The 72,089-nt window shown below is 39.6% G+C and overlaps 1 long non-coding RNA gene across 1 annotated transcript; it reads left to right on the plus strand.

The window, feature by feature from the left end:
* The first annotated feature begins 6,128 nt into the window (after positions 1 to 6,128).
* Positions 6,129 to 10,328, plus strand: LOC133228468 (uncharacterized). Its single transcript, XR_009730209.1, has 3 exons — positions 6,129 to 6,344; positions 7,253 to 7,394; positions 9,449 to 10,328. It is a non-coding gene; the product is annotated as an uncharacterized LOC133228468 (long non-coding RNA).
* Positions 10,329 to 72,089: the final 61,761 nt, after the last annotated feature.

Below are 72,089 nucleotides of genomic sequence, written 5' to 3' on the forward strand. Positions count from 1 at the left end.
AATCTTGATTCCAGCCTGTGCTTCCTCCAGCCCAGCGTTTCTTTATCATGATGAAATTTCCACAAAACCACATGCCCAGAAATGAGTGATATTATCTCTAGTCCAGAAGGAAAGTATCAGAATGCCAGAAAGATTAATTGATCTCATATCATATTTGCAGAGCAAATTAATGAATTGGGGGTAAATACCTAGGACTCCTACTAAATGAATGTTCTTTATATGCACCTTATTTTCTCCTTTTATGCTGTGTAGCCTCCTAGTACCTTCCAGCAATGGGAGTGAAGACTCTCCTATGTTTGATATGAGCACAACTGTAGCAGCATTATTAAGTGACTACTGTATACAGGTCATGATATTACATATAGAAAGACATTTAAATATTTCCCCTGGTTTCCTCCAACAGCAATAGAGAGTGGATACTTTTGTTACTAGTAACAGGATTGTCTATTTTTCAGACACACTGTGACTCTTCAGCATATGGGAGTCACATAAAAATAAAATGATCCCAAATAATCACTTGTGAGTGTGTTATTTTATAATTATTGGAAGCTATAGGATTGAGCAATAAAATATTTTAATTCCAAATCAGAGGAGTCCTTTAACAGATTTCATGGGTTACACTTTTCCTACATCATAACATCTTCAATATCTTTCCAGTTCTCTCCTCTTTAGACATTCATTTATTCCTCCTACAGTATGTAGGATGAGGCAAGGCTTATCCAACATATCTTCTATGGCCTGGTTTTCATTTTTATGTACTATATTAAACAAAAAATACCACTTACATTCATTGCATTCAAGAATATTCATGACTGAAATAAGGGCCAGGTTTTGCTCTTATGGTCCTATCTAAATGGGAAAAATTAATTTTCTATAGGAAAGAAGAGGAACAACGGTTGTAGAAAATATCTAATGCCCTAGAGGAGATCCTAACTTCAATTAACAATAAAAAGCAAGGAAAGAAGGATAAGTCTTTAAGTATTGGTCCCCATGTCTACTCAACCTTGAGTAACAATGTTAGATAGATGCTTTGGGTACACAGACCAAAGGGAATGAGTCCGTGCTTCTGTAGATTAGCATTGGTGTTCTTGTTATTGTTGTTGTTTAATCCCTAAGTCATATCAGACTCTTGCGCCCCCATGGACTGTAGCCCACCAGGCTCCTCTGTCCATGGGATTTCCCAGGCAAGACAACATAGACTTCTCTAAGTAGCTGAATATTGAGCTCTTACGTATGTGATTCATTTTTAGATCCTTTGAACTTAGCCTTCATGGGTAGTGTCAGACCACTAAATACAGTGTTCTCTCAGTATCCACAGGGAACTGACTCCAGGACCCCCTTCAAATACCCAAATCCATGGATGCTCAAGTCCCTCCTACAAAATGGTGTTGTATTTGCATGAGACCTTTGCATATCCCCTATATAATTTAAATCATCTATAGATTATACCAAATGCAATGCAAATCTATTAATTAATAGTTGCAAAGGCATGCAGGCTCAGTCATGTCTGACTCTTTGCGACCCCATGGACTATAGCCTGCCAAGCTCCTCTGTCCATGGGATTTTCCTGGCAAAAATATTGGAATAATTTGCCATTTCCTCCTCCATGGGATCCTCCTGAACCAGGGGTCAAAACTGCATCTCCTGCATCTCCTGCATTTCAGGTGGATTCTTTACCACTGCGCTACTGGGGAAGGCCCAATATTTGCCAGGTGCAAGGCAAATTCAAGTTTTTCTTTTTTGAAACTTTCTGAAATTTTTTTTCAAACACTTCTGAATTACTATTGGTTGACTCTGTGGACAAGGAACCTGTGGATAAGAAGAGCCAAATGTGTATCTGAGAGTTCCAAAGTCCGTAATATTTTCCAACTTTTGCACCAATATATCCAATCCTAGTTTCAGACAACTGACAACAATGAAGATCATCATTGACCAAGATGCATTTTTTTTAGGACACCTATGTTCTCTGGTTTGTGAAAAATTTGGTGTGTGTGTGTGTATGGCAAGGAACAGAGAGGGAAATTCTTTGCTGAAATAAATATGGGCAGCTCTGGATAAGCAAAGTCAGACATCTGTTTAACACTAAACGTTCAAACCATGAATACATTAATAGCATTTCTACATCATGCGCAATCACTAAGGCTGTTGCCCCAACCTTCTGCCCCCACCACTGTGGACATCATTTAAATGCTTTGCAGGACTGTAGCACCCCTTTGACCCCCTGGAAAATACAGGAACAGACCAGCAAGCTCCTGGCCCAGTGTTGTGGGCAGCAGGTTTGCAGTCCTTGGACCCCACTTTTGCCTCATGAACAGAGACTTTTGACATATTTCATGGTTCCTGCTTTTCTGTCAAATGAGCAAAGCTGAAATACTCTGTCCTGATAGTCACATTCAGCCCCTCACATAGGGTTAAATCATCTTGCTCTCCAGCCCCTAGCTATTTAATTTCCACCAAAAGCATGACAGATAGTTTTTGTCTCCTGACTTAGAATATAATTATTTTTCAAATCCATGTATTTTCTCTCTGATGATTACAAAAAACCAACAAGACATTTGTTTTTTCTTTTTCTTTTTTTAATTTATTTTTAATTTTATTTTATTTTTAAACTTTACATAATTGTATTAGTTTTGCCAAATATCAAAATGAATCCACCACAGGTATACATGTGTTCCCCATCCTGAACCCTCCTCCCTCCTCCCTCCCCATACCATCCCTCAGGGTCATCCCAGTGCTCTAGCCCCAAGCATCCAGTATCGTGCATCGAACCTGGACTTAAGATTTAGAAAATATATGCTTTCCCTTCCTGAGTAACCAATAAGTAACAGAATGCTGGAAAATGGGTCGCAGATAAACTTTGATATGATCATTTTTCCAGGGTAAATTTGAGATGTTCAAATGTCTTGTTGGCAAACGAGATGCCCTGGAAATTTACCCTGGAAAAATGATCATATCAAAGTTTATCTGCGACCCATTTTCCAGCATTCTGTTACTTATTGGTTACTCAGGAAGGGAAAGCATATATTTTCTAAATCATTTGATATCATCCCCCTCAGGTTGTTTTTGTTGTTCTTAAGATCTCTCCATGTCTGGAAATTTTTGCTCAAAAGCAATGAAAGAGGAAAATTTTGCTCAAAAGCAAAAAAAAAAAAAAAAAGGAAATTCAGTAATAAGAATACAAGTCAATCATAGGTTGAAATTCCTAATTACTTTCTCACCTAAAAAGGAAACAATCTAATGTTGGCCTTTCATCAGGTTAACAGGCAAAATGGTTGAATTAACCACGGTAAGAGTATTGTTAACATTACAATTTGTTTGGAATTAGGCTGTGGGAAAGAGGAGTTTCTACAGAAAGCTAAGCCAAGTTAAACAGAGAAGGAAAAAAACACTGTTATTCCCTTTACTCCAAGTCTGGGTTAAAGAGCTGATTATGTGGGAAGATGCCAAAGGGTCAGATATTCAAAACCCATGGAATCTGGCTTCTTGACAAATACCTAAATATAACTTATGGCTTCAAGTACTTTTTTTCTATTTTGTTCATTTGGAAATTCTGATATAGATTATTATCAAAACACAAAAAGTAGTTTATTATTTTTTACAAATGGTTTAGGTATTTACAAAGTAAATACAAAGTTAATATTATGATACTTTTGCATACAATTATATGGTTTTATAGACATATTTTGCAGATGAAATGTAAACTATCTATTTTGCAAAGAACTCCCAAGGCATTTTATACATGCACAATATCATGGTCTCATCAAGTCTTTAGAGACCATTCTTAATGGAATAGACCATATAAAATTATGTAGTATGTTCTCTAGTTGAAATATGAAATTAATTTTATATTCACATGTATTAGGAAATTGACTCAAAATGGAAGCACTTAATATATAAATTATTGAAACCCAACTGTGGGAATTATTGCTCCATCCTACATCTAGTGTCAGTTTGATGATAAGCATGTATATTTTTATTCATGGAGGCTTACACTATAAAATAACTCTTCTGTAGTCAAACATTTGCCGTGTTGCCTTATTTTAGCACAACTGTGATCCAACATATACACTGTTCTATGTTGCAACATCAATAAATGTATGAATATTGTAGGACTGTTATAGTAGATCGCTCAGATGTACTGATTATTTTATTGAAAAAAGTCTTGATTCTTTTCCAAGAGTCATAATGCTGTTATTTTTAGTTAAACGTTGTGTTCTTTGGGTTGCAATTTTTAGACTTGAAAGAAATCTCCTAAACTCTCTTGAAACACAGAACAATTTTTTCTTTTCCTTTTCCTCTTTCCAACCCAATGCCTTACAGCTGCCCTGATTTAAATCTGTTTTGAATTAATTGTTCCTTTGACCAAGAGCAAATAAAATTTCCCCATAGTCCATTCAGCCTCCTTGAGGAAGTTCAGGATGTTTCTGGAAAGGACTGGATATGTTTGTTTCCTTGCTAAGCAAGGCTTGCTGCTGTTTGTCCCCAGGAGCAAGCAAACAGAAACGTCAGTGTGCATGGAGTTGTGATCCGACCCTAAGTCAACAATTTAATAAGTGAACAGGCCACACACTTTCTTACTAAAAATCTTCCTTCAATATAGTTTACTTTGGCTTCACGTGTTGCTGCTCTGGAAAAGTGCAAAAAGATCTGGTCTTTTAGCCTCATTGAAATAACACTACTTCAGGCTTAACTCATTGACTCATATAAAGATGTTTTTAGGTAAAATTAGTAACTTCAGTTAAGAGAAATGGAAGAAAAAATTTAGTCAGACGGAGAGTAGAAAATTAATAAGTGGTGAATTCTATGGTTAACTCTCTGTAATTACTTTTTCTCTTATCAAGTAGAAAATTAGAGAAGGTGGGCCTGTTTTCATTCTAAAGGAGAATGCTCCTTCTGACAGGTATGAAACTCACAAGGGAATCTGACAGGCAATTTCTTTTTTGTGTGATGATTTTGTACAATTTGTTTATATACACTTCATCATAGGACTTAAAAGATAAATGACTTCTTATTTTGCTAATTTTGCAAAGATAGAAAAAATAATAATCTTCAGTTGGTATAGGAATTTAACCCTCAGGAGGCAAAGTGTACTTTGAATGACAAAGAAAATTAAATTAGGTTATATGGTTTGCAATCTTTCTTTGTTCTCATGAAAAATATAGTTTCTTTAGAAGAAAACTGCACACTACTCTGCCACCTGAGTAATATCTATTCTTCATTAAAATCTTTGCCAAGAAGAAGACTTAAAAAACACTGCTGCTGCTGCTGCTGCTAAGTCACTTCAGTTGTGTCCGACTCTGTGCGACCCCATAGACGGCAGCCCAACAGGCTCCTCCGTCCCTGGGATTCTCCAGGCAAGAACACTGGAGTGGGTTGCCATTTCCTTCTCCAATGCATGAAAGTGAAAAGTGAAAGTGAAGTCGCTCAGTCGTGTCCAACTCTTAGCGACCGCATGGACTGCAGCCCACCAGGCTCCTCCGTCCGTGGGATTCTCCAGGCAAGAGTACTGGAGTGGGGTGCCACTGCCTTCTCCTTAAAAGTAACTTTAATAAAAAAAAAACTTTATAACAGCACAAAGTAGTTGTTATATTGAGGCAGGGGACAATGCTAAAACAGAAAATTCCTTAAATGGAAAATTTTAGACCAGCATGAAGCTTCTAGTTTGTCCTTCTTAAATACACAAAAGCAGATAAAAGAAATTATTTGCTTAATAGCTTTGCTGATCCTCTTTCAATGTCAGTGCAAGATGGAACTACCATACAGCTGCCCCTTAGAGACACGAGGGATCAGGTGCTCTGACCTCTCACAATGGAAAAAGTACAGGCTGCCACCTCTGCCTCAAAAAAATGCCCTCACACCAGGGCAGGAAGCTAAAGCAGTTTGGTTGAAATCAAGATTTGAACCCTTTTGAAATCACATTCTGTGATCTCTAATCAAACACAAACTTCCCCCTACATTCTGTTAATCTAAATTTTTGTACAATGAAAATATAAGCACTGTATCTATGAAAAAATTCACATATAAGTGGACTCCTGCAGTTCAAGCCCATGTCATTCAAGGGTGAGGTGTAGTTTAATCTTCTGGTGAATCACTGTTGCAGATATCTAACTTATTAAGCCAAGGTGGGGGAAACAATGTGTGATTTAACGTTAACAAGCTACATCACCTCTTCTTCTGACAGATGGGGCTGCAGAACTTGACTCTTGCTGGAAGCCTCAAGTTCATCAGAAACAGTCGTGGCCCATGTCCTTGAGGTTTGCTTCTAAGGTTAAGGTTCCATAGCAAGTGGAGAAACCTTCAATTGCCTTAGTGGAGTAAGAAGGACTAAGCAAATCTCTAGTACAGTAAGTACCTACATACAAACTTTCGAGTTGTGAACTTCCAAAGATGCAAATATGCCCCTGTATGCCAGCTGTTGTACTGTACTACTGAACTTTTCAAGGTACTGCACTGTAAGATTAAAAATGTTTTCTTTATTGAGTGTATGCTTTTTTATGTATTGTTTGTGTGAAAAGTATTATAAACCAATTTCAGTGCAGTGCTATAGAGTCGATCGTGTTAGTTGGGTACCTGGGCTAACTTTGTTGGACTTAGAAACAAATTGGACTTTCTCTCGGAACAGAACTCATTCATTTGTAGGGAACTTACTGTGAAACACATCCCTTCACATCCTCTGACATAGCTTTAGATTTTAGTAACCACACTGAAACATTAGATCACTCCAAATATATCTTTTGAGCATTTCTGTGCCTGCCAGGAAGAACCATAGTTCTATGGAAGGGCATATGCTCCTCTGCAGTGGTTGAAGTCAGAAATGATGAAAAAGAAAAGGAAAGTTTGTGGTGAGGAAGGAAGTTAAGCTGGAGCAGGAGTAGAGAACAAGGAAATGAGCTCGGGAGATGTGAGGGAGGAAAGAGAAGAACACACTGAAGGAAGGGACCTGTTGGTGAAAGAAGAGGAAGGAAAACAAAAGCAGAAAATGCAGAGAAAGGAGGAAAGGCAGAAAGAAGTTTAAAGTGGCAGTGATGAGATGGGAGTGTTATCTGTGTGTGGATGGAAGGTGTGCCCTTTCCCACGGGGGCTGAGCCTTTCCTATGATTGACAAAGGGGGCATTTTCCACCCTTTTCTGGGGGTCTGTGCCCAGGAAGCTCCTGAAGACCCTTCTGTCCTGGGTCCTGGGGTCTGGGCACCTTCCTCACAGGGATGTTTTAAACCAAAGTATACAACTGAAAGATTGTGCTTCATCAACAGGAACCTTGCTGGGCTGAGAAGGAACCTCTCCTGCAGCCAAAGAGGGAGTAAGCAGAGGTCCCAGACCTCAGACCTGCCCTCTCACACCAGATCTTCTCTTCTGAGAAAAAGAGGAACCACCTATTGCAAATGGGCAGCAAAGGTATCTCATTTTTGCTGTGCTTTGGAGTAATATCCATAATAATATTAAAAGGATTTAACAGTAAAGAACTAAAGGCAGTTATGAATATCCAGTCTCTACTTCTATGCTGTACGCATTGTAGTGTCCATGAAAGGTTTTACCAAATTTAGGAAAACACTCACATTAGATCCAAAACTCATCATCGGCAAGTTGCCTTTATTCTTGTATGAAGAACTTGACCTTGATCAGTCTTAGAGAAAAAAATAAACAGAATATTTTCAAGCTCTGGCATGAGAACATAGCAGTTGTCATGTATCTGTGATCCAGAATTTCGGGGCTGGCAAAAAAATGACATTCTCTTTTATCTGATTTACTGATAAGCATTAACAAAATTTTCTCACACTAATTAGGTCTTATCAGGACAAGAATTTTAAAAATGACATTAAGTTATAGTCATCACATGGGGCCTTTTTTAAATTAATAAATCTTAAGTAAGTAATATGTTGAAAAATTAAACATGTGCATTTTTAAAGAATCTGAAATAGAATATATAACTGAGTCGTGTTATTGAACACCTGAAACTAACACAACATTGCAAATCAACTACACTTCAATAAAAAATTAAATTAAAAAAAGAAAAAACTAACAACTCATGTATGCAGCAGCTGTTGAACTTAGTCTGTGCCCCTGTTCAAACTTCAGTGAGACAAAGCTGTTCACTTCCCTAAGCACAGCTGTCTGGATTGCATGGACAACTCATATCATTCTGAGTTGAGTTTTGTTTGTGTCTCCTAAGTTATTTGATATTCACTGAGACTTAGAAATATTCCAAAAATCATTTCCCTGTAAATCATCTTCCTGACAAGTGTTGATCTGCCTGCCTATCCTTTCTGCATATGATCTCCTGTGAGCATCAGCACTCTTTCCTGGCTGGACTTGCAGAGACAGAAAAGTGAGACAAAGTGCCCTTTTCTTTCCAATTAATGAAGCGAGCCTTCTCAGTCTTTCCCATTAATTTTGAGAACAGACCCCATAAATAAACACCTCACATTTCCTTCCCGGTAGTCATTTAAGCCTGGGTACAAAATGCAGCTTCTGATAAGCTTTTCATAAGACTATGAAATCTTTCATGGATCACAGAGTCATAGTTACCTTGAATAATATGGATTCTCTTTATCTTAGAAATGAAGAAAATGAGAACTAACTTAATTCTATGAACCCCTCCATGATTTTGGATTCGGTCCTCAAATTGGATATGATGCTACTGAACATTCAAATAGATTGTTTACCAAAAATATATGCCTGTACATTCTTTTGATAGTTAATAAGATTTCACATCTGACATTTGTGTGAAAATTAAAAGCCTAAGATGACATTTAATAAGTGAATTGCTTATTTTTATAATATGAAGAAGCAGTTGTTGCTGTTTAATCACTAAGTCTTGTCTGACTCTCTTGCAACCCCATGGACTGTAGCCCACCAGGTTCCTCTGTCCATGGGATTCTCCAGACAAGAATACTGGAATAGGTTGCCATTCCCTTCTCCAGGGGATCTTCCCAACCCAGGGGTCAAACCCATCACTCCTGCATTGGCAGATGGATTCTTTACCACTGAGCCACCAGAAAAGCCCATGATGAAGCAGAGCTATGTTCAAAATCATGTCTGGCCAGAAGTGTCGCCCTTGACAATAGACCCATTGTATTAAGTTCATTATTTCACTGTGGCCTGTGCTGGACAAAAAGAAAGGGTGAGAGGAGCAGAACATGGCCTAAGGATTCTAATGTTGGTGATGAGATGCTAGCTTTGTGTTCTCTCCTGTCAGAAGCACTACTCGGGAAAAAATGTTATCATCTCAGCAGCAATGTTCCAGGTCCACAGTGTTTAGGAATGAGAGAGATTGCATCAGAAGGAGAGACTGGGTCCTAATCGGACACAAAATCTTGCTTTTTCTGACACTTGGGGCTAAGACATGAAAATGTGTTTCTGCAGACAGGAGACACCTCTACTTCCCACATCTGTCTGCATGGAGATTTTGGAGAAGGTGAAATCATACCCACCAAAATCACTGTGTCCAGTTTGGCTTTCAGGGTTAGATGGATGTGTCCTCCCAAGAGGCAACCTTGGGGTGGGGCTCCTTTGATGGATATGTCACAGAATGCAGGACAGTTCATGAGTAAGTGAGTATACTTGAAACCCTCTCTTTACTCATCTCTTCTATGAGCCTCTGCCAAAACCATAATTATATACTCTGTCTTATTTACATAAAATAACAGTGTATCTAGCCATGCCTCAAAACCTGAAATGTATTTAGGGATACACCCAGTTTTCTGTGGTTTTTGTTCTAAGAGTACAAAGACTTGAGGGTCAGAGATGTGGATTCCTAGGGCTGGATTCCTGGGTGGATGGTGATTGGCTTCCTTGAAGAGGTGGTGTTTGTAAGGGTCTGCTTAGCCAAAGGATCTGGAAAACATGAAGTTCCCCAAGACCAATCACCTCAAAAGCATGAAGTTCTGTTTTTTCTGCTTTTTTCCTTTCAAAGGGTTTCAGAGTAACCAAATAGTACCAGTTGCAGGAGTTTTCATTGTTTTAAGTATTTCAACTAATAATTGTGAAAGAAATGAGATAATAAAAAATCACAAATTTCAGGCTTTTAGTGAAATATATGATGCAGTAAACAACAAATATCTGCCAAGCTAAGGCCCAGAGGAGAAGTTCTCATGATGAGAAAGCAGGTGTGACCTCACAGGTCCTGAGTGTGGATCTGCCTTTTGCTGTGCAGCCCTCATCGTTTTCCCATTCTCTCCCAAATTCTCCTCACGGCACATCCTTGTCTGTCCTGCTCTCCTTCCTTCCTTCCTTCCTCTGTCCTTCCTCATCTTCTAATAACTGCTTACTGAGACCATGTTGGAACCAGCACTGAGAAACAAGAAATTCCAAGTCCTGTCCTTTGTTTCATTCTTGAGAGCCAGTGTTGAATAGAGAAGCACAAGACCAGGTTGGCACACCAGGTCCATCACTTTCAAGCTGAGGGATTTCAAACCAGTGAGTGAAGCCCTCTGAGCTTGAGCTTTCCATTTCTCAGATTTATTGTGTCGGTAAGTGAGAGAGAACTGTAGAGCACCTAGAATAAACAGCAGCACATTGTAAGCACTCGAGGGACCCACCATCACTATGCATCAACGCAGGTGTGATTGACTGTCTTCTCCAGGATCTGTGAATCCCAGCCAAAGGTAGCAGTTACGTCTTTAAATCTGGAGGAGAGTTCAAGAGGGAGACCTTCGAAAATGGTCCTAGTATTCCAACACTGTGATACACTGCTAAGTTGATTTTTCAAAAGACTTACATCCAAAATTCACCCTAGTGCTAATCTCAGGTGGCCTCAGTTCAGTTCAGTCATTCAGTCATGTCCACCTTTTTGCAACCCTGTGGACTGTAGCACACCAGGCTTCCCTGTCCATCACCAACTCCTAGAGCTTACTCAAACTCATGTCTATCATGTTGGTGATGCCATCCAACCATCTCATTCTCTGTTGTCCCCTTCTCCTCTTGCCTTCAATCTTTCCCAGCATCAGGGTCTTTTCCAAGGAGTCAGTTCTTCATATCAGGTGGCCAAAGTATTGGAATTTCAGCTTCAGCACCAGTCCTTCCAATGAATATTCAGGACTCATTTCCTTTAGGATGGACTGGCTGGATCTCCTTGCAGTCCAAGGGACTCTAAAGTGTCTACTCTAACACCAGAGTTCAAAACCATCAATTCCTTGGCACTCAGCCTTCTTTATAGTCCAACTCTCACATTCATACACGACTACTGGAAAAACCATAGCTTTGACTAGATGGATCTTTGTTGGTAAAGTAATGTCTCTGCTTTTTAATATGCTGTCTAGGTTGGTCATAGCTTTTCTTCCAAGGATCAAGCATCTTTTAATTTCATGGCTGCAGTCACCATCTGCAGTGATTTTGGAGCCCCCAAAATTAAAGTCTCTCACTGCTTCCTTGTTTCCCTACCTATTTGCTGTGAAGTGCTGTACTCAATATGCCAGCAAATTTGGGAAACTGAACAGTGGCCACACGACTGGAAAAGGTCAGTTTTCATTCCAATCCCAAAGAAAGGCAATGCCAAAGAATGCTCAAATGACCACACTATTGCACTGATCTCACACGCTAGTAAAGTAATGCTCAAAATTCTCCAAGCCAGGCTTCAGCAATATGTGAACCGTGAACTTCTTGATGTTCAAGCTGGTTTTAGAAAAGGCAGAGGAACCAGAGATCAAATTGCCAACATCTGCTGGATCATGGAAAAAGCAAGAGAGTTCCAGAAAAACATCTATTTCTGCTTTATTGACTATGCCAAGCCTTTGACTGTGTGGATCACAATAAACTGTGGAAAATTCTGAAAGAGATGGGAATACCAGACCACCTGATCTGCCTCTTGAGAAACCTATATGCAGGTCAGGAAGCAACAGTTAGAACTGGACATGGAACAACAGACTGGTTCCAAATAGAAAAAGGAGTACATCAAGGTTGTATATTGTCACCCTGCTTATTTAACTTATATGCAGAGTACATCATGAGAAACGCTGGGCTGGAAGAAACACAAGCTGGAATCAAGATTGCTGGGAGAAATATCAATAACCTCAGATAAACAGATGACACCACCCTTATGGCAGAAAGTGAAGAGGAACTCAAAAGCCTCTTGAAGAAAGTGAAAGTGGAGAGTGAAAAAGTTGGCTGAAAGCTCAACATTCAGAAAATGAAGATCATGGCACCTGGTCCCATTACTTCATGGGAAATAGATGGGGAAACAGTGGAAACAGTGTCAGACTTTATTTTTTGGGGCTCCAAAATCACTGCAGATGGTGACTGCAGCCATGAAATTAAAAGACGCTTACTCCTTGGAAGGAAAGTTATGACCAACCTAGATAGCATATTCAAAAGCAGAGACATTACTTTGCCAACAAAGGTCCATCTAGTCAAGGCTATGGTTTTTCCTGTGGTCATGTATGGATGTGAGAGTTGGACTGTGAAGAAGGCTGAGCGCCCAAGAATTGGTGCTTTTGAACTGTGGTGCTGGAGAAGACTCTTGAGAGTCCCTTGGACTGCAAGGAGATCCAACCAGTCCCTTCTGAAGGAGATCAGCCCTGGGATTTCTTTGAAAGGAATGATGCTAAAGCTGAAACTCCAGTACTTTGGCCACCTCATGCGAAGAGTTGACTCATTGGAAAAGACTCTGATGCTGGGAGGGATTGGGGGCAAGAGGAGAAGGGGACAACAGAGGATGAGATGGCTGGATGGCATCACTGACTCGATGGACGTGAGTCTGAGTGAACTCCGAGAGTTGGTGTTGGACAAGGAGGCCTGGTGTGCTGTGATTCATGGGGTCTCCAAGAGTCGGACACGACTGAATGACTGAACTGAACTGGACTGATGGGACCAGATGCCATGATCTTAGTGGCCTCAGCCTTCAGCAATTTGAAGCAGGGTTCAGTTCCCAGCCAGAGATTGAGGTCGGGTCATGGCTGTGAGAGCACTGAATTCTAGCCACTAGACCAGTGGTCAGTCAGTGATAAGACCCTGTTTCTTTGGCTTTGCAGAAAAAAAACTTCCACAAAGATGGAAACTGGTGAAAGAAGTAAATTATTTAATAGGAGTAAAAACACTACAGTATATGTGGATAGACACATGCTGTAGGATATGTGTGGATAGGCAGGCTCAGAGAGAGTCGCTGAGTCATGTGCTCATTGACAATTTGAAATACTTTCATGGGGCATTTCTTCTGGGTTTCCTTTGACCAGTCATTTTGATTTGCCTGGTGCAGAGTCCATATTTGGTGTGTCTCAGGATCCTCCCACGTGTGTCCATGCATCTCTCAGCCAAGATTGATTCCACGAAAGAGGCCTATACGTAGTATCTCTTAGCATCACTCCTCTTTTGACCTCCAAGGAGTCTTTCTGCACATGTGTAGTCAGGAAGGTCTCTGACTCTGAGAATAAGAAACATGTGGTCTCTTGTCTTCTATCTAGGCGGGGCCCAGCCTCCTCTTTCAGTTTTTTGGTTTTGTTTTTTTTTTTTGCTTTTTAATTTTATTTTATTTTTAAACTTTACATAATTGTATTAGTTTTGCCAAATATCAAAATGAATCTGCCACAGGTATACATGTGTTCCCCATCCTGAACCCTCCTCCCTCCTCCCTCCCCATACCATCCCTCTGGGTCGTCCCAGTGCACTAGCCCCAAGCATCCAGTATCGTGCATCGAACCTGGACTGGCATCTCATTTCATACATGGTATTTTACATGTTTCAATGCCATTCTCCCAAATCTTCCCACCCTCTCCCTCTCCCACAGAGTCCATAAGACTGTTCTATACATCAGTGTCTCTTTTGCTGTCTCGTACACAGGGTTATTGTTACCATCTTTCTAAATTCCATATATATGTGTTAGTATACTGTATTGGTGTTTTTCTTTCTGGCTTACTTCACTCTGTATAATAGGCTCCAGTTTCATCCACCTCATTAGAACTGATTCAAATGTTTTCTTTTTAATGGCTGAGTAATACTCCATTGTGTATATGTACCACTGCTGTCTTATCCATTCATCTGCTGATGGACATCTAGGTTGCTTCCATGTCCTGGCTATTATAAACAGTACTGCAATGAACATTGGGGTACACGTGTCTCTTTCCCTTCTGGTTTCCTCAGTGTGTATGCCCAGCAGTGGGATTGCTGGATCATAAGGCAGTTCTATTTCCAGTTTTTTAAGGAATCTCCACACTGTTCTCCATAGTGGCTGTAGTAGTTTGCATTCCCACCAACAGTGTAAGAGGGTTCCCTTTTCTCCACACCCTCTCCAGCATTTATTGTTTGTAGACTTTTGGATCACAGCCATTCTGACTGGTGTGAAATGGTACCTCATAGTGGTTTTGGTTTGTATTTCTCTGATAATGAGTGATGTTGAGCATCTTTTCATGTATTTGTTAGCCATCTGCATATCTTCTTTGGAGAAATGTCTATTTAGTTCTTTGGCCCATTTTTTGATTGGGTCATTTATTTTTCTGGAGTTGAGCTGTAGGAGTTGCTTGTATATTTTTGAGATAAGTTGTTTGTCAGTTGCTTCATTTGCTATTATTTTCTCCCATTCTGAAGGCTGTCTTTTCACCTTGCTAATAGTTTCCTTTGATGTGCAGAAGCTTTTAAGGTTAATTAGGTCCCATTTGTTTATTTTTGCTTTTATTTCCAATATTCTGGGAGGTGGGTCATAGAGGACCCTGCTGTGATGTACATCGGAGAGTGTTTTGCCTATGTTCTCCTCTAGGAGTTTTATAGTTTCTGGTCTTACGTTGAGATCTTTAATCCATTTTGAGTTTATTTTTGTGTATGGTGTTAGAAAGTGTTCTAGTTTCATTCTTTTACAAGTGGTTGACCAGATTTCCCAGCACCACTTGTTAAAGAGATTGTCTTTAATCCATTGTATATTCTTGCCTCCTTTGTCAAAGATAAGGTGTCCATATGTGCGTGGATTTATCTCTGGGCTTTCTATTTTGTTCCATTGATCTATATTTCTGTCTTTGTGCCAGTACCATGCTGTCTTGATGACTATGGCTTTGCAGTAGAGCCTGAAGTCAGGTAGGTTGATTCCTCCAGTTCCATTCTTCTTTCTCAAGATCGCTTTGGCTATTCGAGGTTTTTTGTATTTCCATACAAATTGTGAAATTATTTGTTCTAGCCCTGTGAAGAATACCGTTGGTAGCTTGATAGGGATTGCATTGAATCTATAAATTGCTTTGGGTAGTATACTCATTTTCACTATATTGATTCTTCCAATCCATGAACATGGTATATTTCTCCATCTATTAGTGTCCTCTTTGATTTCTTTCACCAGTGTTTTATAGTTTTCTATATATAGGTCTTTGGTTTCTTTAGGTAGATATATTCCTAAGTATTTTATTCTTTCCATTGCAATGGTGAATGGAATTGTTTCCTTAATTTCTCTTTCTGTTTTCTCATTATTAGTGTATAGGAATGCAAGGGATTTCTGTGTGTTGATTTTATATTCTGCAACTTTACTATAGTCATTGATTAGTTCTAGTAATTTTCTAGTGGAGTCTTTAGGGTTTTCTGTGTAGAGGATCATGTCATCTGCAAATAGTGAGAGTTTCACTTCTTCTTTTCCAGTTTGGATTCCTTTTATTTCTTTTTCTGCTCTGATTGCTGTGGCCAAAACTTCCAAAACTATGTTGAATAGTAATGGTGAAAGTGGGCACCCTTGTCTTGTTCCTGACTTTAGAGGAAATGCTTTCAATTTTTCACCATTGAGGATAATGTTTGCTGTGGGTTTGTCATATATAGCTTTTATTATGTCGAGGTATGTTCCTTCTATTCCTGCTTTCTGGAGAGTTTTTATCATAAATGGGTGCTGAATTTTGTCAAAGGCTTTCTCTGCTTCTATTGAGATAATCATATGGGTTTTATTTTTCAATTTGTTAATGTGGTGTATTACATTGATTGATTTGCGGATATTGAAGAATCCTTGCATCCCTGGGATAAAGCCCACTTGGTCATGGTATATGATCTTTTTAATGTGTTGTTGGATTCTGATTGCTAGAACTTTGTTAAGGATTTCTGCATCTATGTTCATCAGTGATATTGGCCTGTAGTTTTCTTTTTTTGTGGGATCTTTGTCAGGTTTTGGTATTAGGGTGATGGTGGCCTCATAGAATGAGTTTGGAAGTTTACCTTCCTCTGCAATTTTCTGGAAGAGTTTGAGCAGGATAGGTGTTAGCTCTTCTCTAAATTTTTGGTAGAATTCAGCTGTGAGGCCGTCTGGACCTGGGCTTTTGTTTGCTGGAAGATTTTTGATTACAGTTTCAATTTCCGTGTTTGTGATGGGTCTGTTAAGGTTTTCTATTTCTTCCTGGTCGAGTTTTGGAAAGTTGTACTTTTCTAAGAATTTGTCCATTTCTTCCACATTGTCCATTTTATTGGCATAGAATTGTTGATAGTAGTCCCTTACGATCCTTCGTATTTCTGTGTTGTCTGTTGTGATCTCTCCATTTTCGTTTCTAATTTTATTGATTTGATTTTTCTCCCTTTGTTTCTTGATGAGTCTGGCTAATGGTTTGTCAATTTTATTTATCCTTTCAAAGAACCAGCTTTTGGTTTTGTTGATTTTTGCTATGGTCTCTTTTGTTTCTTTTGCATTTATTTCTGCTCTAATTTTTAAGATTTCTTTCCTTCTACTAACCCTGGGGTTCTTCATTTCTTCCTTTTCTAGTTGCTTTAGGTGTAGAGTTAGGTTATTTATTTGACTTTTTTCTTGTTTCTTGAGGTGTGCCTGTTTTGCTATGAACTTTCCCCTTAGGACTGCTTTTACCGTGTCCCACAGGTTTTGGGTTGTTGTGTTTTCATTTTCATTCATTTCTATGCAAGTTTTGATTTCTTTCTTGATTTCTTCTGTGATTTGTTGGTTATTCAGCAGCGTGTTGTTCAGCCTCCATATGTTGGAATTTTTAATAGTTTTTCTCCTGTAATTGAGATCTAATCTTACTGCATTGTGGTCAGAAAAGATGCTTGGAATGATTTCTATTTTTTTGAATTTACCAAGGCTAGCTTTATGGCCCAGGATGTGATCTATCCTGGAGAAGGTTCCATGTGCGCTTGAGAAAAAGGTGAAATTCATTGTTTTGGAATGAAATGTCCTATAGATATCAATTAGGTCTAACTGGTCTCTTTCAGTTCTTGTGCCATCCTTGTCTTGGAGTGTTGGTCCACAGGGGATAAATCTCCAATTGCTTTACCCTGCACCAGGGCCCATCTACCTTCTGCCTCAGTGCCTTTTACCCAAAGATGATTCATGTAAAGAAAGTAAGAGTTATATTCAAGTCAGTCTTTTTTTTTTTTTTAACTGAATGCTTTTGGTCAAAGGCTACTGCCTAAAACTTTCCAAGGGAAATGAATTACAGACTTAAAACTAATGTTGCAACAAAAATAGAAGTGAAGTTTTTCCTCTCCTGAGAACAAGGAAAGGAAAGGGGAGCAGTGAAAAGACTAAAGAAGAAACATAAATGGACCTGGAGAAGTTAATCACTCCTAGCTTTGCTTTTGGAGAAGGCAATGGCAACCCACTCCAGTACTCCTGCCTGGACAATCCCATGGACAGAGGAGCCTGGTAGGCTGCAGTCCATGGGGTTGCTAAGAGTCGAACACGACTGAGCATCTTCACTTTCACTTTTCACTTTCATGCATTGGAGAAAGAAATGGCAACCCACTCCAGTGTTCTTGCCTGGAGAATCCCAGGGACGGGGGAGCCTGCTGGGCTGCAATCTATGGGGTCGCATAGAGTCGGACACGACTGAAGAGACTTAGCAGCAGCAGCAGATTTGCTTTAACTGTTACTACTCTGCAGAGTTTGTAACAAGATTAGTATTTCACAAAGCTAACCTAACACTCCCTGACACTATGCAAAGCTAACCTACCACTCCCTGACACTACACTATCCTGTACCTGCTGCTTACTTTCCCCACACTCCCTTTGCAGACCACTCTTTGTAGCTTTTTGTATTTCAGAAAAAATGTTGCAGAGTGATAAACATAGAGACAAAGGACCCAATTACTGGACTACTTGACGCCAGCTCTGACCGTTTGAAAGTAATGCAGGAAGAAGAATTCAAGATTCTCACTACTTTGTTCCTTATCACATACCCCAGACTGCAAGCCCCACCTATATAATTCCCTCAGATTCCTCAAAGTGGGGCACAGTTCTTGAGATGCTAGCCTGAGGTGTTCTCTCACCCATCTTTCTATTTGCTCTAAAACCTTGTCTCCATATTTTTATTTAGCATCAGTGGAGAGGGAGCCAGGATTTTGGCAGTAACACTAAGAAGCTACAAAGTTCAAAATATAATGGAATTCTACCATGCCACTGAATATGAATGTCTGCTAGGTAACAATATTGGTTTCATATAGAGTAGTGAATATAATATTATTCTTAATTTCATTTTTAAAACATGGCAGACCATATCAACTTTTGCTACTAGAGATGTCAAATACAGCTCCAGTTTATGGTTTCATAATTCATAATATGACAGAATGAGTTACTTCTTAATTAAGGAAATTAATGAGTCTACATCTTGAGAGTTAAATGGTACTGACCGTATTTCACAATGTATATGAGGGACAGTATTAGATACTAGTAGCAGTGGCTTGATAAGAAAACAATGTTTTTTAATGTCCTAAGTGTGATCTGGTAAAGGAGTAAGTGTGAGGCAGACTGTTCCATGTTCTAACCCCTCCTTCTCACAGAACAGTTACCTGCACTACCATGTCTTCTGACTTTGTTTAACTTCAGTAACTTTATCCATAAAATGGAAATAATATTGAGAAATGGAATATTTCCTGCCATATCAGTGAACAAAGAATGTCACAATCCTTAGCAGTTGCAGCCACCACAGATAGTGAGCTGGTGAGCCCTGAGGGGACTCAGGAAGGAAAGAACACCTGCCATCCAGCAGCCATCAGACTGCAGCCACTCCCCATAGTAAGCTCTGTGGAACTCAGGTTGTGAAAACACAAGATCCTGGCCCCAGAGAGCTGAGGTGCACATCAAAGGAATGACTTCAGTGAGTCCAGACTCTTGCATCTTCCCGTACATAGAAAACACTAAATTCCTTGACTTGAGATGTCTGATTTTCTTGAGTGCTCACAGTGGCTCAGAGGGTAAAGCCTCTGCCTGCAATGCAGGAGACCTGGGTTCAATCCCTGGGTCGGGAACATCCCCTGGAGAAGGAAATGGCAACCCACTCCAGTACTCTTGCCTGGCAAATCCTATGGACAGAGAAGCCTGGTAGGCTACAGACCATGGGGTTGCAGAGTCGGACATGACTGAGTGACTTCACTTTCACTTTGTTCCAAATACCTGCCCTTTGTTGCAAAAACTCCTGTGTAACCTGGCTCCCTCCCCTCACCTCCTGGGAACAGTTCTCTTAGGATTACTTGACATGTTGCCTCCTAGGCTTAAAATCCTCAGTATGTCCACTGAATAAAATATACCTCTCAACTTTTAGGTTGTGCATTTATTTCTCAGTTGACATTAGATTACCAATTTGTTTTAAAAGGATACAACCCAGGGACAACCAACAGAAAATGTGCACAGGGTGAGGTTTGGGCAAAGGGCTTGGGGCTTCCAGACCCTCTCCAGACACAAGCTCTCCCAGAATCTTCACATGTTCCCTGACCAGGAAGCTCTTGCTACTTCATCCTTCTGTGTTTGTACAGAGGCTTTGTCAGATAGATATGACTGATTACATCTTCCACTGGTGACCTCCACCTCTAAGCCCTCTCCCCTCCCTGGAGGTCAGGGCATGGGACTGAACATTCCAGGCTTCTAAACACAAAGTTGATTCTCTTGGCAACCAGCCACCACACTTAGGTTACCTAAGGTCAGTCCAAAATCCACCTCATTAACAAATAAAGGGCACCTTTGTTGTTTTTATCACTTAGGAAATTCCAAAGGTTTTGTGCCAAAATACCAAATATATATTTGTTATTATAAGTCACAATATCACAAGTAGATACCCCTAAAGTAATTGGAGAGAATGCCCCATTTACTAATACGTATACTAAGTACCAATATAACAATGTAACGAGTACTGATGTAGCATATGTATAAAATAGCTGCTGAGGTCATTTGATGCTATTATACTGAAAGAATTAATGAAAGTAAACGTAATGAAAATAACTATTTAAGGATAAGAATGAAGTTTCATGGAGATGAAGCTTTGACAATTTAAGGCTCCCAAAACCGAGAGCAGGATGGATGTTCTATAATTCATGAAAATAGGACTCTTATCATCTGCCTGCCAGACTGAAAGAAATGACATATAATGAATTTGTCTTCCTTGTTCTTTTGCAGTGTTTCAAAGCCTTATCTCAAAGACAATATATGCAGCTGCTTTTAGTCAACCTACTGATTAAAGGAAGGAAAGCCAAAGTTACAAATATTTAAAGCGTGTGTCCCCAAATTTGGAAACTCATTTTGCGTTACACAGATCAGACTCTGCCCTGCTCTGCCCCAATGCTGTTATCAACACTGCTGCTTCCTTGCTGGAAGAAAAGTCGGCTATGCTCTTCTCTTCTCATATTATGAAGTGTGATGCACTTTAAAAGATAAATAGAAGAAAATTTTGACAAAAATAGTACCAATCACTTATCACCAATTAGTTATTAGTATATCACATATCTACTTGTTAAAAGGACTGGAATGGAAACATCTTATGTAAGGATGAAAATATACGAATAGCTAAGGGTATCAAAGTGTCAAAAAAAATAGTCCTCTAACAGGAAAAGTAGTGAATTCCAATTTGTAATTACTGGATGTGCCTGAATTGTTAGTAACCAGGCAAATGGCAACAAACTGGTCCAGGTTCCTGGCTGCCATTGCATGATATTCCCAGGCCACCACTTGGGAGTCTAGAAAACAAGTCTCTCCTAAGAGACAACTTTTTTATGAGTTCCTATTGTACATATTCACTACTGTGAGGTGTTTATCTCACAGCAGGTATTTCTGAACATTTATGGGTAAATCCTTTTTACTTTTGCCTCTTACTCTCCTCACCCCTCTGTAAAGTTGATTATGGCACTCTCTTCAAGGGCTTCCTTATTTGATAGAGAAACTGGCTTTTCCCTGAAGAGTTTTGATTACTTTCCAGTCAAGAGGAAAGTAATGAGTTATTTCATAAAAAATGGCAAGAATAATTGAGATTCCAAAACTAAATGCATGATTCACATCATTTATTGTGTAAAATAAATTTACACAAGCTAACTTAGAGTTGATAATAACTGCTCTGCTTATCGTCAAGTCAAGTGTGACTGCCACAGGACACCCTGAGACCACCTGAACAGCAATTATTGTAAATGGGATTTCTATTAAAAATTATCTGTTCAACAAGAAGCTCTAGTTCTTATAATCTACACAATTACATCATAATGTATGTGCTTTACTACTGTGGCAAAAAGACATGTAACATTGTACTATAAAGATATAGTCATCAAGATAGTATGGTACCAGCAAAAAAACAGAAATATAGACCAATAGAACAAGATAGAAAGCCCAGAGATACCCATGCACCTATTGGCACCTTATTTTTGACAAAAGAGGCAAGAATATACAGTGGAGAAAAGACAGCCTCTTTTATAAGTGGTGCTGGGAAAATTGGACAGCTACATATAAAAGAATGAAATTAGAACACTTCCTAACACCATAAACAAAAATAAACTAGTGATGGATTAAAGATCTAAATGTAAGACCAGAATCTATCAAACTCTTAGAGGAAAACATAGGCAGAATACTCTTGGGCATAAATCACAGTGAGATCCTTTATGACCCACCTTCTAGAGTAATGGAAATAAAAACAAAAATAAACAAATGAGATCTAATTAAACTTAAAAGCTTTTGCACAGCAAAGGAAACCATAAACAAGGTGAAAAGACAACCCTCAGAATGGGAGAAAATAATTGCAAGCAAAGCAACTGACAAAGGATTAATCTCTAATATACACAACCAGTCCATTCAGCTCAATACCAGAATATTAAACCACCCAATCAAAAAGTGGGCAGATGACCTAAACAGACATATCTCCAAAAAAGAAATACAGATGGCTAATAAACACATGAAAGATGCTCAGCATCACTCATTATTAGAGAAATGTGAATCAAAACTACAATGACGGTATCATCTCACACCAGTCAGAATGGCCACCATCAAAAAATCTACAAACAATAAATGCTTGGGAGGGAATGGATAAAGGGAACCCTTTTGCACTCTTGGTGGGAATGCAAATTGATACAGCCACTGTGGAGAGAAGTATGGAAATTCCTTAAAATACTAGGAATAAAACTACCACAAGACCCAACAATCCCACTACTGGGAATATACAGTGAGGAAACCAAAATTGAAAAAAGCACATAAACCCCAATGTTCATCGCAGCACTTTACAGTTGCTAGGACGTGGAAGCAAGCTAGATGTTCATCAGCAGATGAATGGTTAAAGAATTTGTGGTACATATATACAATGGAATATTAATCAGCCATAAAAGGAAACATGTTGGACCCAGTTCTAATAAGGTGTATAAACCTACAGCCTATTATACAGAGCGAAGTAAGTCAGAAAGAGAAAAGCAAATATTATATGATAACACATATATGTGGAATCTACAAAGATAGTACTGATGAACCCATCTGCAGGGCAGCAATGGAGATGCAGAGTCAGAGATCAGACTTGTGGACACAGCAAGGGAAGAGAGGGTGGGATAAATAGAGAGAGTAGCACTGAAACATATACATAACCATGTGTAAAATTAGATAGCCAGTGGAAATTTGCTGTATGATACAGGAAGCTCAAATCCAGTGTTCTGTAACAACCTAGAGCAGTGGGATGTGGTGGGAGGTGGGAGGGATATTCAAGAGGGAGGGGACATATGCATACCTATGGCTGATTCATGTTGATGAATGGCAGAAACCAACACAATATTGTAAAACAATTATCTTCCAATTAAAAACAAATAAATAAAACTCTTTTAACACACATAACATAAAATGCATTCTTGCAACAGTATTGTAATGTGTGTTCTTAATGCTACTCTTAGGATCCAGCAAGATTGTGAAATGCTTTTTTCTGGATCAGCAGAGATGAATGCATTCAACACAGCCCTAGGACATTATTTGCTGAAGCGGTGATTGCAGCCATGAAATTAAAAGACACTTACTCCTTGGAAAGAAAGTTATGACCAACCTAGATAGCATATTCAAAAGCAGAGACATTACTTTGCCAACAAAGGTCCATCTAGTCAAGGCTATGGTTTTTCCTGTGGTCATGTATGGATATGAGAGTTGGATTATGAAGAAGGCTGAGCGCTGTAGAATTGATGCTTTTGAACTGTGGTGTTGGAGAAGACTCTTGAGAGTCCCTTGGACTGCAAGGAGATCCAACCAGTCCATTCTGAAGGAGATCAGCCCCGGGATTTCTTTGAAAGGACTGATGTTGAAGCTGAAACTCCAGTACTTTGGCCACCTCATGTGAAGAGTTGACTCATTGGAAAAAACTCTGATGCTGGGAGGGATTGGGGGCAGGAGGAGAAGGGGACGACAGAGGATGAGATGGCTGGATGGCATCACTGACTCAATGGACATGAGTCTGAGTGAACTCCGGGAGTTGGTGATGGACAGGGAGGCCTGGCGTGCTACAATTCATGGGGTCGTGAAGAGTCAGACACGACTGAGTGACTGAACTGAACTGAACTGAACTGAATACTCTTAGAAAAAGTATATGCATATTGTTTCCCTCCTCCCCCAAACTTGCCACGTCTTTAGAATTACATGGGGAAGAATTTGCCAAACGTAGACTCTTCTGTGGAGACTTTGATTCAGTCTGGAGTAGACAGAGGGATCTGGATTTTTAACAAGGACCCCAGCTGATTGCTTATGTCAGACTAATTGAAAAACACAGGAACAAACAAAAAATGTATATTTCTGTTTATTAAGATAGCTCATCCTCCATCTATCAGTTCAGTTCAGTCACTCAGTCGTGTCTGACTCTTTGCTACCTCATGGACTGCAGCATGCCAGAACTCTCTGTCCATCACCAACTCCCAGAGTTTACTTAAACTCATGTCCATTGAGTTGGTGAACCATCCAATCATCTCATCCTCTGTTGTCCCCTTCTTCTCTAGCTTTCAATCTTTCCCAGAATCAGGGTCTTTTCAAATGAGTCGGCTCTTCGCATCAGGTGGCCCAAATATTGGAGTTTCCGCTTCAACATCAGTCCTTCCAATGAACATTCAGGAATCATTTCCTTTAGGATGGACTGGTTGAGTCTTCTTGCAGGCAAGCGAATATCAAGAGTCTTCTCCATCACCATAGTTCAAAAGCATTAATTCTTTGGTGCTCAGCTTTCTTAATAGTCCAACTATCACACCCATACATGACTACTGGAAAACCTATAACCTTAACTAGACTGACTGTTGTTAACAAAGTAGTCTCTGCTTTTTAATATGGTGTCTAGGTTGGTCATAACTTTTCTTCCAAGGAGTACATATCTTTTCATTTCATGGCTGCAGTCACCATCTGCAATGATTTTGGAGACCAAAAAAATAAAGTCAGCCACAGTTTCCATGGTTTCCCCATCTATTTCCCATGAAGTGATGGGACAAGATGCCATGATCTTAGTTTTCTGAATGTTGAGCTTTAAGCCAACTTTTTCACTCTCCTCTTTCACTTTCATCAAGAGGCTCTTTAGTTCTTCACTTTCTGCCATAAGGGTGGTGTCATCTGTTTATCTGAGGTTATTGATATTTCTCCCTGCAATCTTGATTCCAGCTTGTGCTCCATCCAGCCCAGCATTTCTCATGATGTACTCTGCATAGAAGTTAAATAAGCAGGGTGACAATATATAGCCTTGACATACTCCTTTTCCTAGTTGGAACCAGTCCTTTGCTCCATGTCCAGTTCTAACTGTTGCTTCCTGACCCGCATACAGATTTCTCAGGAGGCAGGTCAGGTGGTCTGGTATTCCCATCTCTTTCAGAATTTTCCACAGTTGATTGTGATCCACACAGTCAAAGGCTTTGGCATAGTCCATAAAGCAGAAATAGATGTTTTTCTGAAAACACTCTTGCTTTTTCGATGATCCAGTGGATGTTGGCAATTTGATCTCTGGTTGCTGTGCCTTTTCTAAAACCAGCTTGAACATCTGGAAGTTCATGGTTCACATATTGCTGAAGCCTGGCTTGGAGAATTTCGAGTATTACTTTGCTAGCGTGTGAGTGCAATTGTGTGGTAGTTTGAGGATTCTTTGGCATTGCCTTTCTTAAAGATTGGAATGAAAACTGACCTTTTGCAGGTCTGTGGCCACTGCTGAGTTTTCCAAATTTCCTGGCACACTGAGTGCAGCACTTTCACAGCATCCTCTTTTAGGATTTGAGATAACTTAGCTGGAATTCCATCAATTCCCCTAGTTTTGTTCATAGTGATGCCTCCTAAGGCCCACTTGACTTCATGTTCCAGGATGTCTGGCTCTAGGTGAGTGATCACACCATCGTGATTATCCAGGTCATGAAGATCTTTTTTGTACAGTTCTTCTGTGTATTCCTGCCACCTCTTCTTCATATCTTCTGCTTCTGTTAGGTCCATACCATTTCTGTCTTTTATTGAGCCCATCTTCGCATGAAATCTTCCCGTGGTATCTCATTTTCTTGACGAGATCTCTAATCTTTCTCACTCTATTGTTTTCCTCTATTTCTTTGCACTGATCACTGAGGAAAGCTTTGTTATCTCTCCTTGCTATTCTTTGGAACTCTGCATTCAAATGGATACATCTTTCCTTTTCTCCTTTGCTTTTCACTTCTCTTCTTTTCACAGCTATTTGTAAGGCCTCCTCAGACAGTCATTTTGCTTTTTTGCCTTTCTTTTTCTTTGGGATGGTCTTAATCCCTGTCTCCTGTACAATGTCAAGAACCTCCATCCATAGTTCATCAGGCACTCTGTCTATCAGATCTAGTCCCTTAAATCTATTTCTCACTTCCACTGTATAATCATAAGGGGTTTGACCTAGGTCATACCTGAATGGTTTAGTGGTTATCCCCACTCTCTTCAATTTAAGTCTGAATTTGGCAATAAGGAGTTCATGATCTGAGCCACAGTCAGCTCCTGGTCTTGTTTTTGCTGACTGTATAGAGCTTCTCCATCTTTGGCTGCAAAGAATATAATCAATCTGATTTGAGTATTGACCATCTGGTGATGTCCATGTGTAGAGCCTACTCTTGTGTTTTTGGAAGAGGGTGTTTGCTATGACCAGTATGTTCTCTTGGCAGAACTCTGTTAGCCTTTGCCCTGCTTCATTCTGTACTCCTAAGTCAAATTTGCCTGTTACTCCAGGTATTTCTTAACTTCTTACTTTTGCATTCCAGTCCCCTATAATGAAAAGGATATTTGCGGGGGTGGGGGGGGGTGTTAGTTCTAAAACGTCTTGTAGGTCTTCATAGAACCACTCAACTTCAGCTTCTTCAGCATTACTGGTCGGGGCATAAACTTGGATTACTGTGATATTGAAAGGTTTGCCTTGGAAACAAACAGAGATCATTCTGTCATTTTTGAGTCTGCGTCCAAGTACTGCATTTTGGACTCTTGTTGACTATTATCACTACTCTATTTCTTCTAAGGGATTCTTGCCCACAGTAGTAGATATAATGGGTCATTTGAGTTAAATTCACCCATTCCAGTCCATTTTAGTTCACTGATTCCTAGAATGTCGACATTCACTCTTTGCCATCTCCTGTTTGACCACTTCTGATTAGTCTTGATTCATGGACCTGACATTCCAGGTTCCTATGCAATATTGCTCTTTACAGCATTGGACCTTGCTTCTATCACCAGTCACATCCACAACTGGGTGTTGTTTTTGCTTTGGCTCCATCCCTTCCTTCTTTCTGGAGTTATTTCTCCAGAAGCATATTGGGCACCTACCGACCTAGGGAGTTCATCTTTCAGTGTCCTATCTTTTTGCCTTGTCATACTGTTCATGAGGTTCTCAAGGCAAGAATACTGAAGTGGTTTGCCATTCCCTTCTCTAGTGGACCACATTTTGTCAGAACTCTCCACCATGACCCGTCCTTCTTGGATAGCCCCACGTGGCATGGCTCATAGTTTCACTGAGTTAGAGAAGGCTGTGGTCCATGTGATTAGATTGGTTACTTTTCTGTTACTGTGGTTTTCAGTCTGTCCTCCATCTATGCTGGGAAGCACATCATTAATATTACCTTCTTTCACATATTATTGAGTAGTGGGAGCTTTCTTCACTCTTGAAAGTCAGGACATTTGTGGGTTCTGACAGGCTGTGCTGTCACCTTGATTCTGCCTCAGTCCTCATAAAAATTCACACCCGCAGTGAGAGCCAGGAGCCAGAGGGATGTCATTGTGAGTGACATCTCTTCAGGTCCTGGCAGCCCTGACACATTTACCAGTCCCTTGTGAAAAATACAAAAGGACAATTCTAGAAACAAAGCTTTAGAAAAATTGTCCACCCCAAAGGGGTTCCAGAAATAACTAACCAAAGGTAAATAATTAACCTATGGTAGGTTCAACCTGAATGTTTGTTTTGTTTGTAATACAGACTAAAATTTCAGATATTGAGCATAAGTCTGTCTTTTTATCTTTATAAATAAAAATAACTTTTCTATTTATTAAACTTTCAACTTGCTCCTTTTAGTAATATTTGCCAGTGATAAATATCTGGGTTTTAAACAAAAGAGATGTTTATGCTAGCATAACATTAATATTAAACAACAAAAAGGGAGAATTGAAGCTATTAGAAGCCTATGAACAGTTAAAACAAAAAACTGCAAGTTTACAAAATATGTACAATTCAATTACATTTTTTATAATAAAAGTAAATGTACAAAGTCCTATATGATATAGAAAAATAAAGAGTAGAAGAAAATATACCAAAATGTAAGTGATAGGTTTCTGATTCTGAAATTATGGGTAATTTTAGTCTTTTATCCTTTTTATTTTGTATTTTAAATATTTTAAACATGATAGTGTTATATTTATAATAATTTTTAAAATTTTGTTTCAAAAAATCACTTGCTTTTCCTGAAACATTACTAAGGATAGTATTTTTGCAAGCTTACTTTTTAATCCCTTCTTTTTTTAAAATATAAGTTTATTTACTTTAATTGGAGGCTAATTACTTTACAATATTGTATTGGTTTTGCTATACATTGACATGAATCTGCCACAGGTGTACATGCGTTCCCCATCCTGAACCTCCCTCCCACCTCACTCCCCATACCATTCCTCTGGGTCATCCCAGTGCACCTTGTAAATTTTTTCTGATATTTGTACATCAATGTTACCAGTAAATTTACACACCAAAAACCCAAAAATCAGCTGCAGAAAGTTCAGGGTGAAAGGCATGTTTGATTAGATGACATTAATAATATGCTGTCAATTCTGTATTCATATATCTTCCAACTCATTTGGAAATTTTTAGCTCCAGATGAATACGACTCAATCTTTGATGTGAAAAGAAGATGGGAGCAGTATTTGGAAGAAATAATTTAACAAAGGCATTAAGGAGAAAGGTTATGCATCAAATCACCTCACATATAAGTGATTTTCTAAAATCCAAAGCTATTTACTTTCAAAGTAAAAGTGCTATTTTTCAACTTAGTTGGCCAGTGAAAATGTGTGGCCTAACACAAGGCACTGGGTTCTATGGCAGGAATTCCCAGCAGAGGAGTGAGGTGACCATAGATAATATGGGGTTCCTCAAAAGTTGCATGTGAATTTAATTATGCTCCCTTTAAACACTTCATAGAGGTCATGTAAAGTGAAATATAGAGAGATTACTTTGAAATGTTAAAGACACACTCTGAGAACCATACATGGTCAGGTGAAATTGAAGTAAGATTGTCCAGATTTACTCTTCCACCATAAACAATTAAAACTTAGAAGAGAATATATGAAATACTGGTTCTCAGAGGCTGAGGTCAGGCAGCATAGGGACTGATCTCTGGAGGAAGGGAACCAAATGCAGTCACCCTGTGATTGCTCCAGAAAGAGATATGAGAGGGACCTGTGGTCTCCTGGAGCTGAGACAGGTAGGCACCTGGGGACCAAGTAAGTCTGTGTTTCCTTAGAGGATCCTGCAGAAGAGAGAATTACAGAAGCCAGAGGAGGCAGAGTACTCATCAGGTCATGCACATGAGGGCATCACTGAATGCAGGGAAATAACCATTTCTGACTCTCAGGCTCCCAACCAGCTAAGAAGAGCTTATGTTCTCAGCAGCCAGAGTGAACAGGCTTCTTCACTCACAGAGTGTGTTACTTAGGAGAGCACAGCTTCAATACTAAGATAAATTAGCCTTAGACTATAGGCTATGCCAGAGCCACCTAGGAGAACTGAAAGTTTAAAATTGGTTTTGATTGTTTAAGTTCAAAGTTGTTTTTAAAAAATTTGAACAAAAAATTTAAAATTGTTTTTGTTCTGCACTGCAGAACACATTTTCAAAATATCAGTGTTGTTGTTGTTCAGTCACTCAGTCATGTCTGACTCTTTGTGAACCCAAAGAGTCTTGGGGCTCCAAGACTAATGTCTGATTTTTAATATGTTGTCAGGTTTGTCATAGCTTTTCTTCCAAGCTATGAACTGCAGCATGCCAGGCTTCCCTATCCTTCACCATCTCAGGGAATTTGCTCAAACTAATATCCACTGAGTCGGTGATACCATCCAACCATCTCATCCTCTGTCATCCCCTTCTCCTGTCTTCAATCTTTCCCAGCATCAGGGTCTTTTCTAATGCATCAGCTCTTCACATCAGGTATTCAAAGTATTAGACCTTCAGCATCAGTCCTTCCAATGAATATTCAGGATTGATTTCCTTTAGGATTGACTGGTTTAATCTCCTTGCAGTCCAAGGGACTCTCAAGAGTCTTCTCCAATAACATAGTTCAAAAGCATCCATTCTTTGACGCTCAGCCTTCTTTATGGTCCAACTCTCACCTGGACAGAGTGCCTGATGAACTATGGAATGAGGTTCGTGACATTGTACAGGAGACAGGGATCAAGCCCATCCCCCTGGAAAAGAAATGTAAAAAGGAAAATGGCTCTCTGAGGAGGCCTTACAAACAGCTGTGAAAAGAGGAGAAGCGAAAAGCAAAGGAGAAAAGGAAATATATAAGCATTTGAATGCAGAGTTCCAAAGAATAGCAGGAAGAGATAAGAAAGCCTTCCTCAGCAATCAATGCAAAGAAATAGAGGAAAACAAGAGAATGGGAAAGACTAGAGATCTCTTCAAGAAAATTAGAGATACCAAGGGAACATTTCATGCAAAGATGGGCTCGATAAATGGACAGAAAGGACAGACCTAACAGAAACAGAAGATATGAAGAAGAGGTGGCAGGAATACACAGAAGAACTGTACAAAAAAGATCTTCATGACCCAGATAATCACGATGGTGTGATCACTCACCTAGAGCCAGACATCCTGGAATATGAAGTCAAGTGGGCCTTAGGAAGCATCACTATGAACAAAGCTAGTGGAGGTGATGGAATTCCAGTTGAGCTATTTCAAATCCTGGAAGATGATGCTGTGAAAGTGCTGCACTCAATATGCAAGCAAATTTGGAAAACTCAGCAGTGGCCACAGGACTGGAAAAAGTCAGTCTTCCTTCCAATCCCAAAGAAGGGCAATGCCAAAGAATGCTCAAACTACCACACAATTGCACTCATCTCACATGCTAGTAAAGTAATGCTCAAAATTCTCCAAGCCAGGCTTCAGCAATATGTGAACCATGAACTTCCAGATGTTCAAGCTGGCTTTAGAAAAGGCAGAGGAACCAGAGATCAAATTGCCAACATCCTCTGGATCATTGAAAAAGCAAGAGAGTTTCAAAAAAACATCTATTTCTGTTTTATTGACTATGCCAAAGCCTTTGACTGTGTGGACCACAATCAACTGTGGAAAATTCTGAAAGAGATGGGAATACCAGACCACCTGACCTGCCTCTTGAGAAACCTATATGCAGGTCAGGAAGCAACAGTTAGAACTGGACATGGAACAACAGACTCGTTCCAACTAGGAAAAGGAGTATGTCAAGGCTGTATATTGTCACCCTGTTTATTTAACATATATGCAGTGTACATCATGAGAAACGCTGGGCTGGAAGAAGCACAAGTTGGAATCAAGATTGCTGGGAGAAATCTCAATAACCTCAGATATGCAGATGACACCACCCTTATGGCAGAAAGTGAAGAGGAACTAAATATCCTCTTGATGAAAGTGAAAGAGGAGGGTGAAAAAGTTGGCTGAAAGCTCAACATTCAGAAAATGAAGATCATGGCATCTGGTCCCATTACTTCATGGAAATAGATGGGGAAACAGTGGAAACAGTGTCAGACTTTATTTTTTTGGGCTCCAAAATCACTGTATATGGTGACTGCAGCCATGAAATTAAAGACGCTTACTCCTTGGAAGGAAAGTTATGACCAACCTAGATAGCATATTCAAAAGCAGAGACATTACTTTGCCAACAAAGGTCCGTCTAGTCAAGGCTATGGTTTTTCCTGTGGTCATGTATGGATGTGAGAGTTGGACTGTGAAGAAGGCTGAGCGCCGAAGAATTGATGCTTTTGAACTGTGGTGTTGGAGAAGACTCTTGAGAGTCCCTTGGACTGCAAGGAGATCCAACCAGTCCATTCTGAAGGAGATCAGTCCTGGGATTTCTTTGGAAGGAATGATGCTAAAGCTGAAACTCCAGTACTTTGGCCAACTCATGCAAAGAGTTGACTCATTGGAAAAGACCCTGATGCTGGGAGGGATTGAGGGCAGGAGGAGAAGGGGATGCCAGAGGATGAGATGGCTGGATGGCATCATTGACTCGATGGACATGAGTCTGAGTGAACTCCGGGAGTTGGTGATGGACAAGGAGGCCTGGCATTCTGCAATTCATGGGGTCACAAAGAGTCGGACACGACTGAGCGACTGAACTGAACTGAACTGATGCTCAATATCTTACAATAATCTATAATGGAAAGACATAAAAAAGGATATATACAGTATTCACATATATAAATATATGTGACTCTTACATATATATATATATATAAATCACTTTGCTGTATACCTGAAACTAATACATTATAAATCAACAATATTTCAACAAAATTTTCAAAAAAGAACTAAATGTAAGAGTTTACAATTATAACATTTCTAGAATAATACATGGGTAAAAACTTTGGGTCTTGTGTTTACAATGATTTCTTTAAAAACACACAAAAAACACAAATATTCTCAAAGTCATTAGTAAATACCAATTAAAATCACATTGATTAGACCACTGTATGTAAAATACAATATCTAAAAGTAGAAAGGCTTACTATACCAAGGACTAGTGAGGATGTGGAATAATTGGGACTGTCATAAATTGCTGGTGGTAACACAAAATGGTATGATTATGTTTGTATATAATTTAGGCACTTTGTAAAAAGTAAAATATCACTCAACTCTTAGAAATGAGCACATGTTCTTACAAAGACTTTTATGTCTTTGTTTGGAATAGCCCCCAAAAAGAACCAACTCACATGTCTCTCAAGTAGTGAATAGAAAACAAACTAGCTTACCCACAGAATGGAATCCCACTGTGCATACAAAGATATGAGCTATCATTACATATTTTGTGATCGACATAAAAGTATCAACATATAAACTGGTTTATACTCACAAGGGGTAGGTGAAATATTTATATAAGTGAAGCATTGAAAATAAATTTTTAAAAATGACTTGCTTTAAATAATATAGTTATTATAAAGCATACTTGAGATTTGAACCCAATACCAACAAGACTGTATCCACATTATCTTATTCATTTTACTGTCTCTTAATTCTGCCCACACTTCTATTGCTCCTGTTAAAGCAAAGACATTTTTGCCATGCAATCAGACAGACCAAGTCTTTTTATTATGTGAGTTTCTTAATGACAAAAGAGGTCATTAGAGTGACTGGTTTTTCCACTTTGGTAAGCTCGAACAATTTGTAAACTCTGAGAATTATTTTCAAAATATATGCGTAGATTGAGAGACAGACATAGATGCAGACAGATATGCAAGGGACTGAAGTAAATGAAACAAGCTTGAAAAAAGTGAGGAAAAATTAATGATGGATAGATGTCATTTGACATTTGTTCAAACTCATAGAATGTACAGCAGCAAAAGCAACCCTAATGTAAACTGTGGACTTTGGATAATAGTGATGTGTCTGTGTAGACACATCAGTTATAACAAATGTACTGTCTGGTGGGATGTTGATAATGTGGGGGGCTGTGCACATGTTGGGGAGGGGTAGATGGGAAATCTCTGTACTTCACACAATTTTGCTGTGAATCTAAAGTGTCTATAAAAATTAAAGTCTTAAGAAATGCACACATACACATCAGTACAAATAGCTCCCCAACAGAACAGTTTAGTGGTCTTAGCAGAAAAGCTGAATTTTCATAGTTATGTTTATAGTTCTTATAATTTGGAACCCTCTGAGAAATTACAGAATTAAATTTTATTAAATAAACTCTTTGTATAATAATCATTATTTTAATTCATAAAACCCATGCTCTTTAATAAGGGATTTGGGAGAGCTCATAAAAATGGATACATACTTAAAGAGATAACTAAAATACAGACATGATGACTAGGAAAAATACGATGTTGAAATCTATGCTAAAATATGAGAGGCATTCGTCTGGCTTATTGCCCGCACAGCCCAGACTCAGGAGAGGGGCAGCAGACCCCACAAAGCTGGGTCCTTCAGGCCAGCTCTCTGAGACAGGTCTCAGAGGAGACCTGTTACCGGGGACACAACTAGTCTTGGAATAAATCCCATGCCAAGGATGAAAATGGAAGTTGTATAAGGAGGAAAAAAGTAGATGATGGTCTTGAAATATCATTCCTTCATGATGCCAAAAAGGACAGGAACCAAACATTAGGAAGCAGGAGGTGAATCCAGAATAAGGGGGGAAATTAATCTGAACACAATTCTTTACCAGGAGTCGCTTTGGGATGAATCTCACAGGTGCCAGGTTCTTGCAGATGCAAACCTCAGCAGACGGGATTATCAGTAGGCTCCTCCAGAGTAGGTGAAGATTTGTCAGTGTTAACCAAAACCACCCTGGACACACAAATCATTTAACTCAGTCTTAAATCGAGGGGAGAATGGAAACACATGGTATGATTTAATTTTTGTTGCTAATCTCCTTTTCAAACTACAAAAAACAGATTTACCAGGCTCTAAATAGCATTTATGAGGAGGAACCTTGTGTAAGGGACATGAATAACAAACGATGTTTTCTTTAAAAGGAGATGCCAATTTTTATATCTATGACGCATAGACCCTTTTCAGTTCAGTTCAGTCACTCAGTCATGTCTGACTCTTTGTGACCCCATGAACCGCAGCACACCAGGCCTCCCTGTCCATCACTAACTCCCGGAGTTTACCCAAACTCATGTCCATTGTGTCGGTGATGCCATCCAACCATCTCATCCTCTGTTGTCCCCTTCTCCTCCTGCCCTCAATCTTTCCCACCAGCAGGGTCTTTTCAAATGAGTCAGCTCTTTGCATTAGGTGGGCAAAGTATTGGAGTTTCAGCTTCAACATCAGTCCTTCCAATGAACACCCAGGACTGATCTCCTTTAGTATGGCCTGGTTGGATCTCCTTGCAGTCCAAGGGACTCTCAAGAGTCTTCTCCAACAGCACAGTTCAAAAGCATCAATTCTTTGGTGCTCAGCCTTCTTTATAGTCCAACTCTCACATCCATACATGACTACTGGAAAAACCATAACCTTGACTAGACGGACCTTTGTTGACAAAGTAATGTCTCTGCTTTTTAATTTGCTATCTAGGTTGGTCAGAACTTTTCTTCCAAGGAGTAAGCATCTTTTAATTTCATGGTTGCAGTCATCATCTGCAGTGATTTTGGAGCCAAAAAAATAAATAAATAAAGTCAGCCACTGTTTCCACTGATTCCCCGTCTATTTCCCATGAAGTGATGGGACTAGATGCCATGATCTTGTACTCTGAATGTTGAGCTTTAAACCAATTTTTTCACTCTCCTCTTTCATTTTCATCAAGAGGCTCCTTAGTTCTTCTTCACTTTCTGCCATAAAGGTGGTGTCATCTGCATATCTGAGGTTATTGATATTTCTCCCAGCAATTTTGATTCCAGTCTGTGCTTCTTCCAGCCCAGTGTTTCTCATGATGTACTCTGCATAGAAGTTAAATAAGCAGGATGACAATATACAGCTTTGATGTACTCCTTTTCCTATTTGGAACCAGACTATTGTTCTGTGTCCAGTTCCAACTGTTGCTTCCTGACCCGCATGTAGGTTTCTCAAGAGGCAGGTCAGGTGGTCTGGTATTCCCATCTCTTTCAGAATTTTCCACAGTTTATCGTGGTCCACACAGTCAAAGGCTTTGGCATAGTCAGTGAAGCAGAAATCGATGTTTTTCTGAAACTCTCTTGCTTTTTCAATGATCCAGCAGATGCTGGCAATTTGATCTCTGGTTCCTCTGCCTTTTCTAAAAACAGCTTGAACATCTGGAAGTTCAAGGTTCACGTATTGCTGAAGCCTGGCTTGGAGAATTTTGAGCATTACTTTACTTGTGTGTGAGATGAGTGCAATTGTGTGGTAGTTTGAGCATTCTTTGGCGTTGCCTTTCTTTGGATTGGAATGAAAACTGATTTTTTCCAATCCTGTGGCCACTGCTGAGTTTTCCAAATTTGCTGGCATATTAAATGCAGCACTTTCACAGCATCATCTTTCCGGAATTGAAATAGCTCAACTGGAATTCCCTCACCTCCACTAGCTTTGTTCATAGTGATGCTTCCTAAGGCCTGCTTGACTTCACATTCCAGGATGTCTGGCTCTAGGTCAGTGATTATACCATCGTGATTATCCGGGTCATGAAGATCTTTTTTGTACAGTTCTTCTCTGTATTCTTGCCACCTCTTCTTAATATCTTCTGCTTCTGTTAGGTCCATACCATTTCTGTCTTTTATTGAGCCCATCTTCGCATGAAATCTTCCCGTGGTATCTATAACTTTCTTGAAGAGATCTCCAGTCTTTCCCATTCTATTGTTTTCCTCTATTTCTTTGCATTGATCACTGAGGAAAGCTTTCTTATCTCTCCTTGCGATTCTTTGGAACTCTGCATTCAGATGCTTATATATTTCCTTTTCTCCTTTGCTTTTCACTTCTCTTCTTTTCACAGCTATTTGTAAGGCCTCCTCAGACAGCCATTTTGCTTTTTTGCATTTCTTTTTCTTGGGGATGGTCTTGATCCCTGTCTCCTGTACAATGTCATGAACCTCTGGCCATAGTTCATCAGGCACTCTGTCTATCAGATCTAGTCCCTTAAATCTTTCTCACTTCCACTGTATAATCACAAGGGATTTGATTTAGGTCATACCTGAATGGTCTGGTGGTTATCCCCACTTTCTTTAATTTAAGTCTGAATTTGGCAATAAGGAGTTCATGATCTGAGCCACAGTCAGCTCCCAATCTTGATTTTGCTGACTGTATAGAGCTTCTCTATCTTTGGCTGCAAAGAATATAATCAGTCTGATTTCGGTGTTGGCCATCTGGTGATGTCCATGTGTAGAGCCTACTCTTGTGTTTTTGGAAGAGGGTGTTTGCTATGACCAGTGCATTCTCTTGGCAAAACTTTCTTAGCCTTTGCCCTGCTTCATTCTGTATTCCTAGGCCAAAATTTCCTGTTACTCCAGGTGTTTCTTGACTTCCTACTTTTGCATTCCAGTCCCCTATAATGAAAAAGACATGTTTTTTGGGTGTTAGTTCTAAAAGGTCTTGTAGGTATTCATAGAACCATTCAGCTTCAGCTTCTTCCATGTTACTGGTCAGGGCACAGACTTGGATTACCATGATATTGAAAGGTTTGCCTCGGAAATGAATAGAGATCATTCTGTAGTTTTTGAGACTGCATCCAAGTACTGCATTTTGGACTCTTTTGTTGACCAATGATGGCTACTCCATTTCTTCTAAGGGATTCCTGCCCACATTAGTAGATATAATGGTCATCTGAGTTAAATTAACCCATTCCAGTCCATTTTAGTTCGCTGATTTCTAGAATGTTGACATTCAGTGTTGCCATCTCCTGTTTGACCACTTCCAATTTGTCTTGATTCATGGACCTAACATTCCAGGTTCCTATGCAATATTGCTCTTCACAGCATCAGACCTTGCTTCTATCAGCATCGGACCTTGCTTCTATCACCAGTCACATCCACACTTGGGTGTTGTTTTTGCTTTGGCTCCATCCCTTCATTCTTTCTGGAGTTATTTCTCCACTGATATCCAGTAGCATATTGGACCCCTCTGACCTGGGGAGCTCATCTTTCAGAGTCCTATCTTTTTGCCTTTTTATACTGTTCATGGGGTTCTCAAGGCAAGAATACTGAAGTTGTTTGCCATTCCCTCTCCAGGTCTGACCACATTCCATAAGACCTCTCCAAATAGTCCCTTTTCATACTTGTTTATTCCTACATATTTATCCAGACTAAAATATTGAAAGTGCTGGTGTTCAAAAACTTTAATATACTATGGTTCAAAAATCATCAATTCTTCAAGGCTCATATGCAAATGCATCTATTCTGGGTATCAATGACATAACACAGAATAGCTTTCTAACCTATAATCAGAAGAAATAAATAAACTGTAAATATTGTGAAGAAGCATAAATCTTATTCCTGAATGCAGGTTTTTGAGACATTCATATTTTATAATATTTCTATTAGTTAATTTAATTTCTTCTTTGAGAAACTGAATTTCATAAAATTATGACTTTCACTCTCTAATTTTTCTGGTTCTCAATGACTGTAGGAAGTGCCAGGCATTGATCTAAACATATGATCAGGTATTCCAACCCTGCTTGGGCAAATCCAGCCACCAGATCATTATTAGAGTGCATATAAGCCTAAATATTTCTCCTAAGATTTAAAAAGCATTAACAATGATTCTGTACCCTGGATGCTTCCAAATTCCTCCTGTCTTTTAGATAGCACCCACAAAAAGGAAGGTGGCTGGAGCCTCACTTCCACATATAAGTGGGAAGTCCTGAATTTTTCCCTTTAGGGAATATATTCAAGAATTAATCACTTAGTATTGTTTTGTATGGCTATTGTATTTCTGCAGCTCACCTCCCACTCCAATTTCCTGCCTTCATAGGTTTTTCAGTTACTATTGAAAAATGCTCACCACACAGTACAGACTAAATACTTATTTGTTAAATAACAAATTTACATTTAGTTGTTAGGCTTTTAGTAGATCACAGTGGAACTTAAAGTGTAAGTATCTCTGTGATTCAATTTATGCCTCAGTGGAAATGGCATTAGATGTCTCTTGTTCAGGGGTTGCAGGGGACTCTGCACGTGCTGTGTGCTTAGTCGCTCAGTTGTGTCTGACTATGTGTGACCCCATGGACTATAGCCCATCAGGCTTCTCTGCCCATGAGATTTTCCAGGCAAGAATGGATAACCCTTTGCCACAAGATATTTTCCACTATAGGTCACAGTTGGAGTAGATATCCTTGGTTCGCATTTTGTGAACTACATAAATTCACAAAAACATTCATTTTGATAAAACAAACCTTACAATAGGGACTCAAAAAATTGTGACTCTTAAACTTGAACTTGTTTTCTATAGTTGAGACTACTATTGGAAATACCATTGTCAAGGGGAAAATGATACTATTCTTTTACATGGACTTTTGTTATGAGAAAAAAAATTATTAAGTTTCCTGGTTAACAAGCAATTATTTGCTTCTATATTGTGAGCCAACTCACTGGAAAAGACCCTGAAGCTGGGAAAGATAGAAGGTAAGAGAAGAGGCTGACAGAGCATGAGATGGTTGGATGACATCATCGACTCAATGACATGAGTTTGAGCAAATTCTGGGAGATGGTGAAGGAGAGGGAAGCCTGGAGTGCTACAGTCCATTGGGTCGCAAACAGTCAGACATGACTGAGTGACTGAACAACAACAGCAACAATATTGTAAGGGGGGAAAATATCCATAAATAAGGTACAGGAATCTCTATGCAACAAATGTCATTGAACTTTTCCCTTCATTTTATGCATTAGATGTAAGGTTAGTTTTATTTTCTGTTTTTTGTTTGTTTGTTTTATTTTATTGGAGTATAATTGATTTACAATGTTGTGTTAGTTTGAAGTGTGCACCACAGTGTTCATGTCAGCACAATTTACAATAGCCTAGAATGTGGAAGAAACCTAAATGTAAGGCTAGTTTTAAATATCTTTTTCCATGGAACCTGAATATTCTTCCATGGAAATCTTCCATTCAGTACAAGTGAGTTGCTCTTCCATATGGCCTGGATGCCTGTTATCTGGGTTGCAATACTAAACAACAGATCCTTAATACTTACTGGTCTAAGCCTGAGTTTTTAGAAAGAAATTTTGGCTTTTTTCATTGCAAATGAAAAAGCTCCTCAGTGGGAGAAAATCATTCCATCTTGGTTCAATCTTAATGTTGCACAGGAGGCTCCAACAGAAGCAGTCCTCTCCCTCCCCAACCCCTCACTGCAGAAATGCAGATCCATCACCTTATATTCAAAAGTAGCCTCACCTCCTCTCTGGAAGAATAACAGAAGGGACAATGCTCAGTAGAATGATGTTCCTACCCCAAACTGAGTCAATTCTGGAAGAAAGAAAAAGGTCTCTATCTAGGACTTACTGGAAGCAGGTATTTCATCATAGCAGCAAATATGCAATCAATTTTCCTTTATTCAGTTTGCTAGAAGACTACAATGGAAAAGAACTTTTATTGATTTTATTCAAGTAAGGGCAACCTGTAGATCCTCAAAATGGACCTGTTGTAATATAGATAGAGAAATCCTAGATATCTTTTCCCTGGAAAATGCAAAAGTAAGCCAAGAGTGGAGAAGAGATTAATAGTAGAGCTCTAAGGAATTGAAAATGGCATCAAACATGAAACAAGCAAATATTCTGAGAATACAATCAGAATATCATATACAGCCTTGGCAAGAAAAAGCCAAGAAAATTCTGACAATTTAATCTTGTTAGAAGGGAAACCAATTCTAATGAGAACTGTGTTTTGCCCTAAAGTCCTTGTGCTGTTTTATGAGTCAAAATAAGAATGAATATTTCTTTTGAAGCCTCAGGAGACTTGGTTAGATGAGATGCACTAAATCCAACTCAAGCAATTCGGTTAAGAAGTGGCTATCTGGTATACCACTTAGAAGAACTTGTACAATGATCATTAACGTATAGTCTGCTAAGTTGTATCGCAAAAGAGACACTGATGTATAGAACAGTCTTTTGGACTCTGTGGGAGAGGGAGAGGGTGGGATGATTTGGGAGAATGGCATTGAAACATGTATAATATCATATATGAAACAAGTCCAGGTTCGATACACGATACTGGATGCTTGGGGCTGGTGCACTGGGATGACCCAGAGGGATGGTATGGGGAGGGAGGAGGGAGGAGGGTTCAGGATGGGGAACACATGTATACCTGTGGTGGATTCATTTTGATATATGGCCAAACCAATACAATATTGTAAAGTTAAAAAATTAAATTATTAAATTAAAAAAATAAAAATAAAAAATAAAATGAAAAAATTCTAAAATGTCAATACAGCAAAATTAATCAATAAATTGAACTACACTAGTTATTATGTGGAGAAGGCAATGACAACTCAATCCAGTACTCTTGCCTGGAAAATCCCATGGACAGAGGGGCCTGGTAGGCTGCAGTCCATGGGGTCGCTGGGAGTCGGACGCACCTGAGCGACTTCACTTTGACTTTTCACTTTCATGCATTGGAGAAGGAAATGGCAACCCACTCCAGTGTTCTTGCCTGGAGAATCTCAGGGACAGGGAGCCTGGTGGACTGCCGTCTATGGGGTTGCACAGAGTCGGACACGACTGCAGCGACTTAGCAGCAGCAGCAGCAGTTATTGTGACTGAGACAGCTTTATGAGTGGGACACAGATTAGATCGCTCTAAAAGTGAAAGTGTTCATCTCTCAGTCGTATCTGACTCTTTACAACCCCATGGATTGTAGCTTGCCAGGTTCCTCTGTCCATGGAATTCTCCAGGCAAGAATAATAGAGTGGATTGCCATTTCCTTCTCCAAGGGATCTTTCAGACCCAGGGATCAAACCCGGTCTCCTACATTGCAGGCAGATTATGCACCGTCTGAGCCACCAGGAAGCCCTGATTGGCTAAGGATGCTTTCCTTTCATCTTTATTTGTACACAGGCCAGAGTTTTATTTCTGAGCATAGACTAAGGGTCATAAACTCAAATTCTAGGGGATATTAGTTAACTAACAGACTACATTGAATTTGAGAAGATATAACACATCTGAAGACACTAATAAAAACAGACAATGTTTAAAAATAAAATAAAACTTAAAAAAAATAAAAATAAAAAATTATGAAAATATTATCTTTTTAAAATGTAAAAATTAAAATAAATAAATAAACAGACAAAAAACAAGCCAAAAATATTGTGCAATCAAACTGAACACCTACCTATTCCTCAAGCAGTGGGCATCTCCATGCCTACAGCTGTGTCTGGCTCAGAAAGGCATGAGGTGGATATTTGGTGTGGTCAGTCAGCTTCCAGCTGGGGAACCACCCAACATGTTGGAGCTTCCTTGAACAGCTGTATCTCTAAAGACATGAATTGCATTTTGGTCCAAAAAGAATGAATAAAATACTTCAAAGTGATTTTAATATTTAATGACATTCTGAAGTCTATTCCATTATTGAAAAAGATGAAGTTTGAATAGGTGCCAGCAGTCATCATCCAAATCTTCCTTGTTTGTATTGATTCCCTTCAGGCTCGTGTTTTGAACCCCTGTCAATGCCTAAGTAATTCCACTAAACTAAGGATAGGTGCCAATTAACCACTTAAAATTTTTAAAAATACTGATGACAGCATGCTGATCACAGATATATTGGAAGGGCTGACTACAGAAGTTTATTATGCAGGCCATGATTCTTATATAAGCCTCTCAAGAGGCCCTTCTGAAGGAACACTGTCCAGGTGGACAGTGAACTTGTGTGGAAGCTGTGCTGGAAATGCCTCTATTGGCCTCTTGAGATCCACTCTCTACTATCTGCACTTTGCACTGTGTCCTGGGAGTCTGGCCTGTGATAAATGAGCCAAAAGTCTCCCTTGGTCTCTGGTTTCTGGTTGGATTCATCCAATGAAAGAATACTGAAAAGAGATCAGAGGACGGAGAAGCATGAAGTCCTGAAATTTGTTTCTTTGGTTCCTCTTATAAGGGTTACCATGAGTGGGTCACAGTCCTCAACCAAAGACACAACTCCCCTCAAGGTACCTTCCTTCAACCAAAGACAAAGCTCCCCTCAGGGGACTTTCCTTCTCTACACAACTCTCTCATTCTCTGGACTCCAGTGATGGCCCCCTCTCCTGGCCCCTTGGAAAATAATAATCATGGCTCCACCGTTACCATCCTGGAGTAGTTGTGATCCCTATTGCTTTTCTCAAGAGCTGCCCACCTCCTTTAAAATAGTCCTTATTAAATGCTTGTTCCTTAATTAATCAGCCTGAGGTTGCTATCTATTTCCTGCTGGAAGTCTAACAAATACATGTGCAGAGTGAGTGTATGTGGTCCACAAGCAGGGAGAGAGAAGGCCTGATGCTGTGGACAAGCCATTTTCTGCATTGCCTTGAGTAATCTGAGGTGCATGTGTATTTGAGGGTACACAATACCAAAAAAAAAAAAAACCTGCCTTAAAAGGGTCCTAATAACTCTTTGAAACTTTTAGCTAAGTTTTAATGGATAGCATTCTAAAATTACACAGTGAAGTACAGCTTAAACTGATTACTAAGATAGTCTAAATGAAATTTCAAGACATTCTTAACTTAAAATTAAATCTTTAGTCAAAGATTTAAACTAAATCTTAGTTTTAAATTATTTTTCATGTATATTATCCAATTTAATAATAGACAAATAATTACCAAAGAAGATAGTGAGAATGTAGGTAAATATGGAAAAGAACCTGTCACTCCTAAATGAAATCAGTCCTGAATATTCATTGGAAGGACTGATGCTGAAGCTGAAACTCCAATCCTTTGGCTACCTGATGCAAAGAGCTGACTCATTTGAAAAGACCCTGATGCTGGGAAAGATTGAGGGCAGAAGAAGGGGATGACAGAGGATGAGATGGTTGGAGGGCATCACCGACTCAATGGACATGGGTTTGGGTGGACGCTGGGAGTTGGTGATGGACAGGGAGGCCTGGCGTGCTGCAGTTCATGGGGTTGCAAAGAGTCAGACACGACTGAGCAACTAAACTGAACTGATGGAAAAGAAGAGGAGCTTGGGGGAAAAAAGGTTAACACTGAATTAGTTGTGAAGTTATAATTGCTATAGTTCTCTTAATGAAGATGATTTGGCAAAACTTCTACCAAAAACAAAGCCTTAACAAAATGCCTTTTTGAAGAGTATATATAGGAATCAATTTAATTCTGTCTCAGTTTTCAGTTCCTAAAGGGATAAACAGAAATAATAAAACTGTATATTTTCCACAAAATATGAAGACCATGTGTATTAGGGGACTCACAAAGTGAAGGTTCTCATGTGGCAACATCAAATGACCTAATCCGCAAAAGTGGGTGCTTTGGTGGGGTGAAGGCTAATAACGACCATGGCAGTAGGCTGGCTTGAAGTCAGCTTGTTGTATCTTAGGGGGATTTACTTCTGGAGCAATATTTCTCTGGTTGAGTTATTCTCATGTGTTAGTTTTGCAATCTTCTTCCAGTTGAGCAACTTCATCTGATCACAGACATAGTAATAGCTAAACAGAGTCTTTGATCACTTCTCCAATGAACAGAGCATTTTCTTGACAACACCTTCTCAGGTAGCAGAGAAAAGAGATGTTTGCCTGTCACCAACTTTATGTTTCATTCAGCTTGAATTCAGAAGACGATGTCTCACGTAAACACACAATACTTAGAAAGCTGAAGTGAGCTCAAGAAGATGAACATGTCCTACCAGGGTAACCAGCTGGACTATTTCACTGCTCAAAATGTGGTTTTCATTATGAATGAGTTGGCTTCCAGGGAGAATTTTCACAAGAATATGAACTCTGATGACTTAATATTACCAGTAAGCACCATCTAAATAAAGTGATCTGTGTAAACGAAGGCTGTGAAGCTGGGATCTGCTGGTGAACACATGTTACAGAGGCAGCTCTATGTATGGTGTATGCATGTCTGCCTGGGATTACTCAGCCTGGATGTGGTAAGTCATACTTATGCCTGCCGTGAAAAGATAAGGAGAAAACATTTTATTTATCTGTAGCAAAAGTATATTCCCACGAAATGGTGGCAAGTTCTTTCCCAGAGGTTTCTGAGTGCTGGATAGCTATGTTTCTGGGAAGAGGCTAGTATAAGCTTCTTCAGTCTATAGACTTAAAAATATTCACAACCTAAAAGTTGAGAGTTATGTTTTATTTGGTGAGAATGTTTAGGACTTCAAATCCAGAAGGCAGAAACTCAAGTAACCCTGACAGAACTACTGAGGAGGTAAGAAGGGAGTGAGGATATGTGGTTTTGCAACAAAGGGCAGATAGTCTGAACATCAAAAGATTATTGTAAATGAAGAAGAAAACCAGATATCTCAAGTTAAGGGATTTAGCACTTTTCTGTGTGTGGGAAGATGCGAGAGTCTGGGCCCACTGAAATTATTTCTCTGATATGTACCTCAGCTCTCTGGGGCCAGGATCCTGTGTTTCTGGGGCCAGGAAACTCACCTTCTGAGTTTCCTCAGAGCTCACTGTGGGGAGCGGCTGCAGTCTGATGGCTGCTGGATGGCAATTCTTTCCTTCCTAAGTTTCCTCAGGGCTCACCAACTCACTATCCATTGTGGCTGCAATTGCTGACGACTGTTACATTCTTGTTTACTGATATGGCAGGAAATATTCAATTTCTCAAATTCAAGAATATGGGCATGTTACGATACCTGGAGTTACTAGAGCCTCACTCTCTACTGTTAGCCTTCATCATATTTTACTACTAGCTTAGGGTCTAGCATAATAAAGTCACCCTGATGATGTAAACATCTTACATCACTCTTCTGTTTAAAGTCTCTCAGAGGTCCTGTGTTTCTTTCACAGCAAAAGCAAAGCCCTCCCAGTGGGTCTGGCCCTGCCCCTTTCTTGCCTCTGGTTTAGTTCTACAACGAAGCCTGCCCCTCCCCCCAACTCCTTGCTCAGCACTCACCTCCTGCCACACTGGCCCCTGTCTGTTTACAAGCTTGGCTCTGGCCTTTCCTCCTCAAGAGGCTCTTCCAGACATCTGCACTGCATCTTCCAGTTGGCTTGCATTCATTTGCATGACCTCCGCCCTGACCACTCAGTCTGATGAAGCAAACTGCCACCGTCTCCCACGTCACTGTCTCCATCCCCTTTGCCCTGTCCCACCCTTATTCTGCTTCCAAGGCATGTGTCACCTTCAAAAATACTATGTGATTTATTCATATATTATCATCCATCTCTCTCCCACTGGGATATAAGTAGCATGAGGCAAAGGTCTTTGATCCTTCTATTCACTAGGGCATCATTGGCACCTAGACAAGCAGCTAGCTTGTAGTGAGGGGCAGATAAATATTTGTCTAATTTCAGTAACTTCATATGAAAACAAAAACAATTCATTCAAAATGTGTTAAAAATCTGAAATCTAGAAATATCTCAGACATATGAATTATACTAGGAGATGGTAGCACTTAAAGAATTTGCCATAAGCTTTTAAAATGTACTATTTGCTATTCAGAGTAGTGATCAGCAAACCATGGCCTGGGCCAGGTGTGGCTAGTCATCTTCTGTTTTGTTTGTTTTAAATCAGAGTGTTATTGGAACCCAGCTCCCCCGTGTTCACTTACCTCGTCCAAGGCAGCTTCTCATCTGCAAGAGCAGAGTTAAGTGCTTGGGACAGAAGCTTCTGGCAAGAAAAGCCAAAATTATTGCCTGGCCTTTACTTTGCTGACACTGATTTAGATCAAAGTTGCAGCCATAATTTCCAGCAATTATCTAAATAGATATTTTCACTTATGTGTCAGGAGTGTAGAAGGAATCTAAGGCGGAGAAACTGAAGCATTCTTGCCTCTGCACTGTAGCTGCCTGTCCATCCGTCTCTCTGACATACCTTAAGTATCTCAGTTTTCCAGTGATTTGTGGACTTCAACTGAAATTGAAATCTGGCAGAATTCTAAAGCAAACGACCCCTTGAAGTCCCATCTGGATTATTTTATTACTCAGAATAGTCTATTTTCCTTTCTATTATTGGGCATCTTTTAGATATTATAATAACCTGGATTATTTAGAGCCTGTGTCCTCAGTGACCTCTTTCTGTTTAAAAAGCAGTTGCCTAGATGTTCTCTGAGAGGTATTCAGACACTATTATACTATATTTATAGTTCAATAATTTTCTTGAAGGAAGATATAATTTTCCTTAACATTTAATCCTAATGTAAAATTAGTGCACCTTATATAGCAGCAGTATTGTTAACCTAATAGCTGCATTATAACTAATGATAGAGACCAGCAGATTAAGATGACAGATTTATCATTATGCTTCACAAAACATAGGATGCTAGTACTTTTAAAGGGATGCATTTAGGTGCTATTTTAAACAATACTTAATGGAATATATTCAAAGATCTCTTAGCAGAAATTAGAGTCAACCTGAAGCAAGTCTCTGGATAATTCAAGAAAAATATTATCTTTCTTTAATTTCTAGATATTTCAGATGATATTTTACATATGTGATGTGTGAATGTCTGGTTAAGATAGATGATTAGATGGATGGATTTAGAATTAGATAAATGGATAGGTAATTAGATAAATAGATAATAGATTATTATATGGATGGATAGGTAGATGATGGATGGATGGGTGGATGGATAGATAATTAGATAGATGACAGGTAAATAATTAGATAGATGATAGAAGATTAGATGGATGGATAGACAGATAATTAGATAAATAGACAGGTAGGAAAGGGCTTCCCTTGTGGCTCAGCTGATAAAGAATTTGCCTACAGTGTGGGAGACCCTGGTTTGATTCCTGGGTCAGGAAGATCCACTGGAGAAGGGATAGGCTACCCACTCCAGTATTCTGGCCTGGAGAATTCCATGGACTGTATAATCTACAGGGTTGCAAAGAGTCAGACATGACTTTCACTTTCACAGGTAGGGTTTGCCTGGAGGCTGGCCTACAGAAGGTATCCAACAAATATTATTGTTCTCTTCCTGTACATTATTTTCTTTCTCACCAATGGATATCAAAATTGAGAGGAGTCTTAGAAAATTCTTATTAATAGAATGCATCGAAATAGCGAAAATGAGTAAGTGACATTCAGTTCAGTTCAGTTCAGTTGCTCAGTCGTGTCCGACTCTTTGTGACCCCATGAATTGCAGCACACCAGGCAACGGCACCCCACTCCAGTACTGTTGCCTGGAAAATCCCATGGACAGAGGAGCCTGGTAAGCTGCAGTCCATGGGGTTGCTAAGAGTCGGGCACGACTGAGTGACTTCACTTTTACTTTCATGCATTGGAGAAGGAAATGGCAACCCACTCCAGTGTTCTTGCGTGGAGAATTCCAAGGATGGGGGAGCCTGGTGGGCTGCTGTCTATGGGGTCGCACAGAGTCGAACACGACTGAAGTGACTTAGCAGCAGCAGCAGCAGGCCTCCCTGTCCATCACCAACTCCTGGAGTTCCCCCAAACTCATGTGCATTGAGTTGGTGATGCCATCCAGCCATCTCATCCTCTGTCATCCCCTTCTCCTCCTGCCCCAATCCCTCCCAGCATCAGAGTCTTTTCCAATGAGTCAACTCTTTGCATGAGGTGGCCAAAGTACTGGAGTTTCAGCTTCAGCATCAGTCCTTCCAATGAACACCCAGGACTGATCTTTTTTATTTATTTATTTATTTATTTTAATTGGAGGCTAATACTTTAAATATTGTATTGGTTTTGCCATACATCAACATGAATCCACCACGGGTATACACATGTTCCCCATCCTGAACCCCCTCCCACCTCCCTCCTCATACCATCCCTCTGGGTCATCCGAGTGCACCAGCCCCATGCATCCTGTATCCTGCATTGAACCTGGACTGGCGATTCATTTCTTATATGATATTATACATGTTTCAATGCCATTCTCCCAAATCATCCGACCCTCTCCCTCTCCCACAGAGTCCATAAGACTGTTCTATACATCTGTGTCTCTTTTGCTGTCTCACATACAGGGTTATCGTTACCATCTTTCTAAATTCCATATATATGTGTTAGTATACTGTATTGGTGTTTTTCTTTCTGGCTTACTTCACTCTGTATAATAGGCTCCAGTTTCATCCACCTCATTAGAACTGATTCAAATGTATTCTTTTTAATGGCTGGGTAATACTCCATTGTGTATATGTACCACAGCTGTCTTATCCATTTGTCTGCTGATGGACATCTAGGTTGCTTCCATGTTCTGGCTGTTATAAACAGTGCTGCGATGAACATTGGGGTACATGTGTCTCTTTCAATTCTGGTTTCCTTGGTGTGTATGCCCAGCAGTGGGATTGCTGGGTCATAAGGCAGTTCTATTTCCAGTTTTTTAAGGAATCTCCACACTGTTCTCCATAGTGGCTGTACTAGTTTGCATTCCCACCAACAGTGTAAGAGGGTTCCCTTTTCTCCACACCCTCTCCAGCATTTATTGTTTGTAAACTTTTGGATCGCAGTCATTCTGACTGGTGTGAAATGGTACCTCACTTTAGAATGGACTGGTTGGATCTCCTTGCAGTCCAAGGGACTCTCAAGAGTCTTCTCCAACACCACAGTTCAAAAGCATCAATTCTTCAGCACTCAGCTTTCTTCACAGTCCAACTCTCATATCCATACATGACCACTGGAAAAAACCATAGCCTTGACTAGACGGACCTTTGTTGGCAAAGTAATGTCTCTGCTACTAGATATGCTATCTAGTAGCCTACCTTATAGGAGGAGAAGAGGGTTAGTAATCAGATATGCAAGTAAGGACATTGTATGCCAAAAAGTATTAAGAATTATGGGATATTATGTATTAAATTAGGGTATATATGTGGAATCTAGAAAAATGGTATAGATGTTTATATTTGCAAAACAGAAATAGAGACACAGACATAGAGAATAAACATACAGACACCAAAGAGGGAAGGGGGAGTGGGATGGATTAGGAGACTGGGATTGACACATATATACTATTTACACTGTGTATAAAATAAACAACTAATGGGAACCTACTGTATAGCAAAGGGAACCCTACTCAGTGCTCTGTGGTGACTTAAACAGGAAGAAAATCCAAAACAGAGGGTATATATGTACATGCATAGCTGATTCTCTTTGCTGTACAGCAGAAATTAACTCAATGTTGTAAAGCATCTATACTCCAATAAAAATTCATCTTAAAAAATGAACTATGGGAAAACCCATATCTGCTAGAAAAAAAGAAACTTTTCCCCAGAGTTAAGATACCATGACATTCACATTTTTTAAAAAAGAACGAACAAAAAAGAAACAACTAAAGGGAGACATAAAGCCCAGCAAGAGAATAGACAGTCCAGAGGAACAGGAAGGGGCTGCATGAATGCCCTTTGCTAGGTCTGCTGAAGGAGGGCCAGTGAGGAAGGGACATTCGAATAGAGACCTGATTTCATCTGAGGGAGCAGAATGTGCATAAAAATCTGCAAGAGCATCGCCAGAGGAAGAGACATCAAAGGCTGAAGCCCTGAGCTGGGGACCTAGCTGACGAGTTGAAGGGTCACTGGGGGATTCCCATGTGACTACAAGGAGGTGGACAGGGATGCAGCAGTGGAGGATGCCCTGTGATAAAGGACTACATGTTATTATAGTGCATGTGTGTTCTCAGTTATGTCTGACTCTTTGTGACCCCATGGACTGCAGCCCGCCAGGCTCCTCTGTCCATGGGATTCTCCAGGCAAGAATACTGGAGTGGGTAACTATTTCCTACTCCAGGGGATCTTCACAACCCAGGGATCAAACCGACATCTCCTGTGGTTCCTGCACTGGCAGGTGGGTTGTTTACCACTTGAGCCATGTGTTATTAACCAAATATAAGTTCCTGAGCACCTTAATCGGTCTGGCTGCTATTACAAAATACCACAGACTGGGTGGCTTCAGCAGCAGACGTTTCTCACTGTTGGCTGGTCAATATATCCCATGCAGTTGGACTCTGGGAGGCCCTTCTGGTTTATAAACAGCCACTTCCTCACCCAGCAGAGAGCAGAGAGGCCACATGTCAGTGTCTCTTTGTATAAGGATACTGATCCCATATGAGGGCTCTGCCCTCACAACCTAAGCATTCCTCAAAGCCCTCATCTCCTAATACCATCACTTTGGACCTAGGATTTCTACATATGAACTTGGCAGCGACACACACATTCAGTCCATAATACCAGGCATTTCTATGTTTTACTGAACGTGTGGGCCCTGGTGAGAAATCTATCCATGATGTTTTGGAAGAATGTGAAGCATGTCCTACATCACAGACTGAAAGGCAAAGATTTGGAAGCCAGAAAAGGAAGAAGATGGGATCCAATCCCAGCCCCTGGGAAGGGCTATGTGAAGTTACACATGAGGAGCTTCTATCTACTGAAGTTTGGTTGAGGATTTCTTACTAATTTACTATTGTCCATGGGCTTCCCTGGTGGCTCAGATGGTAAAGGATCTGCCTGCAATGGGTTTGATCCCTGGGTGGGGAAGATCCCCTAGAGAAGGAAATGGCTACCCACTCCAGTATTTCTTGCTTGGAAAATCCCATGGACAGAGGAGCTTGGTGGGCTACAGTCTGTGGGGTCACAAAGAATCAAACACAACTGAGCAACTAACACTTTCACTTCACTTCACTATTGTCCACACTTCTCACCACTAGAATCCTTACTGCACAGTCCTGCCTTGTCTCTGAAATATGTTAAGGGTGACTTTACAATTTATCATCCCAAATGGGGCCCACTGAAGTGTTATAAGGGAGCCCTAAAATTACTCCAGGAAAACACAGAATAAGTCAGGGCTGTTCCAGGAAGGCTGACATACATGGTCATCCCACTTTACATGCAGTAACTCAGCCCCATGCTCACCAGCCCCGGGCACTGGAGTCCCCTGAAGCTGGGAACTCAGGGCTGAGAGTACAGACTTGTGAGATGCACCCCTCAGTTGTGCTCATCTACCAGGGTTCTGGACACAGATCTGCAAAACCAAAGCTCCTGGGGACCCTGTCTCTGTCTGAGCCTTAGGGACCCTCATGATTACCCACTGAACCTGAGAGTCACTCTCTTCAAAGCACAGGATGCTTTCAACCTTACTTGCAAAATATCCTCCAGAATTCAGGCTTTCAGAAAACAAAAGCCTGAAAGAAAACATATTTTAGGTGCTCCATATCACAACTTACCCCCATGGTTGTTGCTGTTCACTCACTAAGTCATGTCAACTCTTTGTGACTCCATGGACTGCAGCACACCAGGCCTCCCTGTCCTTCACCATCTCCCAGAGTTCAATTAAGTTCATGTCCCTTGAATCAGTAATGCCATCCAACCATCTCATCCTCTGCCATCCTCTTATCCTTCTGCCTTCAATCTTTCCCAGTGTCAGGGCCTTTTCCAAAGAGTCAGCTGTTCTCAATTTACATCAAGCGGCCAAAGTGTTGGAGCTTCAGCTCCGTGGTGGGAAGGGGTGAATAGTTTCTTCCCTGCATTGTTTCAGGACACTTAGACAGCTCTCAGAAATCACCAAGAGATCAAAGGGCCAACTTCACTCCTGGCAAAACTGGTGGAGAGAGTGTTTTCAGATGTTGCCAAGTGGGCTTACAAATGCTTTTACCTCCTGGGAATCAGTTATCCACTTAATTACTGATGGAGCTGGGCAACTCTGGGTCCCTTCAGCAGGGGCAGAGTCTACTCAGAAAGGTCACAGTGTGAACGATGGGAGGAGTGACAGGCTGTTTCCCCAAGACAGAGCCTGGGAGGGGCTTGATCCCACCCTGTAGACATATGACTTCTCTCTCAGTGAGCTCCAGTCCACATGGTAGGGAGAGGACCAGAGCTTTTCTACAGCCCAGGTCCCTGAATATGGGAACATGTGACATGGGTCAAATATCTTCCCAGCATGCACTCGTGTTCTCTATGATTTGATTTGTCTATGGCAGCAAAGCCAAAGTAGCATTAGTATTTCCATGAATAGTTCTGCACAAACTGTAGGCTTTATTCTTCCAGCAACTTTCAAAAAGCATCTGAGAGACTTGCCTGGTGGTCCACTGGTTGAGAATCCCCCTTACAGTGCAGGAGACACGGGTTCGATCTCTAGCTGGATGTCTGAGACCCCATATGCCGCAACTAAGACCTGACACAGTCAAAAATAAATACATATATATATGTGTGTATTTTAAATCTAATTTTCTTTCCTAATGTGCAGCTCATAGTAGGTCTTCAATAAATATTTGTTATGCATGCCTGTACCAACAGATGAATCGTGGCCTTCATTTTATGTCCCTACACAGAGGCCCTTAAGTGACTCACTTTAATTCCTAGGTTAGAGTGGAATTTTCTTAGCCTAGAATCCAACTCTCTCACATGTGCTCTAACAAATCTTTCCACATCACGTTCGACACTTGGCAACAGCCTCCTCCCTTTCCAACCAAAGGGTCTGATGAGAATCCGTTATACCACATTCCAGTTCATTTCTGATTGTTTGGATTGTGCTGCTTTTCTTACTACCCCAGTTTGGCCCACCCTGCAATATTCAGTTCAAATTTCACCTTTTCCCCCACAAATTACACTGACTTGTGCAACTTAATTGTTATTTTTCAAATACTGCCTTGTATAGCTGTGGAATTCTTCCATTGTCCACATCTTTTCCCTTAAATGAATACGCCTGTGGAGGCTGAGAAACACACCCACACTTTTCCTACTCGCTCTAATGCCTAGAAGAGCTATGATCTGCTCAGATCATAGCACCTCATCAGTCTCTCTGACTGTGATAAGTAAACAGGAGCCTCCTGCGCTGGGTCATTTCCTGCCTGTGCTCTGCTCTCTAATGGCCACTGGATGCCCTTCACAGCAATTCATGCCTCTGAATCCAGCTGCATTGAATCTGACATCCTCTAGAGTTAAACGCCTGCCTCCGTGCCTCCTTTTGCCAAGAAGAGATGGACGGCTAATTTTCCAAGGCAATTCTGAGACATTATCCTTCTTCAAAATTACCACGTACTTCAATTAGCATTACTGTTAGCACGTTAATTAAAATTAGCACATGATTTTAATTTCAGTTCAACTTTGAACATCACATTATATTTTCACATTGGTTTAGTTTCAGAATATGGTTATGTGACACAGTGTGAGAGCATAAATTTTTACACTTTTGGAGGGCAACTTGCAATGGTATCACATGCTGAAAAATGTTATAAAATCTTGGTTAATAAGTTCCATTTCCACATATTAAAGACAGTCAGAAGTACATGCAAAATTTATTTAAGGGTATTATCTTGACATTGTTTATAAGAATTAAAAGTTGAAAACTAGTTCTATGTCAAGAAATAGTGATTGATAAAATTAAATTCTGATGTACATATTACATGTATTATGTATAAACACATGTGGTTACTGAAATAAGGAAAAAATAATTTTATCTATGTATGGATAAGTTTTGATAAACATGGCTGGAAAAAAACATGGACCACATACCACATTTAAAAACGTGTAAATAAGCAAAATGTAGGAAGTTTGTCTAAAACATTTACCCAATAAATGCTGTATTTATCTCTGTGAGAGGGGCTGATTGTTTTTCTTTTATTCCATTACTATCATCCTATATTTATTTTTGTCAGCTTGGATTATTTTGGAAATAAATTTAAAACATAAATATTACAGTATATTATTATCAAGAGAATTTGAAAAAAATCTACACAGTCGATAAATTTAATGCTGGTTGGTTCGGAAGGCTCAGTTAATTCTGGGACAGTGGGGGAAACACAAGATGAGACTCAAAGACTTTAGTGGTAAATGGGCTTTAGGTCAAAAGAAAGAAAAAGGTACCAACATTTGAAAAACGATCTCTACTTGTGTCCACCGGGAAAAGTCCTTCCTTTCCTAGAAGCTGATAGATTCTGTATGCAGTAATCTCCACAACAGTCTGCACAATTTTATTTGCCTCCTCCAAATGCTGCACATCCAAATTTGTCATGAGAATTCCCTTCTGTGCTCTAGAGGTCACAGAGTTAATGATGGAGGCATGGTTTACAGGCAGTTTTCTTCCTTTTGCAAAAAATGATAAACTGTCATATTTCGCTTATTATAAACAAGTTTGAAATAACCATGAAAAAATAAATATTTTAACAAGGAAAATTAAGGCAATCAGAGGAGGAGATTGAATAAGTGTTTACAGAGGCTGCAAACTTTATTACAACAATAGTTATTTTCATCATAGGATCTTTTATCCTGGCTACATGAAATCCTTTTAAACAAGAATTAATTAAGATTTGCAGTGAATGTAATAAACAGCTTAGTGTTATGATGTTCTTTAGTGCCTGGATCATTCATTTGTTCCTGTCCTACAGATTTTTACACGTATTTATTGAGCTGCTCAATGTTCCCAATGCTGCGCTGAGGTTTCACAGTTCAGTTCAGTTCAGTTGCTCAGTGGTGTCCAACTCTTTGCAACCCCATGGATTGCAGCACGCCAGGCTTCCCTGTCCATCACCAACTGCTGGAGCCTACTCAAACTCATACCCATCACGTTGGTGATGCCATCCAACCATCCCATACTCTATTGTCCCCTTCTTCTCCCACCTTCAATCTTTCCCAGCATCAGGGTTTTTTTCCAATGACTCAGTTCTTCGCATTAGGTGGCCAAAGTATTAGAATTTCAGCTTCAGCATCAGTCCTTCCAATGAATATTTCAGGACTGATTTCCTTTAGGATGGACTGGTTGGATCTCCATGCAGTCCAAGGGACTCTCAAGAGTCTTCTCCAACACCACAGTTCAAAAGCATCAATTCTTCGGCGCTTTCTTTATAGTCCAACTCTCACATCCATACATGACTACTGGAAAAACCATAGCTTTGACTAGATGGACCTTTGTTGGCAATGTAATATCTGCTTTTTAATATTCTGTCTAGGTTGGTCATAGCTTTTCTTCCAAGAAGAAAGTGTCTTTTAATTTCTTGGCTGCAGTCACCATCTGCAATGATTTTGGAGCCCCCAAAAATAAAGTCTGTCACTGTTTCCCCATCTATTTGCCATGAAGTGATGGGACCAGATGCCATGGTCTTAGTTTTCTGAATATTGAGCTTTAAGCCAATTTTTTCACTCTCCTCTTTCACTTTCAACAAGAGGCTCTTTAGTTCTTCTTCACTTTCTGCCATAAGGGTGGTGTCATCTGCATATCTGAGGTTATTGATATTTCTCCCGGCAATCTTGATTCCAGCTTGTGTTTCTTCCAGCCCAGAGTTTCTCATGATGTACTCTGTATATAAGTTAAATAAGCAGGGTGACAATATACAGCCTTGACGTACTCCTTTCCCTATTTGGAACCAATCTGTTGTTCCATGTCCATTTCTAACTGTTGCTTCCTGACCAGCATACAGATTTCTCAAGAGGCAGGTCAGGTGGTCTGGTATTCCCATCTCTTTAAGAATTTTCCACAGTTTCTTGTGATCCACACAGTCAAAGGCTTTGGCGTAGTGAATAAAGCAAAAGTAGATGTTTTTCTGAAACTCTCTTGCTTTTTCAATGATCCACAGTCAACAATTAACTTCCCAGATGGCGCTAGTGGTAAAGAACCCGCCTGGCAATGCAAGAGACATATGAGACATGTATTTGATCCCTGGATTGGGAAGATCCCCTAGAGGAGAAAATGGCATCCCACTCCAGTATACTTGCCTAGAGAATCCCATGGACAGAGGGCCCTGGTGGGTTACAGTCTCTGGAGTCACACAGAGTCAGACATGAGTGAGCACTCACACTCACGCAGGTTAAGGAATTATGGATTCCAATTTGCATTAAAAGGTTTTTCACTGTAAGCTAACACCCTTGGTTCCTAGCACACTACAGGGTTTTACACAGATGGCTTTGGAAGAAGTAGAACAGGGCAGAGTTTCCCCAGATTGCCACTGCCCACCACGGCCTCTGCAGCCAGGGCTTTGGAGACCTGAGCTGGCACTCCCAGAGGGGACTCTTAAGGACTTGGAGTACTATGTCTCCCTGTTTGTTCCACACTCTGCCCAGTACATAAATCCCTTCACGCACAGTCCAATCCTGCCTCATGCTGTAATAGCAATAATCCATTCTGACTTCTTCTCCAACTCAGAGCCACTTCTTGGCAGGCTCCTTCAGAGTCTCTTCTTAAATGTCCCTTCTTTAAGGGAGCTTCTCTGATTTCACTCCCCTAAGGCAGGTCTCCCCTTGTATTTTCTAACCACCTCCATCCCGCTGTTTGCTTCCCTCCCAGCCACAACCACAGCCTGCATGCTTGTTTATTCCTAGCTACTCATATCTAGTCATCACATCCTTTAGACTGTAGTCTTCAGGAGGACAGCAACCACGTTCCCCTTCACTGTTAAATTCCTGCTACCCAGCACTCTGCAACTATTTTTTGAATGGAAAAAAAAAAAAATCAATTGCTTGGTTAACTGTGGATAACCCCCTCCCACCCCTCCTCTCTTTATGCACTTTGCTTTTAGGAAAGATCTGCATTAGTTCCTGTTTTCACATGGAAAGAAATTCACCTTTATGGAACAAAAGGCAGGAAGTGAAAGTACTATTTGTCTTACAGGTAGCTGAGCAGTTACAGAGGCAGCGGTGCACAACCAAGCAGTGAGAGTGGCCATGCCATGGTGCGTCCCCCAAACCACACTCAGCACCTCAGCATCCCGCCTCCAGAACACTGAAATGTGGCTGTGAGCATCTGTGCTTTATCTTAATTTTATGCCTCCATTAGCAAGAGGTGTCCTAAGGTAACCGCCTCTTCACTCTATACCATTTTAGCTTGCAAAGGTTTCATGGAGACAATCTACTTTAGGATAGCAAGTGAAACCTGAATTCAGCTTTAATGCAAATTCCAAAAAGGTTAATTATCTTCTCCAAGGTCAATATTTGAATTTGGGTTTGTCTGACATGAAATCCCAGGCTGTGTCCACACCACATAAGCCCTGGCTGATGTCATGAGCTTGAATTTCTTATCTGCAGACTTCAGTCCCAAATGACATGGTGTCCTGCACCCCTGGAAGAGAAAAAAAATGTGAGATTGGTTGCCAAGCAACCATGGCACCAGGATGTCCTGATTGCAGCGTGATCGACTGGAATCTGGCAAGTTTCCCAGGATTAGAGTAGCAGGAATAATTATTTTTCTGTCTTCTAATTTCCTATCAGGGTTGCCTTGAGTTCCAGTCTCACATACTAAAATCGTAAACATTATTTCCAATTTCACATCATCTAAACCGTAATTATGTCCTTTGGGATAATTTAAAACTCTATGCTACTGATTTAATCTGCTGATGAATTTACCCTCAATTATCACAGCACCCTCAGAGAGTTTTGACATGAACCATGACCTTTATAAGCAAAGTGTTCCTGGTTTTAAGACAGTTTTATTTCACCTGTGTAAATCACATACCTAGACAATTAAATTATCTAAATATAGGTAGTAATTCTGATTTGGTTTAGTAGCGATTTTACCATTATAACTGGGAAGGGACTTTATTCGGGGAGCCAGCTGACTAAGAAGATAACAGGCTACCATCTCAAAATGCCAATCTTGTCTGGATCTGGATACCAGGCTCTTTTGTAGAGTGAAGAGAAAGAAGCAATGAGCAACTAAAGTCAAAACGTAGAACAGAGAGGGAGAGGCAGTGGGAACGTGAAGTGAAACGGTTTTCAGTCTTACAAAACATCTCCAACTGAATGGCCAGACTTTGGAAGGGGTTTCTTAATCTCTTCTATTCACAGATGTGTATGTGTTAGTCGCTCAGTCGTGTCCAACCCTGCGACCCCATGGACTGTAGCCCGCCAGGTTCCTCTGTCCATGGAATTCTCCAGCAAGAATATTGGAGAGGATTGCCATGCCCTCCTCCAGGAGATCTTCCCAACCCAGGGATCAACCCAGGTCTCCCGTATCACAGGCAGATTCTTTTCCATCTGAGCCACCAGGGAAGCCCAATTCACAGGTGAGCAGGGTCAAATAATCTCTCTCTGAGCTGAACAAAGGCACTTTAATTTACAGTCAGGCAGTGGGACAGGGTCCTCTGAGGCAAGTATGATTATAATAACAAAAGCAATGAAGATCAAGTCAAAGAAACAGCTTCCAACATTGAGTCAGAATTGGCTTTCTCTCTGCAACATAACAATTAAACCAGTCTGATATTCCAAGGAAGGTCACAAGATAAATTTGCAGAACCTATAGTGGGGGGGTTTCAGGACCTATGGTGTGACCCTAAAGGGGCTCACAGAAAGTACACAAAACTTTCAGTTTCAGGTTTGAAACTGAAATGGCTACGAAAGGCAAAGATACATCCTGTAGCCACAAGAAAGGGATGAGAGGAATTTGTTCACTACCAGAAGAGTAAGGGGCTTCAACCGACCACCCAAAGAACTCACTATGGGTTCCATACATTTGAAGGGCAGAGGAAGCTAATGACTTAAGAGCTGAGAAACCTCAGTTGTCATAAGCTGCCTGAAGTGTCCTTTTATAGCACAGTCTTATGTTTTGGAAAGGAACAGCACTGGCGTGATGACAGTTCTAAGCTGTGTGTCTGCTGTGGGCCGACAGGCTGCACGGGAGAAGGATGGGAGGGGATGTCTGGTAGCTTGTGTTAACGGGTCCCCTGAAGGGACAGGAAGACCCCCTGAGAAGGATGCCAGGGATGTTCAGAACATATGGCCGGGGGCTGAGACAGGAGTCCTAGATGGCCAACTGGAAACTTCAGTTCTCAGCCAAGGGAGGCACAGGATGTCTGTAAGGGCTGCAAAAGAAAGGTCCAGTGTCTGGCTGAGTCCAGGGAAGGAAGGCACCCACAGCCCCTTCCCACGGCAGGTGTCCGGCTAGAGTAGCGCCAAGCTGAGAAATATTTAACTGTGTGTCAAGGCTCCAGTTGAGGTCATCACACGTCACACTGTTTTAATTACAGAATCAACTTTGGGGAGCAACAAGGCTGCAGGTCTTTTCCCTACGCGAGTATCGAGAAGAGGGCGGAGGCTGTCTTGGAGTGCGTGAGAGAAGGGCCAGCCTGGAGGGGCGTCAGCACACGGAGAGGAAGTGACGCAATGGCTTTCTTTGTTTCCCGTGATTCCCGCTTCTTCACACCACTGGTTTCCTGCATTTTCCTACTGGGAGGGTGCCACACTTGGTATGACTAGGATCTTTGACATCATTTGAAACACTTGATATTTGACTTTCCTGCCCTACAGCAATAAAATATGGAGGGGAGGGGAGGAATGTTGGGATGAAACGGTGACAAAGTGACACACAACAGATACATTTGGCTCTCTAACATTCATGGACTGATGCTGAAGCTGAAGCTCCAATACTCTGGCCACTTGATGTGAAGAACTGACTCATTAGAAAAGACCTTCTTGCTGGGAAAGATTGAAGGCAGGAGGAGAAGAGGACGACAGGGGATGAGATGGTTGGATGGCATCACTTACTCGATGGACATGAGTTTGAGAAACTCCGGGAGTTGGTGATGGTCAGGGAAGCCTGGTGTGCTGCAGTCCATGCGGTCACAGTCGGAAACGACTGAGTGACTGAACTGAACTCAACAGTCTTGAGTTTGCATCAAATGCAGTGAAGTCTCTAACTAGAGCTAATCAAGTGGAACTAACAGAGTGTTGTTTGTGTACCAGGCTCCCTAGATCCCATTGACGCTGCCCATGATCCCAGGGCCACACATCTCCCTGGGGGGGGGGGGGGGGCGGGTAGGGGTGGGGATAGGTAGTTCCAGATACTGAGATCCAGCCAGCTCTGAGCTTGAGGCAACCTTACCTCTGCACCCAGCCAGCTGCTCAGATGTGATTGTTCTGTGCACTTGTCCTGACTTGTGAAAGGTTGAGAAGGAGTTCTCTAGGCAATCCTTTGAATTAAATATGAATAATCCCATTTTATAAACTCTGACTTTGGAGGCAGGGCACTTAAAAACTGGACATTGCCTTCTTTTCACTGCATAGGTATTGAACTGATACATAAATGACAAGATCCGTGAAGGAAGGAAAATTATTAAAGTTAAAACAATGACATATAGATTGTTTAAAGATATCTGGTCACAAATTACAATGCATTTAAGCTAATCTGTGTACGAAAAAACCTCTTTAAATCAATATGGAGAAGGGCAATCACCAAGTGGGGGCTGCAGCAATGTTTACACAGTGATGAAAGCCACAGAGTGGAGCATAGTGATACCCTGCAGATATTGCCATCTGGGGCAAGTTCTCTACCGTTGTATCCATTCCTTTATATAAATGTGGGTATTTATAGTATCCTGGGAGTTTTGAATGAGATTGTGTAGGTAAATGCTTAGCACAACATACACACATAATAAGCATCTAAAGGTAATTACTGTTATCATTATGTCAAAATTTTTTCTAATGCTATAAGCAGTAATTACAAATAGCTTGAATTTCAAAACATTATCAAGATAGATTGTTATAAGGATTAAGATTATAATTAACACATTAAAAGAAAAATATCCATATATGAATAATATTTCTGTCCTTCTACACAATGACAGTGCAGGGAAAAAAGAAGACACCAATTAAATAAGCTTTCTGATTCTGAGTAATTGTCAGTCTCTCTCTTCTGTACTTTCTTCATAAGTTAAATGGAATCGTAATTACTGTACCTAGGAATGTTGTGGGAAAAAATGGGAATGAGTCTGTAAAGGTTCACATATTTTATAAACTGTAAAAGAATATGCAAACTAGTTCACTGTACAGAGGAAACATACTTGTACTGTAGAAAAGATCTTATAATTCTCACCCTATAAATGGTTAGTGGCTTATTTACTATGCACGCTGCATCACGAAGGAGATGCTGGCTCTGTGTGGAGATGGAAGCAGCAGTGGTACCTGCTTATCAGAGTTCACTGGATCAGGCTGATGGTATGCTGGTGACTCATTAATAGTGGACACTGGTAGGCAGGACTGGTTTAAGTGTTTGCCAATTTCTGTTGTGTAAATATTTCCCTACCTTGGCTGATCTTAAGCCACCACCATGCTGGAACTGAAGAGAAAGTTGGTAATGTATGAGCTTAGATAACCACCTTGAATCAGCATAGTCCAGCTCCAGTACAATACTAGGTCAGGGGCACAATACTTGGAAGTCAAAAAAACTCTAGCAAGATTTGCCTTGTAGAAAGAAATGGTCAGAACCAAAACCACATTTGTTGTCTTTCTACCCTGAAACTAGAGAATCTCTGAGAACAATAATTTTAAGTTTTATCCCTCTATAGTTTCAACATATTATCCAGGAAAATCCCAGTTGTATAACATCCTCTCTCAATCCTCCGGGGAATATCCCCCTTGATATTCTGGCAATAATGAACTTTGCTCTCCTTATCTTTAGTTGGCAATTTCTTTTCTACTTTTTTGTTTTTTTTTAACAAGGATACAGTTGCTGCAGTTGCCATCACATTGACTTCTTTTTCTGAAGAATGTAATTATTTTGCTGGGAATAACTTTATTTGGCTTTTGAGTATAAAGGGAGTCAGGAAATCTAATTTGGTTGAAGTTATCTTTTCTGAATATAAGATTGTTATTCTTGTGCAGTGCGTGACTTGAACAACCAGTGAGTTTGGTCACTGTGACATTGTAATGCACATGTTCATAAAACATCCCAGTCACACCTGTGAGTCTTGGCAGCAAAAAGGAGACACAAACCTCTGAATGGTCATTCCAAACTAGGAGGTAAAATCAAAATATGTTAATACCATACAACATTAAAGACACAATCCATGAAAGAAATAGTTCATAAGCCAGACTTCCTTAAAATTAAATACTCTGCTGTGTGAATGCTAACATCAAGAGAATTAGAAATGTGAGAAAATGTTTGCAAAAGACACATTGGATAAATAAGTGTTTATTTACAAACACTTTATTTATTGAAAACAATGCAATTTCTAAATGGGCCAAAACTTTCAGAAGACACCTCACCAAAAAAGATATATGAATGGCAAAAATGCATATGGAAAGATGTTCCATATCATATGTCATCAGGGAAATGCAAACCCAAACAACAAGACACCCCGACACATGTATTAGAATGGCCACAATCTGGAACACTGACAGCACAAAATGCTGATGAGCTGTGGGGCAGCAGGAGCTCTCATTCACTGCTGGTGGGATGTCACAATGGAGAAGCCACTTTGGAAGACAGTTTGGAAGTTTTTTGCAAAACTAGACATTCTTTAACATATGACTAATAATTAAACTTCTTGGCATACACCCAAGACAGTTGAAAACTGATGTCCACACTTAAACCTGCACACAGATGTTCATGGTGTACACATTTCAGATGTTTATAGAATAAATATTTATGTATAACTGCCAAAACTTAGAGCAACAAAGATGTCCTTCAGTTGTTTTGTTTAGTTGCTAAGTCGTGTTTGACTCTATTGAGACTCCATGGGCTGTAGCCCGCCAGGCTCCTCTGTCCATGGCATTTCCCAGGCCAGAACACTGGAGTGGGTTGCCATTTCCTTCTAAAGGGGATCTTTCCGTCCAACAGGTCAAACTTGCAGCTCTCATCACGTCTCCTACATCGTAGGCAGATTATTTCCACTGAGCCACCAGGTCCTCAGTAGGTGAATAAATTTGTACATCCAGACAGACCCATGGGGGAAAAGGGAGTAATCCCAAACACATATTATAAAGCAAGGAAGACTATCTGTAAAGGCTACATAATTATTCATCATTCTAATTATATGACATTCTGGAAAAGGTAGAATTATGGAGACAGTAAAAAAAATTAGTGGTTACAGGGGTGGTGGAGGGAAGAGATAAATAGGACAGAGCCCAGAAGTTGTTTAGGGCAGTGAAAATAGCCTGTATAATAATTATAATGATGGATACATATCATTATACATTTGTCCAAACCCAAATAAAATGTAAACACATGTAAAGTGAATTAAATGACTAACACAGGTTAACACATCAATTATTCCCTGAAGTATTTAAGAATGATTTCCACGGTTCTCAAAGGGGACAAAATGCATTGTCTTTATGAAGAATAAAGTAAAAAGCATTAAAAATAGACACTGCAAAAGAGTAAGAGTTAATCTTATATTCACTGAAGTCTGGAAGAGTCATAAATTTCCCCTAACCAATTGTTGTGTTTTTTTTTTAACAGTCCTGGGAGTCCCTGAGAAAAAGAGACCCAGCTTCTCACTAATCAATCAATCGATCACTTAACATTTATTTTTTTAATAAGTATTTCAAATATTCCATCATCCGTGAGAATGTCAGATAAAACCTTTGGGGACTGAAAAAGTTTTTTGCAGAATTATCTTTTTAGTGAGAAGATGAAACAGCTCACATTCTGCATTAAAGCAATTATGTAACAATACCCAGTGTGACACACACGTGCACAACACAGTGGAGGGAGGCGTGCTCTCAGATCATTAAAAGAAAAGAAAGTGACAATAAAATCAAAGCCTCACCTCACAGCCTGAGTCACAGTGAACAACATCTGCAGCGATGACAGGATTCTGACAGCCGAAAGCACTGAAGGTAGTTTTCCCTTGACAGTCACATGAAATTCTTCTTAAGACAGCCTGGCAAAGATTGCAAGGAAGACAGATTGAGTCCCAGGTTTGGAAATCCCAAGGTCAAGAGCCAGCAGAGCTCAATTAATTAAATCATTAAATGACATTTTGACTCTGGTTGATGGAAATGAAATAGATTGACAGCATCAACCACGTGGTACCCTCTAAAAGTCTGAGCAGAGGGGACACGGCAGGCAGGACCACCAGGCATCCAAGACTCCTTTGCAGAGACCTCTCCTGCCGAGACTCACAGTATATCATTCTGAAAAATCAGTGTACAAAGCTTTCATTTGTTTCACATGTAGTTTCATCGCGTACAATCTATAGAAAGCATGCATTTTGAGCAAACAAAAGTACACAAGCTTTCAAATTTAAAAATGTAATGTTTTCATTCACCATAATTTTCTGGGAAAACAGAAGCATGTGTTTATGTCCTGTTACCTCCCATGCAAATCTGTCAGAAACTCCTCCTGATTCTTCCTTCAGAATACATCCCAAATCCAGCCATCCCCACTGTCACAGCCTCACTTGAGTCCCCGGGACCTCTCATCTGGATCATCACCTCCCAACTGGTCTCTGCTTTTACCTGGTCCTTCCTAAGTGTCTTCTCAGCTGATCCTTTTAAAATCTAAAATGCATTTTAAAAAATGCAGTAAGTTCCTGGGCTTAAACACTGAATTTCACAGAAAGAAGCTGAGGTCCTCCCAGAAGCCAGTCTGGCTCATTCCACTCCAGCCCCACCCAGCCCCCTGCAGCCCTGGGCTTTGCACTGGCCATTCCCTCTGCCTGGAATGCTCTTCCCCTAGATGACAGCCAGCTTAAATCCCTAACCTGCTTCAGTGTCACTGACACCAGTGTCAGGTATCATTGTTTCAATGAGAACTACCCATCCCCTTCAATTCTCTCTTACCTTGTTCCTTTTTTTCCCCTTATAACACATCACCAACTACTATACTGAATTATTTGTTTATTACAGTTATTTTTGCCTGTCTCTTTGTCATATGCTTTATGAGGGACTGGGTCTCTGAGTTGGTCACTACTCTATTATGGGCACCTAGCACAATCTGACACACAGTCATTACTCCAAAAATATTTGTTGAATGAATGAATGATAGACAATGGCATGAAAGGTCAAACTACTTGCATGGCTGGGTAATATTTACTTTGAAAGAAACTGTGCTCATTTGAAGACAAGGAAATGGGGCTACATCATAATTGCACATGGTATAAATAATTTGCACAGTTAGACTAGTGATTAGAAACAATGTCCACATTTCTAATTGATCACACAAATTAGGATGCTATTAAGAAATTTCATGGTAGGAAATAATTCATAAGTACATGTTAAAATGATCAATCTGCTTACTTATCCATTTAAATAGAATGAGGATAATAAATAACCTTTGATCAGCAGTTATACTTTGTAAAGAACTGTTCTTTTTTCCACAGTGTTCTTATCCTTGCCTGTGCTGTAGGTTTATACCAAGTGCGTGGTATATACTGTATCTAAACCCGGACAAACCAAAAGCTTAGTATTAGGATTACTGTTCAACAGACAAGAAAACTGAGGCTCAGGGAATATTTGGAGCATTGCTAATATTTGGAGAATCAGTTAATTCAAGACTCTAGTCATGAGACATCTTTCCTGCTGATGCCAAAGACCCGTGATGACTCTGCCGGCTGAGTCCAAGGAGCTCACTGAGCCGCGGGTATCTCAATGCCTCTGGGGCCATTCCATCTGCCTTCCCTATGCCTCTAAGAGTGTGTCTCTGATTCAGGTTTGTTTCAGCCTCATTTAAAGCAGTTTGGGCATACTAATTTAACACAGCTCAAGCCATTTTGCAGATATTTTGCTAATACCTTCTGTCCTTTTGACATTCCGAGGTATGATTGTTTCATTCGCATTTAGTAATTTCACACTGGAAAGGGAGAACTATGAGCCCCAAGATTATGACAAACCTAGTCAGATGAACAAAGCCAATTTCAGAGACATTTAAGTAAGATTTTTTGAAATCAATTCTAATTAATTGCAACATAATCTAGGCATTTTTTTAGTGCTCATAGGATTTTTTCACAAATAAGGCTTGTATCTAAGAAAGTTGTATCAATATAACTCAAAACACTTTGGCTTTACAATGATAAAAATGGACAGGGAAGCCTGGCATGCTGCAGTCTATGGGGTCACAAAGAGACAGATGTGATTGAGCGACTGAATTGAACTGTACTCAACATGTAAAATGAATGCATTTATTTCCATTGTTTTTAACAAAAGTTATCCTTAAGAAAACATTAGGCTGCATACAGCTCAAATGGTTAGTTTTCACAGAACCTGAAATGTTAAAGTGACTGTCACTGTATAAAGCTTGCGGCACATATTAGATGTGTACAGCTTGCTGAATTTTTATAAACTAACACACCTGTGTAAGTGACATCCAGACAAAGAAGCAGACCTGATAGCTGTTTCCCTGATATTCCAGAACCTTATGGTCACTGAAGGCCACATACAGCTCCCCTTCCCCCACAAGGGTCTTCATCACACTCAGTGAGTGATTCTTCAGTTTTTTGTTATTTCTTCCAGCTTTAATGTGGTTAATTGGCAAATAGAAATTGCATATGTTTAGGTTGTACAATGTGATTCTTTTTAGGTGTATGTTGTGGTGATGCAGCATACATATACGCTATGAAATGATTACATCAGTCAAGTTAATTAATGCACCTGTCACCTCACATACTTATCTTTGTGTATGTGTGTGGTGAGAATACTTAAGATCTACTCTGTTCACCAACTTCAAGTTGTTCAGTATTGTTTACTCTAGTCACCATGCTGTTCACTGCCCAGAAGTTATTCATCTTGTAACACAAAGCATATGCCCTGGAACCAACATTTGCCCATCTCCCACCCCAGTCTCTGACAACCACCACTGTAGTTGTCTGACTCTACAGAGTTTGACTTTTTAAATTCCACATATCAGTGAGATCACAAACTATTTGTCTCTCTGTGTCTGGCTTGTTTCACTTTGCATAAGGTTTTCCAGGCTCACCTATGCTGTTGCAAGTGGAGTCTCCATTTCTTCATGACATTTCTAAACATTTGGAGATAAAATTCATCTTGAAGCAGCTATGGGGCTGCCACTGTACAAACTGAAAGACAGAAGCTGTGGAGCTGTCCTGAAAGCAAGACAGAGCCACGCATTTCTTTCCCCACTGTCCTCTCATCCTGACAAGTAGGAGTCAAGTTCATAGCTTATGTCTTCACACTTATCTGAATTTTCTGGAGTCTGTATGTCACTAAGAAAAGGGGGAGGGAGAATCTGAAGAACTCTCCCTTAATATCCAGGTCCTACTGTACAGCACAGAGAACTATATTCCATAGCCTGTGATAAACCATAATGGAAAAGAATATTTTTTAAAAGAATATGTATATATATATATGTATATATATATAACTGAATCACTTTGCTGTACAGCAGAAATTAACACACCATTGTAAACTCCACTTCAATAAAATTAAAAGAAAAAAGAACTCTCCCTTTACTGCCTCATAAATAACCAATATGGACTGATTTAGACATGCAAATGTGGTATTAATTTAAAAACATCTTTAGAAGAGAATCTAAGTCAGCAAATAATATAATACTAAATAGCCATGAGTTCATTTTTTGATGTCAAATGCTTTATCAATAATAATGTTGTCATTTTATTTTTATATGTAATGAATAATGAACTGACCTTTTTATACAATTTCTTTGGTGACAGTATTGAATAATTTTAAAATGTCCAAGTAAGTTTAATATTTTGTTCAATGAAGGGCACAGTAGTTTATACAGCTGTGGTTATAGTTTTCTTAGGGGAAAATCACGTTGGGAGAGTAGTTATGTTAAAACCAATCTGCTTAGTGTCATGAGGAGGAATCTTGTAAGTAGCGACATCTGTTTGACCTGTCACACTGAAAATGCAAACATCCCCACCATGTGAGTTATAGAAAATTCTTCTTGCTACCAAAACCTCAGTTCTTCTGTCCCAGGGCTAACCAGAAAAATATGTCTACTTATTTTGTGTTATTTTATTTTTATAAACGTAAAATAAAATTACATTAATGATAGAACTTTATTGAGTAGACAGAAACAAGAAAAAAAATCACAATTCCACCATTCACAAATAACTCTTAAAATGTTACTCTATATATTTTTTCCTCTATATACATTTTCCTCCTAAATGTACATGTATTTGTTAACAAAATAAGATTCTATGTATTGTTTTATAATCTGTTTTTTTTTCATATTCTAATCCACTTTAAGCATATTGTCACATCATTAAATATTTATTTACAAAATTCACTTTATTTCCAGGATATATTTCAATAAACATGCCAGTGAAATATTTGTATAAATATTTCATCTGTTTTACATACATAAATACACAAATGCAGTATAAAACACACAAACATACATGCACACAGCCAGTCCCCAACTTAAGCTGAGATAAGGTATGATGTTCTATAGGTTAAGTATGTTAACTTTCTTTTTTTTTTTTACTATGTGCTTTTTAAAATGTCTCTTCATTCACACAACTTAATATTTGTGAGATTCACTCATGTTGCATGTATCAGTATTTTTTTTTAATTGCTGAGTAAGACTCCATTTTATGGATACATCATTTACTTATCCATTCTCCAGTTATGGACTTTTACATTGTTTTCAGCTTAGGGACTAAATACATTTTTGACTTATAGAATTTTCAACTTTACAGTGGGTTTTTTGGGATGTAATCCTGTAATAAGTTAGGAAGATCTGTGTGTGTGTGTGTGTGTGTGTGTGTGTGTGTGTGTATGGGGTGGTTGAAAATTATTTGTATTATTTTCCTATCTTTTCATTGGTTTGTTTCTTTTTCTCTTTATTTTCTAAGGAATCAATATATTAGGAATTTAACTGTCAGGCAGCATGATTCAATTCTCAGCCTAAAATTTGCTTTTCAAGTTTGTTCATTTATAAAATACATTAGAAATGCTTTCCCTTCAGTTCAGCGCAAGAGTCTCTGAAGATGGAAGAGAGCTAATCAGAGAGGTGGCAGCTGAGGGGAGTTCAGCTTGATGCTGCTGGCTTTGAAGATGGAGGAAGGGGCTGCAAGCCAAGGAATGCAGGCAGCCTCTCTCTAGAAGCTGGAAAAGCTTTCACCCCAAAGCCTGCCAAAGGAATGAAGCCCTGCCAACACTTTGATTTTAGCCTTGTGAAATCTACTTTAGACTTTTGACTGACAGACCTGTAAGATAATACATTTTTATTGTTTTAGCTAAGTTTGTGGTCATTTGTTGTTAGTGATAGAAAACTAATATACAGACTCATTCATTTAAAATAGCGAATCTGTTATTTTAACCATGATTTTTGACATTTTTCAGGGTATACTGAATATGCTTTTTTGAAGCTGATGTTGACACTGATGGAAGTAAGGTAATTGAGCAAGAAGAGGAATTGTCTACCAAAGAATCACTTTAGTGCCTCACTGAGTTATTTTCTAATAGTTTCAAATGTATAAACTTCAGAAAGGCAGGGACTCTATCTGGTCTTTTTTTCTCATAATTTTTTTTATATATAATGGTTAGCCTAGTGCCAGAAATGTTCCTTAATTGAAAAATACTAATACAATTTCTTATTAAGACTGTTTTTTTTTTAATTTTATTTTATTTTTAAACTTTACAATATTGTATTAGTTTTGCCAAATATCGACATTAATCTGCCACAGGTATACCTGTGTTGTTTTTTGAGACAGGAACCTAGACTTCAACTTTTTTGTATTAATTATAACAATACCAGTGTTGAACATGTGCCTAGAGCTTAGTAGATACTCAATAAATAAATATACAGAGTGGTTATAGCTAAATGGTAGAATCTGACTGCAATATCTGGTCTTTAATGAAAGTAAAATTAAAATAGCACATTGATATATTGTTGAACCAATAAAACTGTTAGTTTCAAAGAAACTATTGATCAGAACTTCATGTCTTCAGAATAAATTCTGTTAGAAAAAAAAATTTTTTTTCCTTTATAAATTTTTTCTTTAGTAAGAATATTGCCCATAATAGAATTATATAAATCTTGCTCATATTTTTCTTTACCCCGTACGTCATTTAATTTTTTTAATCTTTAGTCATTATCCCTTATTTGAAATACCAACCTTAGAAAAAAGCAGAAATATCATTTTATTCCAAAGTTGTTATCTAGTTATAAACACATTTGTTGGCTAACATTCTTTCCCCATTAATTTAGAAGAACTATTTATTATATATGAAACTCTTGTAGGTACTTTGATCTGTTTCTTTCCACTTTTATTCCACTTATTTAATCTAATATTTTATCATTGCTGTACTATCAATAAAATGTTTATATTGATTATATATCTGAATCTCTGATGGAGCATGTCTTCTTGCTTGATTCATGTAATACTTTTCTACCACATCAACAGTAAAGGGACCTTATATCAGGACACTTCTGTTGATTCCCAGCAACCTTTTGCCCTCTGTTGTCATGTATTTTCTTCCATGTATGTTATAAAACAACCTCATGGTATATTGTTACTATTTTTGATTTAACAATTATTTTTTAAAAAAATCTAAAATATATACATTATTTTATTTACACACATATTCACCATTTCCATAGTTCTTTATTACTTAGTACAGATCCAAATTTCCATCTGGTGCTATTATTTCTCTTCTGCCTGAAGGATTTCCTTAAAATGTCTGATAAATCCACTGGTTAAAAGTTGTTCAGCATTTTTATGGCCTAAAAAGCCTTTATTTCAACTTAAATTATTGAGAGTTTTTTTTTTTTTTTCCTTCTGGGCATAGAATTCCAAATTGGCAATTTTTTCTTTTCATTGTCTTTCAGCACTTTACGTGCTGCTCCTTTGTTTTACAGGCTGCATTGTTTCTAACAGAAAGTATCCTGTCATTCTTATCTTTCTTCTTCTGTGAGTGCCTTTTCTCTCTGATTTGAAAGATTTTTCTTCACCTTTGATTTTAAGCATTTTTTTATTTTCCTTATTTTATTAGATCAAATGGAACTTTCATATTGACTATGCTGCAAGTTTTGGTAGAAGTCTTTATTATTAACTTCTTGAGTTTAATGACTATGCCAATGATAATAATAGTTGTCATTATGGTGAAGGCAATGTTACCTCAAAACATTGGATGAATCAGAACAAAGCATAATACAGTAAAAAAGAACAGGGCTTCAAAATGAGAATGACATGGCCTTTTTTATTAACTTTGATGGTATGTTGGAGAGCAGATGAGGTGTGATTCTTCACCCTTGACTTTTGGTTGTATGGTGTGACTCATTTCTTGGACACGATATAACATAATTAGCCAAGTGCCTTTGTGATGGGCTTGATGTCAGGGGCCTCTGTCACCATCGTATGATGGGCCCCAGGAGCCCCCAGTCTGATGATGCTCAGTGTAAGTACAGCCCCAAACACTGCAACATGGAGCTAAGCTGCACCCAGCAATCTACAGATCATTAAAAATGAATGCTTGTATTATACTATTGGGTTGGGGGTCATTTGTTACGCAGCATGATAACAGAAGTAGCTGATGAATACAATTACCTCCTTCAAAGACTTTGTTGTTAATTTCTCCATTCATTCATTAAACAAATATTTATTAAGCACCTATTCTATGCTATACTGATGATAGGTTCTAAGGGTACAATAACAAAGAAGACAGGGATACCAATATGTACTGTCACGGTACTTGTATTATCTGGAGGTGTGAAATTAAACCAAAAGGAAATGGAAACAAAATAATTTTGAATGGTAAGTCTCAACAAGAAAACAAACAGCTGTGGTGAATCACAAAATGTGGTGATTTACTTTGAACAAGGTAAGTAAGAGAGGCAGCTGTGAGCTTTAAGAGAAGAGATTGCTATATGATCCAGTAAATTAATGAAGACCTTTTTCTAAGCATAACAAAAGGTCATGGAAAAAATTTTAAATAGGAAAGTGACATGATATGATATTCATTATGAGAAACCTGATCTTCCTCTAAAGTAAAGGATAGATAAAAGAAGAGCAAATGTGATCAAACAGGATCCAGTACTTCAGGCAAACTATAGGAGCCCTTCCTTGGAATTCCCTCTGCCCCATCTTTTCAAGAAAAGTAGATACCCATAGAGCCTCTTGTGATTATATTACAGCATAGAAAAACTGATGTCAAGAAGGGCAGTGTGGCCCAACAGACATTCAACAATCCAGTGATGTGTGAACAAGGGATCAGGACCCATTTAGGGGGTGGTACTGAGAGC

This window comes from Bos javanicus, chromosome 17 (assembly GCF_032452875.1).
Source record: "Bos javanicus breed banteng chromosome 17, ARS-OSU_banteng_1.0, whole genome shotgun sequence".
Lineage (NCBI taxonomy): Eukaryota > Metazoa > Chordata > Mammalia > Artiodactyla > Bovidae > Bos > Bos javanicus.